The following is a 66,734-nucleotide window of genomic DNA, read 5'->3' as shown; positions in this document are numbered from 1 at the left end:
ATGTATCTCCCTCACTGCTTCCAGATTCTTTACTCTGGTTTGAAGAGTATCTACTATCAACTTCATTGGTTTCAGAAACTTTATCAGTATGCTCATCAGTTACACCCTTACCAGATACTAGAGCATTTAATCCAAGCTTAGCTTCAGAAACCTCCCCACCCTTTGACTCTTCAGAGACTGGAATTTCCTTAGTGACCGGACGTGTCATGTACTGCTTCCACCTAGAAACCATCGCAGAAGTTCTCCAAACACCTTCTTTACTGTGAACATATATCGGCCTTTTGTTGCTATCTGATACAATAGAAGCAAACAGCTCGACCTGCTGAGCTTTAGGAGCCATCCTGACTTCAATTGGAATTTGCACCATTGTAATTTTCCCAAGGGAAATTGCATCATCAAGCGCCGCCTGATAAAATGTATCCTTGACGTTTTCAGCTCTCAGGTCAACAATTGTTTTAAATCCATTCTCGATCAACCACTTCAATCCTTCTTGCGTTACCTGTCCTCCCCTCCAAAAGGCAATCTCAGACTCGTAGGAATCAGTATCCTCTTTCATATTTGGCGAGTAAATAGGATCCCAATTCGCAAAAAGTGTTTGGCAAGGATAATTATCACTGCGTGGAAAGCCTGCGTCATAGCAGACATTTTTAAGCTTCTGTAGTTTCCTCCAGACAATACCACTTCTTTCATCATCGGGAGTCAGATAATTCTCGAGGGCAATATGTAAGCTTTCACAACACCGTTTCATTTCACCTCTGAAAACAGCAAGTGGTGGAAGCGATTCCTCGGCAACCCCAACATCATCCAAATTAAATGAACTCATAGAAGATGACCTCCCGGAAAGAATCTCTTTCCTTCCTTTGTTCAAAAGAGATAAAATACAACCAAGCACTGATACTATCTTGTCCTCCAATAGTGGTTTTTCCTCAGGTGAAAAATCATACGGTACACGACATTCACCAGTCACAGGGTTGCACAATGTCTCCATCAACGCTCCATGTAGTCTCTCAGCTGATCTAAAAATTCTACAATATGCCTCAACCTCAGCAATGTCCCCTGGAACTGGACCAATCCAAGGCAGGTTTGATGTATCACGTGATTTCACAGCCTTATATATCAAAAGTGAATGAAGTCAGTCGACCAGTTCATAACAAATCAATAAAATTAGAGTACAACTCCGATGAGAAAATGATTCGATAAGCTAGGTTCGCAGCAGCCAAAGTTGCAAAGATGAATATAGAATTCTAACCTAATAATAATCTACTCGCAAACTCTGTCTCTCTTTTAAGTTAAGAAGAAGGGAGTGGAGAGAAGAAAGTAACCTGAGAATCCAAACCTAAATCGGGAGAAAAGGCCTCAGAAAGCTGGGCTCTGATCACGAATCTCAAGCGGCGTTTAAACGAGACGTCGTTTCTTCGAAACCTGAACACGAACGGAAGAAGTAATCGTGCATCGGAACTCGAATCAACGGAGAAGTGGAGGCGGGGAGAGATTCCGGTGGCGGGAGAAAGGCGATTCATGACGACGAAGTGAGGAACGTGGTAAGGGAAAAAAGAAGAAGAGCATAGGAGCATGAGAGAAACTCGAGAACCGCTTGAGCTGAGTGGCGGATAATATTTTGAGATGAACAATTTTTGGAAGTTTGCAGTAATTTGGTGGACCTCGTGGATTCGTCCTCTTCATGGGCGAAGTGCTTTCCAATTCCAATTAAAACTTGTGCATCCCTTCCCACTTTGATTGTGACTCGTTTGACACTTGAGCAATTTGCGTTCACTCCACGCGCCCCAAATCAAACAAATATGTGAAACAGCTTCACCAGAATTCTTAAATTATATACATATGATATTTGGCATAATTACAATTAACAAGATGATGACTTTACAAGAGATGATGATTAGATTTGAGATATATGTTAATCACAAGTTTTAACTTGTCCATCAACATAATAGAACGCATAAATCAATTTATAAATTACGGACTATACTAACTATACCAAATCAATCTAATGTATAACAAATGTATCTGAAAAGTATCAATACGATTACAAAGATACAGTAGAAGGGGTTTCACAGGGACAAATAAGAAGAATCCATTATTCATCATAACAAACAAAGAGACCAAGGAAAAATAAAACACTACTCAAAGAACAATGAGACGCACTCTCTTCAAAAAATAATCCTTCAAAGAAAAGAAAAATAATGGCAAAAGACTATTATATATTAACAATAAAAAAATGAAGCAAGCAGAGGGGAAACCAAAGAAATGAAGATACATAATAACTCTTCGACTGGGTAAATTCCAACTATAAAAAAGCAGCAATATATATGATATGTGGATCATATTCTTCTTCACTGTCACACGTGGTGTCTCTGCTGAAGGCTAGAAGGCATTCCAATTATCTGAAGAACTCCGTGGTGTCTCTGCTGAAGTTGTTGTTATGGTCCTGTAGAACCAAATGGGTCATGGTCGTCAAACCCAAACCCATGACTGTAATCAGAGTCTCTTGTGCTTCCCATTGAGTCGAATCTCGTCAATGAGGCTTTAGGTGTCTCCGATGCGTTGTTGTTGCCAGAGGAATCAAAGCTTTGTGCATTGAAGGAATCATATCTTTGATAGTTGAACGAATCAAACCTGGACGCGAATGGGTCAGGCTCGCTCGTGCTACGCATCGAGTCTGTGCGGGATAGGCCGAAAGCGTCATTGTTGTTGCTGTTGAATGAATCGAAGCGGGAGAAGCTGTTGTTAGAGAAGTCATCGTGTGCGGGTGTACTTGGAACAGAGTCAAACATGAAGGGGCTTCTTCCTGGGAACAAGTTGTCTGAACGAGGAGTCTCTGATGCAAATGGCTTCCCACCAAAATCAGACGTGCTATAAGCAGGAGTGCTCGGGACAGAGTCATCGAAAAATGATTTCTTCTCGGCAAACAAGTTGCCGCCTGGATAAGCAGGAGTGCTCGGGACAGAGTCGTCAAAGAAGGATTTCTTCTCGGCAAACAAGTTCCCTGGATAAGCTGGAGTGCTCGGGACAGAGTCATCAAAGTATGATTTCTGACCTGCGTAAGAGGCATTGTTCGTCGCTGGAGTGCTCGGAACTGAATCAAACACAGAAGGTTTTCCAGGGGAAACGTCGTTTGCATTTGCTGGTGTGCTTGGGACGGAATCAGCAAATATAGATAACTTAGGAGGTAGGAAGTCGTTTGAAATGGTCGAACCAGTTTTTATAGGCTTAATACTGAAGTCATCAAATCCAAATCCAAAGCCAAAACCACTGTCATACTTCTCATGATCCTTGTCCTGCTTAAAACATAACAAAAGTTAATAGCGTAAAAATTAACGATTCTTTCATGTAGATATACAAAGGTAAAGAGATACATAATATATACATGTCGAACGCCACAAACCCCAAACTTTCGGGGTGTGCATATTGGTTTACCTTTCCGTTGTCAGGGTTGAAGCTTGAAACTGAATCTGTCTCATCGTGAGAGTCATAATTTGCAGTTTTGCCAGCAGAAGCAGTAGATTCACCATCATCATGGCCATTTTCACTGGAAAAATAACATAGACAATGTAAATCACCGAGATGAATTCTTCTCTGTAGGGCCATATTATACCCCATTTTTTTTCTATTTGCAGTACATTTCACGGAAACACATGAACTCCACAGTTAAGAAGGATGCAATCCAAACCACATCAGGTCTAGCACAAAAAACATACCTCCTTGTATCTTTAGTTCGGGGTGAGGTATCAGCGTCAATACCATTTCTAACATTAGAGTCATCCACAGATCCGTTTTTATCTCTGGCATTAACATCGGATGCTTTACCCTCTGACTGCTCAGATGTCGGTTCCTTCTCAGAAGCCTCTTCACCACTGCTTTGCTTTTTCCCCGTTTTGGAGTCGGCATCTGAGGATAAAACATCTTCACCTTCTTTTGAAGAGACAGTAACTTCATTCTTCCACGCTGATGATTTTTCCTTTGGTGGGGCTATGACATTTTGGATATCAAGTGTAAGCTCCTTGACAAAGGTAAACCCTGGAAGTGAAGACAAAATAGGATGTGAATTACAAGTGTTCCAACTGCAAAATCCATAAAACTATTTTGGAATATACGTCACCCTAAATATATACACAAGATATTGATATTATATCTAAAGCCATGCTTCCACAATAATCTCATCTGAAAACAAAATCTAAATCTAAACAGCAAGCATACCTTCCTCCTCTAGCTTATCCCAGTCTTCATCCCAATCAGCAGTACCTTCCTGGATTCCAGGCTGCCAACCTGTAAAAAAGAGATAATTCCATGAATATAAACAAAGAAATTAATTACACTACAGATATACAGTTGCACAGGTAGAAGTTCTTCTGTCAAAAGCCAAAAATACACAAATAAACCCCCCAAATATACCGTGTTTCCTTTAGTACATAAGCATCAACGTTTAATCAAGATTGTATATAAGAATATTGCTCGATTCTAAAGTTATACAGAAAAAGGTATGGTAAACCAACTCCTGGCACTAGTCACAAAATTATAATGCTAAGCGTGATTTTTAACCAGAGAGGAGAAGGGGTAAATCTATACCAAAAGGAAGCTCAACCAGAGAAGTGGGTTTCCCACGTACTCCATATTGTTTGCAGCGCTCATTCAAATTTTTAATCAGTTCCTCAAGGCCTGATTGGATGTGTTCAGTGCGCTCCTACAAGACAACCTTCAGCAAAATACAACTACGAATCACATTCAATTAACCAGCTAGCACGTGTGGCTTACCTTAACAACACTATCATCAAGTTTGCCTTCTTCAAATTTGACTATTGCCTGGTACAATTCCATTTTCTTCTCCTACAATTTTAAGGAAGGTTTATCATTATTTTTGAAGGGGTCATCCAGCTTACAGACAATTCAAAGTAACCCATGCTCCTGGGAAGATAATTCTACACTACCTGTATATCACGGAATGTGGCCTCTTCAATAGTTAATTTAGAGCCAACATTACCAGACTTCTTGTATTTCTCCTCGTATTTTTTTGCTAGAGATTCAAGCTGGAGTACATGTTCATTATGTTAGGTAATCAAACTGGATCTCTAATACCATCACAAAAGAGGCTCAGCAACAGAAACTGTATACCTCACGTTTATCACCAGATACTCTCTCTGTGATCTCATTGTACCGGTTGTCACATCTGCTTTTGTATAAAACCTATAACCATGGAACCAAAGGTTAGAGAACCAAACTGATTGTTACTTAAAAAAAGGCCAGAGCAAACAACACATATATAAATGATCGTAGTTCGAGCAAGCTGGAGAAGCAGAGATACTTACAAGTTCTTGCATCTTAGCACGGAAGAAATCAATTTTCTGCTTAGAATCAGCTACTTCTTTTTCGAGTTCATCCACCTAAACACCAAACACACACGAATTAAAAACGAGGCAGTCATATTAGTTTTTAAGTTAAACTAGTAAATATCAAATGAATAAAAGGTTGGGAGGAGATGTGACAGAGAAGGGAAACTCAAAACAGGATTAGAAACAAATAAATTATTCATAATTCTCAATGGCAGTTTAATATCTTCCATGCCAATGAAATTAATATTGACTGCCACTGTCAATTATAAATTGTAAGAATATCTTCTAATCTTGACTATGGCTACGCAAATCCACAAATTTTCATATTAATGCCATAAGAAGGGGGCAAAAGATATCTTCAGATTAAAAATGCCAAATTTTTTTTTGTAAATCACGATAACCAACGGAATTCACCACATTAACAAATTAAAATCAGAGAGAAACCAGAGAGTGCCTTTTTATCAACAGCAGTAGCTTCTTCAAACTTCGAGTTGAGTGACTCCTGCTCCTCCTTGCTAAGTTGATCCACCAGCTGTTTTTCCAACTCAGGCATTTTACGTTTCGGCTGAGTGGGCGGGACCATTCCATCACTAGAGGATAGAGGACCTGGCCTTGGAGGCTTTCCTTTGGGACCAGCTGGTGGCCTCAAGGCCCCAGGAGGTTGTTGCTGTTGGAAACCTACAATATTTGGTACATAAATGAATTAACCTAGTTTGGCAAAAAAAAAAAGAAAGAGGCAAGTAATACAGTATGTGCAATCGATTACCATGTGGATGTCCCCAGGATGCATTGCCATGCGGTGCCCCAGATTGACCAGGAGCGGTAAACATGCTCTCACTATGTATTATAGAGCTTGGGAACATTGGAGGAAGAGGTCGGCCCTCTCTGTAACGCTCCATTAAATAGACCGCAATACAGAACTCCCGCAAGGAGAGCATGCTGTCATTATCTTGATCAGATAAATCCCATACCTGCTTCAAAGCCTCTGTAACACCAAGGACCAGCATGACCACATAAAACATTCCGCAATATTCCCCACGGAAAACTTTAAAAAATTCAACAAATTGGGCTACAATAACATTACATCTCTATCGACTTATAATATAGTCTACACGAGGACCATACGAGTAAATACTCAAGACGAACCATAAATGGCAGTTAATCAATATCCAAACAAATATTCAGAAGTGCCATTATATTATAATCCCCGTCCACCATTGTAACACGCTCAAATTGAACCACTGTTAACGGAGAAAGAAACAAAAAAGTAAGTGTAGCCTACCTCTTGGAAGCCTCCAACTTAAGAACAGATTCCGAGCCTGGTTCCCTGTGATCTTCCCGTCCCTATCAGTGTCAACTTGCACAAAAACCTTGGTATATTTTTGGACATCAGCTGGAGTCATTTTTGGCCAAGGGGGTTGGGAGTGAACTTGGGGCCGGGGTTGTTGTTGGGAGTGAACTTGGGGCCGGGGTTGTTGTTGGGAGTGAACTTGGGGCCGGGGTTGTTGTTGGGAGTGAACTTGGGGCCGGGGTTGTTGGGAGTGGGGGTGGGGTGGACGCTGGGCCAATTGACTGGAAGCTGAAATTCCAGCTCCAACAGAAGAGCCAGGTGGACCAGAAGCCACACCTGAGGGAGCATATGGTTGCCCTGAATTTCCAGTAAATTGATTCTGAACGCCAACAGCATGCTGGCCCAATGAACCCTGTTGTGGGATTGAACTTTGCCTAACTCCAGACTGTGTCATCTCAGGGGCTTTGACAGTTCCAGCAGGAACAGATGAGATGCCTATTGTTGATGCAGTTCCCGTAGTATGTTGTTTTGGCTGCGTGGGAGCAACTGAAAAGACATCTCCGAAAAGTGAGTCAGAGGCAAATCCGTTTCCTGCTGCAGCCAGTTCCTTGGGATCCTTGGCCACCAATTGAGCAGATGATTCTTGGGGTCTGGCTGTTGTAGAACTTGTTACAGCAGGTGTCATAACTGGTGTTGGTATATGGTTAGCAGTGGAGTTAGGTGCAGTCAAACCATATGTACTTTGACCCGAAGGAATTTGAGAATTCGTGTTCCCAGAGGGGCCAACACTTCTCCCGCTGAGCCAATCCGATGGCATAGGTTGGTTTGCAGGACGAGGTGCATTAGTCCCTCCAGCTGGCATTCCCTGGCTTTGAAAGTTATGCTGTGGCTGTGGCTGAGATGGAGGCAACGCAGTAAACTGGTTCTGCTGGCCTGGGACAACTTGTTGGTTACTGGTGGCTACAGTTCCACCCGTTTGAGGCCCTCTCGTACCAGCCACTACTGATGTTACTCCCTGAGATTGTGTAGCAGGCAAAACTCCCCTGGGCTGTGGAGAGGGTGTTGCAGCAAGATTTATTTTGGGTGCAGGGATATTGGCTGAAGCAGGACTATAAATTGCAGCTTTTACTATCTCAGGAGTCAACTCCCGTCTACTTTGTGCAACTGTTACCAACTTTAATGCATTATAAAACTCAGCTCGGCCAAGGTAGCCAGCTTTTTTTGCATCTGCAAAGGACCATACCTACCAGAGATAAAAACAAGTTATAGCATTAACAAATCCAAAGAATAATTGTATCTCAGAAAGAGCTTATATCCGAACTAATCCGGAGATGTTTTTCTATTCTACATGTTAAAATTCAAATATGCAGAATTCCCTCATTACATGCAATTTGATAACAGTAGAGTGAACAGAAAACACAACTTAGCGTTCTAATCTCAGAATATGTCAAAATCGAAGAGGAGATTCTTCATTAGAATCACAACAACTTGACTACAAAGCTCCAGAATGAAAAGAGAGGTCCCATTAACACAAATTTGACAAAATTACATCACATTCATTACCCAACGATCCAACAGATCAAAGATCCAATTCAAAACCTATACGAATTTTACAAGTATTCTCCACCGTTTTCTCAATAATCACAAACAACAAAAAAGAAGGGAAACAGATGCAGATTTGGAAGAAGAAGAAGGAACCTGAGCAAGGACGTGTTTAGGCAAATTAGAGCCTTGGAAGAAAGCGACAGCCTCAGCACCACTGATATGACCATCTCCATCCAAATCTGCCCTCCTGAAATACGTATCGAACAGATCCTGGCCTCCCGTCGGCCTTGGCGCTGCCATTTTTTTTCTAAAGGGATGATCCGAAATCTAGCAGCGAAGACAGTGTCCAGAAGTTTTTCCGAACACGATCCAAATCACCGCATACGAAGAAAAACCCTAATTCATAAAGGCTGAGCGCAATCGTAGATCAGTAGGAGAGAGACCACCACCACCAACACATCGATTGAAATGGGATCGGGAAAGAGGTGAGGAAGAGAGCGAAGACGGCGAGGAGAGAGCGGAGAGAGGAGTAGTATGTATGAACAAAGGTCGATGATGATTCTCCGACAGAGAAACAATTTCAATTCCCGGGATTTGAGATTGAAACCGGTACAGCTAGCGATGGAAGAAGCAGCGAGACGATTTTTGGGAAAGTTATGATTATTATTATAAAAATAAAAATAAAAATAAAAATGTTTATTCAGTACGATACAAATCGTATAAGAACCTCGAGATGCAAATAACAATACGGACACAGTTTCACCTTAAATATATTAATAATATCTATACTTGTTTTTTCTTTTTGTCAACACATTATTGTTTAACATTTCAATAACATTTTTTCCATGATAATAATCCAAAGAGAATTAGTGAGATCTAAACTCCCTATAGTTTTTTCACCTAATTTTTATCTTTTTAGAATTTGATTACAAATTTACTATAGATACATAAGAAAAATTTTGAAATCAAGAGTATGTTGTCATATCATTTTTTATTTTCTTAAAAATTTAATTTGTTAGTAATATGTTGTCATAAGTTTTTTTATTTCATATTAGCTGAAAAATAACAATCATACTAGGATCTGACCCGCGCTACAGCGCGGGGGAAAATTTTATATACATGTTCATTTTAAATAACTCAAATTGTAATAAAATTGTATGGTGATATTAGTCTAATATAACATTGAGGGGGATAAAATATACATAAAAGTAACTTAATAATATAGTGTAACCTATGTTTCTTGAGTACATTATATCAGTCCAGTATACAATTGTTTTTGTAATAAATATAAATGATGGACCAAACTAACACATTTATTTTGTGGCTGGGCTTCGTTGAGCCGAAATTGTGTTTTGAATTTATTACAAAATTGTAAAAAAACAAAACATACAATGAGTTGGCGTTTGATAAAATTAAAAAAAAAAAAATTCTGGAGAAGTGAATAGTTTTCACGATCACCCTCACCGAAAGAACTCGTCGACTACGTTTCCACTTCTCAAATCATTTGATTATCTCTATTTCTAAACCAGAAATTGATTGAAACACGATTATTTCAATTATACACTGCAGTCCGTTTTATGTATTCTCAATTTTGGAGATCCAGTCGTAATCAAGAACAACCAAATCTCCTTATACTTTGGATTTGGGTATGTGGTTTACAAATCTCCGAAGGATCTTAATTAATTGGGTAAGTTGATTCTGATTACAGTTAATCAAATTACATTTCACTACCTTAATGGGTTTGAATTCTGAATAATATTGTTTTGATTCTGAGTAATGATTCAAAATCGTTTTCATAAATTTTATCAAGTCGATCGATATATTTCCTTCAGACATTTATGTGAATTATATATGTATACTTTGCTTCAATTTTTAACTGTTTCTTTGCTTCGTTTTCTCATTATTCTTTACCAGTGTTCAAGAAAGCGCTAGGCGGTATCTGGGTGGTGACCCAACGCCTAGCGCCTAGAACGCCTAATCGGGGCCTAGACGGTTTTTAGGCGGTTTAGGCGTTTACAATATAAAACATTATATATATAAAATTATGTACAAATATATGTTAGAAAAATAAAAAAATTATAAATTATAAACAAAATTAACAAAAATACATTTATTTAAGTTATATTAACAACATATAAACATTTATAATTACGTATACAAATATAAAACTTAATAATTTAAATCTATATAGTTAAAAATCAAAAATAAATATTAAAATTAAATTAATGTAATTTTAAGCGGTTTAGGCGGTCATCTAGGCGTCTACTGAGCGCCTAGCGCCTAGACGGCGCCTAGGCGGCCGCCTAGACCGCTTTCTTGAACACTGTTCTTTACAAATGGCATCAAGCCATTCAAGACTGGCGGATGGATTCAAGTCAATTTGAGAATCAATCTTTGAAACAGTACACTACTTGCTTTGGTGAGACCCTTGCAAGATGACTACATAAAAATAGTTATGTATACTTTGCTTTAACTTTTAATTGTCTTATTGATATGTCCTAATTTTCCAATAAATATGCGAATGAGATCTAACCAAACAGAGGGACAAACAGACAAACATCAATTACGCTGGATTAAACTGTGGGTTTTAGTAATCTTCTAAACTAATCCTAATTAATTGGTTAAGTTGATTTCAGATTCCGCATCATATTACTGAACTATACAAAAAATCTGTAATATATTTCAGGTACTTTCATGGAATCCTCTTGCTCAAATTGGAGTTTAAGTTGTGCACCATATTAAAAATGGTAAGTCTTCTTAACTTGTATGAAAATGCATTTTGATATGTTTGATTGGTTGTTGCATATATAAACTTAGATAAAATGATTGCTAACCTTAAATAGAAAAGAAACATATCCTTTATTCATATCATTTTCATTTCTCGAATGAAAACAAAAAACAACTTAAACATGATAAAGTAGGAAAGTTTTAAAACTTTTAAAAGTACTGAAATATAAAGAATAATCATTCTTCTATTAATCCCCTGGCCATACATGCGTCCTTGTATGAATCTTAGACGACACCATCATAAGTCCTCAAATCTTCATCACATTGTGGTCCTTTTAGAAAAGGAAAAAGGAGTTTCAAGCTGTTATGACCATCAAACTTACTTGGCATATACGATATTCTTCTACTCCCATTTGTTCTCTTGTTATGACGATCCTACGCTGGAACTTATGTAGCTGTTGTTTCTTGACAGTCGCATGGATCAAAGTATCCTAAATAGGGAAAAAAAACATATTCATAGTAAGTGACTAATTTTTACAAAATATTTTAAACATAAAGGTATGAAGTTTATGTGTATGGTTGGTAAGCTTACCGAGACATCAGTCAGGACCATTTCGAGGGTCTCACTAGAGTAGCTGGTGTACTGCTGCTAGCTATGGATGATTTTGACTTGGATCTTCCAAACAGTCTTGAAAGGCTTGATGGATGCAAGATCAGTTATTGCTAAGTTGGCAGCCATTTCGGAAGATAAAGTAAGAAGGGATGAAAGCTTTGTTGGAAGGTATGGTGTTGATGTGTTTGAGTAATCAGTATTTATAGGTAAAATATATTCTCATCTAAATTTTATCATAATTGATTTACCAATTAATTCGGTAATCAAATTTCCGTAATTTTAGTCAAATGAGTTTTCGATACAGTGGTTAGAGATCAATTACGAGACTAAAAATCCGGTAAGCATATATATCAGGTAAAATTATGAGATCTTAGAAGTATGTAGAAGAGATAATTCCGGTAATCATATGTATTTGGTATGAATATGAGATCTTAGGAGTACGTTATGGGATCCGGGAATCATATATATTCTGAATTTATGATTAATATACCATATATCGTCTAATTAATTTTAATGTTGCCTAAATTGTAGGATTAATCTTTACCGGATTTGTTGTGAGGAATTATATTTGTTTTTGGTTCGACGAATCAAAATTTGGAGGTGTTATTTGGATGATCCATATGGAGATTTCGGATATATATCAGCCCGGATCCGAAATAGTAAATTTCGGGTTAAGTTTAGTTATGACCCGATCCGAAGATAATTTTGTACTCCTCTTTTACTAATATAGAGATAAAAAACATTTGGGGTAACAATCATAGGAGCAATTATCAATTTATCACAAATCTTAAATGCCTAACGTTTGATGTCTCTACTCTACATCTGTTTTTTTTAGCCATTTTGGTTTAGTAGATGGTATTTTGCTTGATGCCTCTACATACAATGAATTTTGTCACTTCGTTCAGATTAACTAAAAGTGTTTGATCAGACTATAGTAATTACAAGAATATGAATTTGAATCCTTGATGGATTTAAGATTTTGTACTGAAATTTTAGGGTATCTACTATCGTGAACTGTATAATCCGCAAAACGTCCTTATGGAAATTACTGTGACTGTGAGTGCTTCAGCTAACTTTCAAACTTGTTCTAATAACATCGAAGACCAAAAAAAAACAGAATTTCAATCTCTCTTTTCCTTTCCCCTCTGTTTTCACAACTCTTTTGAACACTGCAGATTCTACTTTGTCGATTCCAAGTATGTTTAAAATGGATTTGTTTAAGAACTTCTAATGGATTAAACCCGATCGTGAGCCATGAAAGTCCACGATTATTTGAAGAGAACTTGGTTTATTTACCATCATCAATGACAATCCATCTTACAACTTACAAAAATTAACTAAAACTTTCAGCATATCAAAGATAATATCAAAAACTTTCAAGCAAAGATAATATCAAAAACTCTTTCAGCATATCAAAACACTGCTAATTAACTACTACTTTGAGACGAGCTAACAAACCGAGTCCAAGATTGATGCAATGTTGCTTCCACCAGGCCTACGCAAGCGATGGAGAAAAGGCATGAGCTTATGCACCAAACCCCAAAACAGATCAGTCCTAAACATCTCCTTTTGCGTGACTCTTAGTGCCTTTTCCACCACGAAATTCCCAAACTCATTCCCCGCCAACTTCACCAACCTATCTCCTTTACACTTCATAAGCTCCTCCACCACCACAACCATTGACTCCTCCGTCTCCAAAAGCAGCTGCACAATGTAGTTCCCACGTCTCTGAAACGAGAGATCAACACAGTGGCCACGTAGTTTAACAACGATGTTGTTCTTGCAACGCAAGTCATTCAGTTTAAGCACGTGTTGCACCACATAGTTCCCGTAAGCGTCGTTGCTTAGGGAGAGAGCGTTGTGCGCGACTACGTCAAAGAGCTTGTTTCTGTAGTAAAGATCGTCCGCGTCGGTTATGATGTCGTTGAGCGCGAGGCAACCGTGTCGATCACGCGCTATGTGGAGCGCGTAGTGGAGAATGCGCTCGTACATTGCTTCTTTCTTCTCCTTATCGAACACTGTCATCGCCCGTCTCGCCACGTACGACGCGTACCTGTCGGTGATGATGTGGAAGAAGCAGCGCAAGATAGCGTCGGCGAAGAACGTGTCCACGTCATCTGATTTCCCGAGAAGTTTCTGTATGCGTCTGGAGCCGTTCTTGTTTCTTGCGATCATCAAGAAGTGATCGGAGTCTGAAGTCAGCAACGACGCCATCGTTTGAAGCTCTCTTTTGTCTAACTTTGAGACCATCTCTTTAAACGGAGCCGCATCTTGATTAGTCATTACGTCAAAGATCCATTGCGAACGCATTTTCGATTCTTGCTGAGTTAAGGCGGCGAGGGATGAGTTGGTTAAATGCGACGGAGAGGATGAGGTGAATCCCGGAGGAGGAATCACGACGGAGATGCCACGTGGATAAGGAGGAGCAACTGTCGGATACTCTTTTGTGATGGATTCTCTTGCGTCGGCAAAACGGAGATGGTGCACAGCATTGAACATTGTCGACGTTGAAAAAGGGTCAATGTGAAGAGTTTGCTGAGATTTGTGAAGTAATGTGATTCGTATTTATACTACCTGTAAACTGTAAAGGGTTCCTAGTAATAATTATATTTCATATCAAAATTGATTATTTAATCATATTTTGTGTCAAAAGATGTGTAAAATCATTTTTAATAATGTTAGTCATTTGATGTAATTCAATTCCAAAGTCCGGAATCTACTTTTCAACTATTTTTAGTTTTTATCCAAAAAGCTTCAGTTGTAAAAGCTGCTCGTAAAATCGTTAACTTTTATACAATAGACTTAAAAAGGACACTTAAATAGAGTAACTAAATATGATAATACGGACATCTTTATAAACCAACCATGCTTCGAATCTAAAAACCAAGCATCGGCATCGCCAGTACCAATGCCGTGCCACCTGAAGATGATGCAAGAGAAGGAAGAGGCCGGAGGTTATTGTCTCCACATTTCTATGTGTTTTTAAGAACTCCTTCGTGAGGTCAACTTGGCAAGTTCAGGTCCGGAGTTGTATGTGCGATGTTCAGATTCTGAGGAACTGGGATAACACGTGTCGGTGGATGTTCGGGCTTCTTCAGGGCAAGAACGACTTGTTTCTCTGCCATTATGCCCTCTGTTGTCTTTATGGCCTCTGTTGTCTTTCTCTTGACCACTCTTGTTTCTTCTGCAGGATTGCAAGAGTTTAAGCTTCCCTTTAGCTTCTCATGCTGCTGATTTGATCTGTCAACCATAGTTTGACTGGTGACCAAGGAAGTGCTGGTTGCGTTTGGATCAACAGTCATTTTCTCTCCACTTTGTTGTCTCTGAGCCACTGATTCCGTGTTGGGCTGAGCTATCCAGTCTATTTTTGGTACCAACTGCTTCCTGCTCTTCTTCATCTTTGTTTGATCCTTTAATGAAGCAGAAAATAACCAAGCAAAGTAAATTGAGCTTCCTGCTCTTCTCAGACTATGAGGTAAAAAAATAGGAAAATTCTATTTAAGTACCATCTCCTTTCCAAGGTTCCCAAACAAAGCTTTTTGCCTCTCTTTTGCCCGGCAAATTGCACGCTTGATCCCATGATTATCCATTAATCTATTTGGCCAGAGTTCAGCCAGCTGGAACATGATTAAACCCAAAAGAATATTCATGAAGCTCTATTAAACCACCTGGAATTTTACCTAGGTCTTTTTAAGACATGAAACAGAGGTTGAAAGCAATAAAAGCCGAATACCAAAACATTCGGAAACGGAGAAGAGCTTACATTGGCATATAGCTTTCTTATTGGTGGACCTTGATCTTCTTCATCCAGTCCCTGGTATACCAAAAAGCAGGAAAACCATTTTGACTCTAGTTTTGGGTATAAATGATTTTGCTTGGCAGAAATTCGAAAGTAATTACCTCAATAAAGATATCATATAGATGACACAATTTATCCTCCAACGCCGCATCTATGACAAACTTCTTCAAAGATGGCTTTTCTACAGGGTCCTGAAAATCGTCTGATGTTCCACCTTCTGGTTTAGTTTCCTGTCAGAAAAAAATGACAGTGCAAGATATTTAAAAAGTATCACAGGTGCCTCAACATATTAATAGGAGGTAAACAGGCTACAAAAGGCGGATTGACCCACCGGGAACACAGAAAACATAAGAATGAAGAGCTTAATTAAGAGCCAGGGGAGACCATTATCATTTATGAGAGAGAACTCCATTAATCATCAATGTTAATGACACTTCTAAGAATCTAATAAGATAGAAAAGCCATGGATGGAAGAAATGCTTAGAAGAGATAGAGAACCTGCGTTTCCATCAAAGAAACTTTCGCTTTTATCATATCAAGAACTTCATTGTTGATTTGCTGGAACCTAGTATCCTTTTCTCGGTTTGCAGAATCGCCCATATCAATCATGATTTTCAAGTTCCTCTGCAACAATAAGCATTACGAAGAGTAAGATCATTAACTTCTCCCAGAAACCCATATCTTGTTTACTTTTACCTGTAAAGAAGAGTTTTCAACTGGAACTTAAACAGACTCAGTATACAGGAGACAGAGAAGATTACCTTCAGTGACCTAAGCTGGATTAGGTGACCGACAATGCTCATAAGACGGTTGACTAACTCTGCCGTATATTTCCCCTGGCTTGCCTGCTTCCACAAAAGCATTCTAGTCTTTAGTTTTTTCTCATACCATTTCAAGTTTCAATAAAGTGAGAAGAACAAATAGAAAAGCTTTAGTACCGCTATCCTAGCAACTTTAGCAAGTTTCAGTTTTACATCTCTTGGCAATCTCCTCTTAACTGCCAGGGATGAGGTATCAGCTTCTTGATTCTCATTGATAGCAGGAGGCCTTGCTGCTTATAAATCATAAATTACTGTAAGTTAAAATCACCAAATGCTATTTTAGTTGGTGATCCACCTGAAAAATATTAAAACTCACATTCGGCAACCACCTTCTCCAATTCCCTTATGGCTTTCTCGAGGATGGAGATTTTAGACTTCACATTAGAACCATCTCTTTTCTGAGTAGAAGAAACAGGTTATTGCAGAATTACAAAGTGAGTTTGATGTGAACTTTGTGGTAAGAAAAATGCCTGGAAGCAAAGATTAAACAGAAAAACCTCCCAGGACCGAGATGGAAACTAGAGAAGAAAACTACTACAGAACCCTTAAATGCAGCCACATAACGTGGCACATAGTAGCACATAAATACGATCTAATATGCAATAACAGACCGTTATTAAGTCACAGAGATTAAAGGCAAACATTTCGGGGATGTAACATGACAGGCCCCAAAAATTACATGTGTACCATAGAATTGAACCAACTGAGTGTATGCTATGTAATTGAAGACACAGTTGGAATGTACTTACAGACGCTTGACTAGATTGTCTGCTTTTTGCATTTGCCAGCTCATGCATACCATTGTTTTCTTTCTGGCGGACTATTGTTGCCTCTGCAGAAACATTGGGCAGAGATTTTCCTGGCAGGGACTTAGATTGTTGATGTAAGCCTTTGTTGCTGTATTTCTGATGAAGGGCACTAGAGGATCCAGTTTCCTTTGACTTGGGACATGTGTCCTTCTTATTCTGATGATTTGCTCTATCAGAATGCTTCACATCATCCAGAGATAATGAAGTATTCGCATCTTGCGCTCCAAAAGGCAAAGGTGGCACCTGTGTTTTCCTTGCGACATTATACTTTCTCTTCAAAGAGGACCCGGAAGCCGTTGACTGATCCTGGACGTCACCATTCGCATAATCAGTCATCGGACTCAAACTCCGAAACAAATTAGTTATCTATTTGATGGTACCTTTCCCCTAGCTGTTAAGGACAACTTGGTGTGTTTATCAGATACGTCAACAGCATCACCAAAGGGTTTTGCTGGATCTTTGCGTCGCCTTTTTTTGGGTTGCTGGTTAGATGTTGTTGAAGGTTCTCTGTTGTAAAAAGGAGTCGGAAATTAGATAACTCATAGATGGAATATAATAGAATATATTTAGGTGAAACTGAGAAAAAATCTAACTCTATCATAATAAGAAGCTACATCTATATGAACCATACCAATCACGCTATAGACATTAACTGAGGCAGTAGTAGTAAGACTCCCAACCATATTCGACCATCAAATACTTACGACACATTGCCTATTCTAATAATGATTGAGTAAATGGAAAGTGACTAAGCGACCACAGATAATGAGACGTCAGATATTGAAAAGAGGGAAGAAACTCACATCCGCTCTAACTTTCCTCTATTGACATAAAATCCATCATGTTTAACTGCTGAATTATCAACTTCAAAATACTCATCCTGCCAGGAATAGAGTGAGATAACAAAGATATGATGTCTCAGCTGTCAAGAAAAAACACTTTCCCCGCATAAACATATGAAGATATCAACACCAACCAGTTCGGCATCATCGATAAATGAATCTTCAGTGTCATACTCATCATCGTCAGGAGCACCGTCTAACTCTTCCCCATCACTGCTATCATTACCCTGAGAGTAATTTTCTTAAGTAAGCATACACTATTCAGAGATATGTGAATGCAACAGTGCTAATCCATGGTATGCAAAATATTGGTGAATGTAAAGAAATCAAACATACCACAACCAACCTCCAAAAGAAGCGTTTTAAGTTTAAACAAAAAGTAGCATACCTTATAGAGCCTCTCAATCTTCTCAATAACAGCGTTGAAACGGTTAGAATGAGGTTGATCGTTCGTTTCAATTTCTGCTGGCTGCCCCTACATTGGATATGTAAAACAATGATTTGAGCCCATCATGTATGGGTAAGAAGAATAAACTGTGAGGAAGCCGTAAGCATACTCTACCTTCTCGAAATGAAAATCTACTATTATATGCTTTAATTGCCTAGTTCTGCTAATTGAACTTTCTCTATATTCTTAACTCATACATGTACAGTTCCCATTGCAACTAACTAAACCAAATTCATTACGAGATCAAGTATAACTGAAGGCATGTTCACTTGATAACGCCTAAAGTAGCTAACAATTAGAAAAGAAGCCAAAGATCATATATCAAGTTCCAAACTTTCTAAGGAGTTTGCTTATTGAACTCTAGAAACACAGCACACAGGACGTCAGAGAGCAACGACAACAAAATCCCTCAACCCAATTAACCAATTCAAGCATTTTCCCCAACAAACAAATCTGAAAAATCGGTAAAATTAGTAAAGCTCCTAGATAAAACCCTAACATGGAAGACACAGCTCCCAGAAACAAAGACAATGCTTAATCCGATAACAGCAAACGAATCCCGCACACAAATAATGCCTACACGTATACTATATATCCGAGTACAACCATCTCGTGCAACATCAAACTCACCGGCGGTGCAATTCGAGACTCGAGGTTAGGGTTAGCATTAGGAGGCGGATCGGGAACCGAAGCCGATGAACCATTGACCTTATTAGCATCCCTCATAAGCTTCTTCCACGAAACATACGTCGTATCCCCTGGCCGTAGCTCCACCTTAAGTAATTTCCGATCACCAGCCGTCAGAACCTTCGGCGACGCTCTCAACGATTCGCCGCCAATAGAAACCCCACCCGTCTCCTTCACTTCCGACATTAATAATTCGGGTCGGGTCAGTTATCAGGTATCCACTCTACCCCGAATTCGAGACGGCACGATCTGAACCACCAATCAAAAGAAGTGAAATTGGCCGAATCGATTTAGAGAGAACTTAAAACTCAGAGAGAGAGAGAGAGAGAGAGAGAGAGAGAGAGAGATGAAGAAGAAAGTTGCGCGGGATACCAAAAATGAAGGAGACGAATCGAACCGAACCTCAAACCAAATCGAACCGAACCTAAAATTTATTTAGAATAAAAATTATATCCAAAATGTCTTATATATAACTATAATCTTAAACTTAAAAATATCAAATCTTTAGTAATTCATATAATTGCGACATGTGTCAAGTCTACCGATAATATTTGGACATGTGTAAAAGAAATTTAATTTAATAATTCTAAAAAATTAAAAAAAAAATTATAATTAATACTTTTGAAAAGTATATAAAACCAAAAGTAATCTATTATATCACTAAATCTAATGGAAAAGTTACCTATTAAATAACTACTTTCAATAGCAAAATATGTGTAATTTATAAGGAAAATATTTACAATTTAATTGTAATTATTATTTATTTATAATCATATAGTAAAAATAAATTTATACATAAAAGTGATTAAAGTATGCAAAATTTTAATGTATTAAAATTAGTGATTAACATAATATAAGAAAATAAGAAATTAATGTATATTTCTTAAGTTTTTCAATCGGTGAATGATTTGATAGCGTATTCAATATTATATTATTATATAAACTTTGGTTTCAAAGTTAGTAACTCATGTGATCGCAACATATTTCAATTTTAACAATTAAAGTTTTTGTCATATGTTATACAAAAACTTTGTTTTAACAAATTTTTAAATTATAAGAAACTAAAAATTTTAAAAATCTAATAAATATAAAAATATAGTTAATATATATATATATATAATACTAATTCTAATTTTAAAATACTAATTTTATAAGAAAAAATTACGAAAATTATACAATTAATTACTATAATACCATAATTAAATAAATTATACTATCAATTATTAATACTAAAAGAAAAATGATTGTATATATTCACCTTTACATAAACAAATAAATTTTCTCATAATAACGTCTTTGAATTTTTGATTAATTTATGATAATGTTAGTATAGTTTTATTTAAAATTAGTTGGACAAGTAGTAAAACTATTACGTATGAGATTACAAAATATGAAACAAAATTTTTTAAGATATTGTTACTTTTTCAAATATGAGATAAAATTAGTTTTCAGTTTTTTTCTTTGAGAATTATGTTTTATTGATTTTTAGATTTTAATATATTAAGTATGATATAAATTTGAGAACAATGCACTTTTTATATAAAAATTATAAATATTATTCATTGGGATTGACTACATATAATTAAAATCTATTTTTTTATCATGTAATATACAAAGAAATTGTATTGCAAGATAGAGTGTGAACTCTAAATCTGGTTTCGAAAAAACAAAATCAAATGAAATAAAACTAATATTTTGAATACAACTTCAAATTTCAGATATTTTTCTTATATCTGCGTTATTACGCAAACATATTCTAGTAACATATATATAAGTAGCCTAGTTTTAGAAAATTAAACAAATTTTGATGAAAACGGAACAAATTTTGGACTTTATAACCATAACATATCCGAACCGGAATCTATCTGAATCGAAAATAAAGCGAATAGTAAAACCGAACCGATAATATTGTTAGAATTATCTAATCCTGTGAGCTTTTAGAACACTCTCTGTGAGCTTTTATCTCCTTCCCATGGCGTCTTCGGCCGCTTCTCCTTCCTTATCTCTACTCTCATTCACCACAAAACCACCGTCTCCCTCCGCCACGCAGCGGCAATTCGCGTCATTCAGAAACGACGGTTGTTTCGCGCCTCTAACACTCAAATCCCGCCGCCGGGGACGTGGTATCATCGTTAAAGTAGACGACGTCGACGGTGATGGAGGTGGACAAGACGAGTACGACATGGATGACGAGGAAGTGGAGGAAGTTGACAACAAAAAGGACTATGACGTAGAGTACGACCCCTTGGCCGCCGCGGTAGCTGCTTCAGGCGGTGGTGGTGACGGAGATATCGCTTTTGTGCAGAGTAAGAGCTTTATATCGACGCAAGGATGGGACTCGGATATGGTGGTTGATTACAGGATAAACGAAGACGAGTTTCATAAAATAAGCTTGATGGATTGTGATTTCTTTATCAGAAAACCGCCTGATCCAGATAACGATGTTTATGATTTCAGGGAGGTGTGTGAGTTTATTCATTGTCTCAAAATTGCTCGTTTTATTCGGGTTCTCTAGCTATTGAGTTCATTTGTTTGTTTTGTGGATGCAGATGTATGTTACTCCTCCGGATACAGATATTTACTCAATTCCCAGAGTTCTTGCTCCAATGCCTCAAAAGGTTAGTCATTTTATCCTTATCAGTTGTTGTTTTTGTAATGCTTAATGCTTTCTTCAGCAAAGATAAATTTTTTTCTTGTTCGATTGCTAATTCATCTCATTCACCTTCACTCTACCTGGTAATTGGTAATTGTATACAATATGTTATCTTATTGAGCTGTACAAGTTTGCTATTATTTCTAGACTAAAATTTTGAACTAAGAAACTCAAAAAGTGTTGTAAAATGATAAGAGCTTTTGCCACCAATTAGTCACTTAGTATAATCAGAAACCGAGAATGTGGCAGCTAGGGTGTTGTTTGTCCACTTTCCTTATCATTCTGGCCAATTTTGTACTCCTTATCATTCTGGCCAATTTTGTACACTTCTGCTATTGATGTTTGTGTATGTTTTACATCCAAGGTTTATCAATTAGTACTTTGGTTTGGTGCTAATAATGGCTTGGTTGATTTTGTTACAATACAGTATATTCGATGTGCAATGAGTGACTATGGATGTTACAATGTCACGGAACCACCTATTGATGCTCCCCGAGATCCACTGTACAAATCTGAGAGGGAGATATCCAAGGTACATATTGGACAATGTCCCATACATTGATGTTAAAACCATCAGGTTGTTGATGAAGGGATTCTTGAGCAACATGTATTAACAAGGAAGCACTTAGTTTTAATTTGGTAACATTTTTGGAATCCTGACCAGGAATATGTTATATAACTCGTTAAGGATGAAATCAACCCGAAACTACTTAGTTTAGTTTAGTAGTTACAGTTTCTGTTACAAGTCGTCTTTATCATGTTTATTTGTTATGTAGGTTTTCTTGACAAAGCATTACCGGAACAGAAGGACAAACGATCCAGAATTTGTGCTAGATCTTGAAGAGATCTATGTTATTGATTCCAAGACAAAGTCAATCACCAGAGCCAGAGTTCTGGTATGACCGATTTGTACCTTCCAATTTTTATTTAAGCATTATGAACAAGTTCTCATTTCGAGTCTGAGCACAAACCTCAATCGTAGACCGTAACCAATTGGGTGTTCTTGATGTTTTTGACATATTCCCTTAGCCGAATATGTTTCATGCTATTACACTAGTACAATGCTGGTTTACATTTGTACTGTATATCCCTCTAGTTATGAATCAATAGAGCTTGAGTTATGAGTTCTTGAAACACCATGCATATCCCAAAGCTGTATAGACAAGCTTCCTTCCCATGTTAAAAGTTTTAGATTGTTTCAGGTGACAGTTCCGGGAGGAAGAAAAAGAGATAGGAAGGATGACTTGCTCGTGATACGCGATAATGGAACCTCCTTTAAAATCATACATGCGGTAGCTTTTCGTTTCCACATCCATTTCATCTGGCAGTCATGTGTAGTCCTTCACCTAAGCTTTCTTACTCATCTTCACTCTATGTTTATTGATTTTGCTTCTTTCAGGGGGAAAGAGATGATCCGACAACGGTAATAGAAAGGGAAGAGTGGACCAAGACCCGAGAAGACATGGAGAAACATCTCAGGAAGCTACGAGACTTCAGTGTCTCGAATTGGTTCTAAAAACCCCCAAGAGACAATGATAAAAAAATCTCCGCGGGATGGAATATGAGAGCAGGTGATGTTAATGGATGATACGGTGGAAGGTCGAAGATGTGTTGTTCCATAGTAGACAAATTTTTTGACCTCAGGGTACTTCTCTAGCAGCAGAGTTGAATGCGATATTAGATGATATGGTTTGGGCTCTAGAAAGTGTGTGTAAATGCAAGTTGGATGGACTATAACATTCGATGACTAGAGAAGCTAGATTATTTTGCAAACTTTTAGGTGTTTAATTCAAGTTTTCAATTGATTAATGATGATGGCTTTGGTATTATTCTTGTGAGGAGATATTGTCATATCCAAGATTGGAACAAAGTGTTTGCAAGTGGGATGGTGGTGTGATAAAAACACCGAGTCAGTAAGCAGCATGGGTATTGGATCTTAGCCGGCGTGTCGTTTTTGGGGGATACGAAATCTTACTAAAACGGCAGGTAGTTTGTTATAATATCCTCGATGTGATTTATCACATCACATGACTTCAAAAGCGACACGTGGACGGTTTAATGTTTGGTCGATTGGGATTTCACGTGAGTGGAATGACATTTGTCAACGTCGCCGACAGAGCAGTTATGTTTTTGTGGGTGGTTCTATCGGCCCATTCTGTGACCACCGAACATTAACTTCCCCATTTCAGTTATGTTTTTTTCTTTTTTCTTTTCTTATACAAAGTATTTACGTTTCTTGTAAATTTACAAGAATTACGTACTTGGAATGACACCTAAAATAAAACAAAATACACCAATTTACCAACGATTCCGTAATCGATTTAAGGAATTCGTTAGGTTTTATTAGTTGTAAACAATGAATGTGTTCAATATTATGGAATAAAATTTTGGTTCTATACAACTCTGTTTAGTCGAAGTATTTAGGCACGTTAAAATCGAAGTCAACTGAAATTTGAAAATGATGAATGTATGAACTATGAATGCATACATTCATTGAACTATACATGCTACTATTGGCACTTGGCAGGTTGGAACACAAATTTACACGTTATAAAATTGTAATAATAAAATAATCATCTGCAGAAAACCAAAAACATGTGTAACTAGATAAATCGAATACATATAAATTGTACGATTAAATAGAGGAGATTGGCATGAGACAGATTAGTCAAAAATGGAATCATAATAACGATAAGGTACGTGCATCAAACCGTTGAATAAAGTAAGTATGGTCTTCGTGGCCTACAATCTCTAAGTATCTTTGAATCTTCAACTTACCTATTAAAATACACACACAATAGACAAGGAATGAATTAATCATATAGAAACAAAGGAATGAGAATCATACATATGAAAAGTCTTTATGATAGATAGTATTATTTGTTATCTTATTGCCCCCTCATTTATGGTTTTATACATGGCACACAATGTTCTATTAACCGATAACGGTGGACCTTATTCGCCGTATCTAATACGTACATTTGCTATATAATTTGATGTATGTATTAATCGAATAGAGAGAATAAATAACGTTGTAACAAATAGTAATGTTTTTTTCATGAATATATCTGAATTTTTTTAAGATTTGATATTTTTGTTAGGTTGATGATATTTATTAATGAGAGAGTGTGTGCAGTGCTGTGTGTAGACTAAAAATACTATTTTATCCAGTGGCAAAAAAAAAAAAAAAAAAAAATTCTAAATTGTCTGCTCCTCCTCCGTTCCTTTTTTTTTGATTTTTGGAATTTTATGTTCCACCATTCTTATACTCTTCTCTCTTTCTCAGAAGCTGCAAAACCACAAACCATAGCCGCAAGAGAGTGAGAGGAGAGATTGAGAATTCTCTTTTGTGAGCAGTCCGATGATACTTGTGTGTCTAGGAATCATCATCACACTACAACGTATTCACCTGAGTTCTGACAACAACATTTTGAGGAAACTTACATAAGAGAGATGGCTGAAAACGGCGTCGTTCCAGGAGGAGGAGGAGGGCGTAACGTTATGGTGGGCGTGAAGTTCGATGAGTCGAGCAATGAGCTGCTTGATTGGGCTTTGGTTAAGGTTGCTGAACCGGGTGATACCGTCATCGCTCTTCATATTCTCGGCAATGGTATTTACAACATTTTTGTTTCCTTTCTTCTGAGATTAACGAAATAAAGCTACGATTTTTGGAAATGGGTTTCTCGTGTTTACTCTCTCTGTTTTGATTTTTGTAGAGATCGTTGATCGAGCAGACAACTCTTCGCTTATCTCCATTGTTAAGAATTTTGACTCTGTTCTTGAAGTCTATGAAGGTTTCTGCCAATTGAAACAGGTGTAATATTTAAAGTCTTGCCTTTTTTTTTTTGTTATTCTCTGTTTTGAGCTGATGAATGAATTCAACAGTCTTTAATGTGACTACTTGGAAATGTTGAATAGGTGGAGTTGAAGTTGAAATTATCCCGAGGTTCTTCTTCTAGAAAGATTCTAGTTAGAGAAGCAAAATTGTGTTCTGCATCTAAAGTTGTAGTTGGAATCTCCAGACGTTACCATACAATTCATTCATCTGTCTCCGTGGCTAAGTACTTAGCCAGAAAAGTATCAAAAGATTGTTGTGTTCTGGCTGTTGACAAGGGGAAAGTCATGTTTCAGAAAGATGGCTCCTCATCGATCATTCATCACTCTCAAGGTTTGACCTTTTCCTATATGAGTTTCTAACTTTTGTATCAGTGTTTGAAACTCTTTTTTGTTTTGGGCCATTGGTTTGTCATAGGAAAAAGCGATGCTCGTAGGACCACTTTGTCTAATTTCTTTCAGATGCCTACCACAATGAGAAAGAATACAAAAGTAGTAAACCATCCCGAGGAGGAAGAGGAAGAGTCGGAGGAGCATCATTCCAATGGCCAGAGTCTACGGCGTTCTTTAGTCTCTGCATGCCTTGGGAATTGCTCAGTTCGTGATATGAATTCTATGCCTTCTGAATCTTTAAGTTCTAATGGTGATCAAGATGATAATGCGGATTTCCACAAGGCCATGGCGCTTGTGCCCGCTAAATTTCCAGAAGATTTGAACCGATTCATTACTATGCTGGTAAAGGAACTGCCTGAATTTAGACCAGGTTGGCCTTTGCTTTGTCGTGTAGCCCCTTCAGATGTATTAGCTTCTGCTCCGCGAAGCTCTTCGTTCAGAAAGATACCAGTTGTCCAGTGGGTGCTGAAGCTACCTTCTAGGACCAATTCTGTTGTTGGAGACACTAAGCAGATTGGTTTTGATTCTTCAGAATCTGAAGATACTAAGCTTTTGTCAACTGTTCCTGATGAAAATGATTCTACGATCGTGAAATGTTCTCTTGATTGTAGCTCAAGTAGATTCCTAGAGGATGTGGATGATCTTCGGGCGAGGATATCCACATCTTGCCAGTTTTTTAAGTACAAGGAACTTGTGTCAGTGACATCCAATTTCTCTGCTGGTTCGTTCTCTCCTCTCATATACTTTCTTTAGACTCTTGTCATTTGCCTTTTGTCTAACTTAATAAACGCAATGTACATTTTCAGATAATTTCATCGGAAAAGGAGGCAACAGCCGGGTTTTTAGAGGTTACCTGCCAAATGGAAGAGAGGTTGCAGTGAAAATTCTCAAGCAAACCGAATGTGTGTTGAAGGATTTTTTGGCAGAGATTGACATCATCACAACCTTACACCATAAAAACGTTATTTCACTCTTAGGTTATTGCTTTGAAAACCATAACCTATTACTGGTATACAATTATCTCTCAAGAGGAAGCCTTGAAGAGAATCTTCACGGTAAGCCTCTAACCTTTTAGCCAACCGCAGATTTTATTATGTTCTTGTCTATAACAAAGCACGGTTTTACATTAGGCAACAAAAAGGACCTTGTTGCATTTCGTTGGAACAAGAGATATAAGGTGGCTGTGGGAATAGCTGAGGCCTTGGACTATCTGCATAATAATGCTCCACAACCTGTCATTCACAGAGATGTTAAGTCATCAAACATATTACTGTCTGATGATTTTGAGCCACAGGTAAGAATCTTTTAGTATCTAATATTTTCACATCAAAGAGGAAAACTGTGTGATGCTAAGAAGGTAAGTCTTGTTTACAGCTTTCTGATTTTGGGCTTGCAAAGTGGGCGTCACAATCTACAACTCAGATAATCTGCTCCGATATTGCAGGAACCTTTGGGTGAGTTGTAAAAAAAAGAATCAAATTATGTTGATGTTGCGTGAAAGTTGTAAGAGATCACTTATACGTTTCTTTGATGCAGCTATTTAGCTCCAGAGTACTTTATGTATGGCAAGATGAACAATAAGATAGATGTCTATGCATACGGTGTTGTACTCCTCGAGCTTCTTTCTGGACGAAAACCGGTTAATAGTGAATCTCCAAAGGCTCAAGAGAGTCTTGTTATGTGGGTATGTAGTTTGAAACGTATATTACATTGAAAGTTCTAAGCTTTCTCTGCTACTGCTAAACAGAGATATATGTACACGTGCAGGCGAAGCCGATTCTGGATAACAAAGAATATTCTCAACTATTGGACTCAAGTTTGCAAGATGACAGCAAAGGCGACCAGATGGAGAGGTTGGCGTTAGCAGCCACTCTTTGTATAAGTCATAACCCTCAATCTAGGCCTGAAATGGGAATGGTGAGTTAATTTACTAATCCTCTATTTTCATTCACAACTCAGTATAGAAGTGGTTACTAACATGACATGTCTTGTGAAAATGCAGGTGCTAAAGCTTCTTAATGGTGACGCGGAGATGCTAAAATGGGCAAAGCTACAAGTTAACAACCCTTTAGAGGATTCAAAGGTACTCAAGGACGAGAAATTGTGGAGGTCTAATCTGCAGTCACATCTCAACCTAGCATTCCTCGACATGGAAGATGACTCTCTCTCCATGGGAAGTATCGAGCAAGGCATCTCCGTGGAAGGTTATCTTAAAGGCAGAACAAGCCGTTCATCGAGCTTCAACTGAGCCGTTTTTGTTCACTACAAGAAATCACAATTGCCAAAACTTCCCAAGGTGAAGATGGTGAAGAAAATGGGGTTCTCTTTGTGTGTGTGTGACTGTAAAGTCTAAAGTGTATATATGAAAAGGCATATTTCTTTTCATTTTGGATGGGTCATGGGCGGTGGATGAGAGGTGGATTTGTGGGTTTCATATAGGACCTCCTCCCTCCCTATGTTGCAGCGTTCCATTGTTTGGAGTGTTTCCTGCAAAAATCTTTTTTGGGGCAACATAGACAAGTAACTTTTTATTCCTTGATCCTAAATAATTACTCGAAGGGATCAAAGTGAATTTTCTTGCATTTGAACGTGCCCCGTGTCTCAAGACTCTCTCATTGCCATTATCAACAGAAAACATTATCTTGTTGAAATAAAAATAATGGCGTTTACTCGTCAGAGTGCCTATCACAATCTAGAACAGATTTTGGCAATCTTATCTCAACCCTAAGCAAAGTATGAGTCAATCAATTTATTTCTGTGGTATAGTCATACATACACTCATACTGATTGTGTTATCTGCGTTTGAAAGGAACGGATATGATGAAGTGCTATTAACGAATTTGATTTATTCACTTTACTAGGCCCATAATGGGCCCAATAAGATTAGGGGAAGACAAGAGTCTCCACGTTGCAAAGAAGTAGAAGATATAAAAACTGGTTTTGCCGCAAATCGCCGCGTTTCGACGATTCGAGAAGTGTAGATTTTTTATAATTCGTGTATACAATAATCCTATTTTTATCGCCGTTTTCGTGTTGTTGCGTGCGTTTTATTATCGTCGTCATCATCAGAAGAAGAAAGACGCGGTTCCAAAAAAGATCTGAAAATTTCAATCAGCCATGGATTCTTCTTCTCATTACAATCATACCTACGATCCATGGAATTCTCCTTACTCTCCTCACCTTCATCCTCCTTCTGCTCCTCTTCTTCCGCCGCCACCGCCGTTACCTCCTCCTCCTCCTCCTACTCGTCAATCTCATCCCGATAGCCCTAATTTTTATGCTCTATCAACAACCCAGAGCAATGGTCAACGTCAGGATTACCACCACCAACAATACTCTCATCATCGCCAAGATCTTCCTCCTAATCCGGCGCCTTCTTCTTATTACTCTCACCATCCGCCGCCGCCGCCGCCGCTTCAGCAGCAAAATCAGCCACCACCGTTACAGCAACAGCAACAGCATCCTCAATACATTCCTCAGCAAGTTAGCTATGAGCCTCAAAGGATATCGCAGCCGTTGTCATCCAGTATCCAGTGTACGGAATCGCGAGATATTGCTGCTCAGTCTGATTGGGCTCGGTTCAATGAAAAAAGGCATGATTCATGGACAGTGGATGCTTCTCAGGGTCGAATCCGAGTGGATGATGGTCCAATAGGCCGTAACTATCAGTATGACTATAGCCGCTCGTCCAGGGATTATTCCGGTGTTGGCAGTAATCGTGATTTAGATGGTAGTTCTAGGTCTAACGATGAGTTTCGTAATCTTGGATATGTTAGAAAAGAATCTGGATCCACAAGGATAGAGGGTAATTATCAAGACCGTGGTCAGTTGAAATCAGAATCCGGTAGATATTTTAGGGGTTTAGATGAGAGAAATAGGGTTTTACCTCCAAGTGTTGGTTATGGCAGTGAACGACATGGTGTTAGTGTTACAGTCAGTCGCAATATGACTAGGTCATCCGCAAGTCATGAGGGGGCTAGAAACCTGAGATGGGATGAAGCGCGTAATGGAGGCAGGACTCTGTATCCCCGGAGAAAAGATGATTATTATCATTCTGAGAGAGAACAATATGTTGACCGTGGAAGAAGAGAGGAGAGCAATGAGTTAAATCGAACACCCAGGAAACAAACCCAGAAGAAGAGTGCTCTTCTAAGGCTTGAAACTCCAAGATCGTATCAAAACAGCAGAGAGAATGATTGGTCTCGGCAACATAATCATCATAATGGGAAAAGGTTTAACTCTAACTCGTATAGGGGTAAGGAACACTTGGGTCATTCTGATCGTGGGCTGGTGGAGAAGCAAAGAGGGAGAACTCCAGTGGATCTTGATGTTTCATTTAAATCGAAGGTTCTGGTAGCTAAGCCCGTAGCATCACCTACAAATGCAGGTATCCGTTCTGGCACGTCTGTGACACCTAGGTCTAGTAAAGCTAGAAGAGCATTGCTTTCTGACAAAAATGAAAAGGCTTCATTAACTGAAGGAAATGGAATGTTGAAAACCCATTTGTCATTTGAGGCATCGGTTTCTGAGGGCTATAGACAGTCTACTAGGCAAACTACTGCATCTGAAATTGAAAAAGAGCCTGACAATCACTCAGTTCTGCCTTCCAGTGATTCCGGAGGTAAGCTAAACAAAGTCAGGTTTGTTGATGGTGTCGTTCAGGACAGCAAAGTCAAAATTTCTGGTACAGATCCTGAAGCTTCAGCTCATGGTAGTGAAGCAAAAATTCGTAGTAATGTACATGCTGCAGAAAAGGCCTCTAGTTATTTCGAGACTTTAAAAGTAGAGGCCAAGGATGATATTAATGGGAAACATGATAGCAATATAGAAGCTTGCTCCACTGTGGCAGATGTTATTGATAACCAAAGTACAATGAAGTCCCATGAAGATGTGTTGGACAGAACGAGCACTGGTTGTAATTCAGGTGAAGCTCTCATCTCTAAGGTCATGGAGAAGGATGAAATCATGAAAACAAAGACATTAATTAATATGTCTCCTGTTAAAGTTAAAGTACCTGTATCATGGCCAACAGCCGTTGATCTTTCTGGGTGTTCTGAAGGAGAAATTCATTTTGCTGGTAAGCCTATGTGCAGTGTTGGGTCTCAACATTGTGAAGACGAGGACATGGACTGTATACCATCAAGGAATTTACAAATGATGGAGGTAAATACTGGGTATGAAGTAAGAAAACCTATTAGTTCATCTGATGGATCTTTGGGTTATCAAGAGAAGGATTTTCAGAACTCATCTGTAAATGCATCCACCTATTTTAACAGAGAAGATCCTGTTGGTCAGGTGTTAGCAAAGTCAGATGTTGGTGGTATCGAAGTTGACAACAAGATGATCAATAAAAATGTAAATTCCTTGTCTCCTGAAAATGACTCCTCTAGGGGTCTCCACATGGGTCTGGTTTCCCCTGCCACTCTGGGCAATGCTAATGTTTCGATTGATCTTGCTAATGCCAATAATAGTTCTTCAGGGGACCTCGCTAATGCTAACAGTTGTACTGTTGGGACGCTTATCAATACTATGGTCGAGTCACCTGATATGAGTGTAGATTCCGAGATGGAAAGTAAAGATCCTCGTCACTGCGAAAAGTCAGCTAATTTATCAGTTGAGAATGTTAGCAGAAAAAAAAACATGGAAACTACGCCTCTTAATATTGCTGCAGAAATGGTTGACTATATGGACAGTGATGAAGGTAAACAGATGTGTGTAAACGACTCTTCATCTCTGACAAAGTTTACGGTAAAGGGATCATCAAATGTGTTGCCTGTGGAGAAGACTGATGGCTGTTCGCATAGTGATGAATCAGATTTAGCTATGGCAGTACCATCTGAGGTGTGTGTGGAAAATGTAAGTACTGAGAGACTTGTCCGCGGTGAAGACCTGGTTTCGAAAACTCATCATCCTCCAGAAATTCCTTCTGTAGATCAGTTTAATGATACAGATAGTCGAGATTTGAAAGATTGTTTATCGGAGCCAAATGTTTCTCTTAGCAAAGATCTTACTGATTGTGCGAGTGAGAGTCTTGTTGAGCGCGGCGTTAGCCAGAGTGCTGCAACATTTTGTGATAAATTACCCAGCTTGTCTGCTTTCATAACTGAAACAAATCCTGCAGTTGGAATGAATGGTATGTCTGGTAATGAAACAGTTGCGGATACTGAATCTACTCTCCAAGAAATTCAACCATGTACAACAGTATGCAAGTTGTTCCCTGAAGATCGTTTGGAATGTGGATCATCTGGTGCAATTGGTTCTGTCCGGAATCTCTCTGCGGATAAAAATCTGGAAAAGGATCTTTCAAAGGTCAGTTCGTGCTTAGTATCTGATAGTTCTGTTAGTCCTTGTGATATTTCTCCCTTGGAGGTAGTGAATGACCATATACAAAACAAAACATCTTTTCAAGCTAACTACAGTGATTCTCAAGGTGCCATCATGCATAAGGAAAATGATTGTGCTGAAAGCATTGAGGTAGAAGAGAAAGCGAAGACTTCTGGTGGAACTTCTAAGTACAACACTCCGGGAACTAATATTATTGCTGGTAGTGGGGACTCAGTGCTTTCATGTGATTCTTTGTCCAGCTCATCAAGGCGTAACTTCCGGCAGATACGGAGTGAAGTTCATGTGGTTGATGCAAATAGCAAAGATAAAGAGAAACCCAAGCCTTCTGGTCGTACTTCTAAGTACAAAACTTCAGGAACTGATATTGTTGCTGTTAGGAGGGATTCAGTGTTTCCATGTGATTCTCTACCCAGCTCGCCAAGGCTGTGCAGAAAGTTACGGAGTGAAATTCATGTTGCTTCCATGGTTGATGAAACTTCTAAGCACAGAACTCCAGGAACTGATATTATTGCTGGTAGTGGAGATTCAGTGTTTCCAAGTAATGAAACTAGCAAAGGTAAAGAGAGTCAAAAAGGAGATAGCCTTTTAGATAGTTTACAAGAGCAAATCATGACCTCCCATGAGGTAACCCAGCCAACCCAGCCAGGTAGTTCTTCGGCGCATTTTGATTTAGTTATGAAGACAAATGGTGATCCAATAGAGAAGCTGACTGATATAACTTCTAATGTTGGCTCTCAAGAAAATGACTCACTGAACAGTGCTAAGACTGGTATATTTGATGGTGAAGCGTTATCATCTGATGGTAAAGTTTCTGGAACTGAAGTTCCTGGTGATTCAGGTGTACGTGTGTCCAGATCATACTCACATGCGGATGTGAAATTTGCATTGACCCATGTTAAAGATCATGTAGTCTCTGTGCCACATCGGGATTTCCAAAGTAAGACATCTATGAGTTCTAAGCATGAAATAGAAAAGAGGAAAAAGAAATCCAACTACTCTACTCAGAAAAGAGTTCCCAGTTCACTGCCTTTTGTCTCTGAAACGAAGAAAACTGCTAACCCTCCGATTCATACCACGAAGCGTCACACTTGGCATCGAAAGTCCGAAACTTCTCCTTCTTCTTTTGTAGCTGCCAAGCCTTTGTCGTCGACTTTGCCTACAAAACAGATTTTTCCCAAAGTGACTGCGCAATCTAGTAGTAGTTATGTACGTAAAGGGAATAGTCTTCTTCGAAAACCCCCGCATGGTTCTCCTGCTGTTGCCCTTGGAATGCCTTCATCTGCTATCCAGTTGAATAATTTCACTGTCGAAGACAAAAGCACGGGATCGTCCAGTATGGTTGATGTTGATAACATTTCTTCTCTTGTTAACAATGGAAAAATACTTACTCTTGAGAAGCAGTCAAAGCCTCCCTCAGACAGCAGCACTTCCAAAGTATCAAATGCCATTGTTACTTCATCAGGAAAATGTGCATTATCTTGCAGCATGGATCACCTTACCACCGGTTTACCTGAGTCTATCATGGATTCTGCTACATCAGGAGAAGCTAATGTTCCACTCTCTGGTGGGGATATATTCAAGACATCTGACACACTAATTCAGACAGGCTACGCTTCAGATTGCCAGCAGAAGAGAAATCCGCCTAACTTGGATTCTCTAAATTTGAAACAAATGGTATATGTCAAGAGAAAGGCAAATCAGTTGGTTGCGGCTTCAGATATTCATGGTGTAAGTCTTAACCAGATTTCTCCCTCTGATGGGTACTTTAAGCGAAGTAAAAATCAGCTAGTAAGAAATTCAGAGAGCTTTGTCAATCAGTCACTTTCCTTGCCTGATGATGCTTTAGATACACGATCAGCTGCAAACATGGTTTCAGAAAGATCTTCTAGCTCAGCATTCTCTGACTCTGGTATGTAAAGCGAAGTAAAATATCTCAGCGCATGTTTTGTTAGGAGATCCTAAGCAGTGGATGGTTTATTCTTGGAAAAAGAAAAGGAATAAGTTGTTTGCTCTGGCTTAGTCCTTTTCATTTTTTCGAGAATAATCTGTCCACTGTTGCATATCAGATTCCCTTTTCATATATGCTTGTTTTATTTTATCATAACAAAAGTAAAACATGTAGTAATCTTTTCTACTGGCAGCTGGCATGCGACCATTTAAGCAATCAAAGTTTTCTCTGGTTTGGACACAAAATGATCAGCAGCCAAGAAAGCCCATAGCTCACATGCGATATCAGAAGATTTTGCCACAACTTGTTCCTTGGAAAAGAGTGACATACTGGAAAAGATTAATGAATTCAGTGTCGGCTTACCGAAATGGTTCTTTTTCCAACATTAGGTATGTTAGCATCTAAAAGTGCTTATATACTCCTTAAGCTGCAACTCTTTTTTTTTTTGTGTGTTTGCAAACTTGATGACAGGGCATTCTGATATTCAGCCAAAAGTTATCAATGATGAGGAAGAGACATACAGTTTACACAAGATCAACTAATGGGTATTCACTTAGAAAATCCAAGGTATTAAGTATTGGTGGGTCGCATTTAAAATGGTCCAAGTCCATCGAGAGAGTCTCGAGAAAAGCTAATGAGGTTAGTTTCCTCACTGAAATGTCTTCTGCGTATGTTTATGAATAATTGCTCCTTTGGTACAGTTGAAAGTGGTGTAGACAACTATTTCTTTTTTCATATTTCTACAGGAAGCCACCTTGGCTGTGGCTGCATTCTCAAAGAAAGAAAGCGAGAAGAATTCTGATACTAGGACAACGAGCAGAAACCATCTGGCACGTAAGTTGGTTCACGGTATCTATGGCCAGTTATTTGGACGAATTATTCTATATTTGGGGAGGCCTCCTGACAAGTTCTTATGAAGCGTCATCTCCCTTTTGTTTTGAATATATTTCTTACTGTTTCTTGTGATGGTGCCAGAAACTTCAAGTGTATATTTATAATCAACTTCTATTTTTCAGGAGAGCGCGTTTTCAGGTTTGGTTCCCTTCGTTATAAAATGGACTCTTCAAGACGAACCCTTCAGAGAATATCTGGTAGGATATCCTTAATTTAAAACACACATAAATGCTATAGTTTGATATCGTTGATGTGATGTGCATAGACAAAGACTGACACACACAGACACTCACGCACACGTATTAGATCCTGGTCACTTATTCTAGGTGATTGATGATGCTCAACAAATGCCTTGATCGGATATGAGAACTCTCTAGGCTTGAAACTGTTAGTTGCATAAGTCTTAGCCTTATGTATCTCTGATTAGCGTAAACATGAATTTTTGCTAGATGTTGATTTACCGTGCGCTGGAACTTCTGAAAAAGGAAAGGGTGTGAAAAGACCGTTTATTCCAAAGAGATTGGTGATCGGCAATGAAGAGTATGTAATTCTCATTGCAATTTGTTAATTCATTTTACTCCACATTCTGGAGCATAAATCAAACATTTGAATGTATTATGTAGATATGTTCGGTTCGGAAATGGTAACCAGCTTGTCAGAGATCCAAAGAAACGAATTCGTGTGCTGGCAAATGAGAAAGTCAGATGGAGCCTGCACAATGTCAGGTTGCGGTCGGCTAAAAAGAAGAAGTACTGCCAGTTTTTCACAAGATTTGGGAAATGCAACAAAGATGACGGAAAATGTCCTTATGTTCATGACTCCTCGAAAATTGCAGTCTGCACCAAGTTTTTGAATGGATTGTGTGCCAATGCAAATTGCAAATTGACTCACAAGGTTTTCCTACTAAGTCATTGCTGCAGAATTGTGCTTCACAGAAATTTCTAACTGGATCACGTATTTCTTCCACAGGTCATTCCAGAAAGGATGCCTGATTGCTCTTATTTTCTGCAAGGTAAGAATTTCCACTGTACTAAGATCCCTTTGCGGTGACTCACAATACTAATAACTATAACGCAGGCCTATGCAACAATGAGGCATGTCCATATAGACATGTGCATGTCAACCCGACCGCCGCTATATGTGATGGGTTTTTAAAGGGATACTGTTCAGATGGAGACGAGGTAAGTTATCACATTAATATACATTGCACTGCATGCACTTGGCGCATCCATTCCTTGTTGACATGCATATGCACCATCTTTTTGCACTACTAGTGACTCTTATAGTGATGACCTCTATATAATTCGTTAACGACTTTAATAGCATATTAAGTTGCTTATCCCATAAGGAGTATAAGGGAAACAGATCTTCTCTGGCTTTATGTCACATACTTTACTTCTCCCTCTCAATTGGGTCACAAACACCTGATGAAGTATGATTGCGGACTGTCTCTACATATTAATAACAGTGCCGGAAGAAGCATTCCTATATCTGCCCGGTTTTTGAAGCTACTGGATCATGCTCTAAAGGATCGAAATGCAAGCTCCACCACCCCAAGTTACAAAGCAAAGAAAGAAAGAGGAAAAGACCAAGCGAACCATCACAAAAAAATGCCCGTGGGCGTTACTTTGGTTCACTTCACAATGTCCTTTCCGAGTCTGAGCCAATGGTATTCGATAGATGTTCAACTGATAGTGAAGTTTTCGGAATGGAAGGCCTCGATTTTATAGCTCTTGGCAATACTGAGTATGAAGCCAGTGATAACAGTGATCCAGCCACCGAGCAATCTATCTCTCGTGATAGTGATTCACCAATTTCAATATACAATCTAATCAGACCAGTAGCTCTGATGCAGTAAAAAGCATCATTTTGTCAGTTTGTTTCGTTGAGTACAATGGTAAGCTATCTCTGTTATGAAAAGAAACTACACGTCCTTTGATTTCTAATATGTTGTCTTCTTGTTTGTAGAGGTTGACTATAATAAATCAGCATCTATCAACCTCTACACTATATTTTCTTTGTAGATTTCACGCTTTTGTATCTACTGTCTTGGATCTTTTTCCTGATCTGTTTCATTTATTGTTCGCAGATCATTAATGATCGTGAGACTAGAGGATCAAGGGGATTCAGATTCATCACATTTTAAGGATGAGAAATCTACAAGAGCTCGAAGGTCGCAGTTTCACTATGACAAAGCTCAGTCAGGAGGAAGTGGTGGCGGAGGAGGCCGTGGAGAGGAGGCCGTGGAGAGGAGGCGGAGGTAGTGGCGACAGACGCGAAGAAGGATACAGAAGCGGTGCTGGCAGAAGCAATAGTGGAGGCAGACACGAGAGCGGAGTGAAAGTGGCTGCAGATGCAAACGAGGATACAGCGGTGGTGCTGGCGGTTACTTAAGCAAAGGTGGTGACAGAAGTGAGGACGGAGGGACATGGTGGTGGGCCTGGTGGCAGACGTAAAGGAGGATACGGCAGCGGTGGTGGAGGATGGTTGTTCCTTATTAGGTTTTCGGGATTTGAATGTTTTAGTTGTTTTCGTCTGGTTCTGTGTTGTCTTTGGTTTCTGCTTTTGCTGTTTCTGATGTAACAGGTATGTAACAGGTAATGGTAAGTCACTTTTTGTTCTCTAAAAAAACATCTTCTCCCCTCGATTTACGGTTCGTTTTATCAACTAATTTAAAAGATTGATTTGCTCCAATTTTCTCTAGAGAACGTTACATCCTTTTTTGCCAAACTGATTTTATAGGATTAATTTGAGAGTTTTGTCGATTCTAGACACTTTCAAAACACTCCTCTACTCATTGAGAGGGGGGGGTTTGATTGAGTTGTTTCGTCAAAAGTTATAAATCGGATCAAAGGTAAACACGCAATTTTTGGTTTACTAATCAACGTTTGATAAGATGTATGTCAAGTGGTAATGGGAGATCTTTGGAAGAAAATTGCTGGACTTGCTAACTTGAGAGGAACTTGCTATAGTCAACCCTTGTTTCAGGGATTTAGCCTTGTTTTCTACTGTTATATACCTTGTGTAGAGAAAAATTGTACATAGTTATCTGTGACAGATTCATTCAACATTTGGAATCCAGGTTTCCTTTTCAACAAGTCCACTTGGAAGCTTTATTGCAGGTGAAAGACTTGGAAGAGATAATCACATTACAGAACCTGATGCCACTGGGGCAGTCTTGACTCTTGAGCTACAACACACACAATGGTGAGGCTATTGTTACACAATAAAAGCAAGTCATGCCAGAACTTATTTCATGAAACAAAGGGTCTTTGCATATCCTAATTATTTTTCCATGAAAACGGAAATACTAGTCTTGTATCAGAACTCCAAGTGCTGATACTCTTATTTTTGTCAGAGACATCTGGTCTTCAAACATTCATGATCAAGCCATGGTTTGAATGCATCATCACGAACCACATTCTGCGAAACAACAACATCAAATGTTTAAATCCATAGTGCAATCGATTCTTTCATTTATATAACTGATCATTTTGTATATAGTAATGATCAAATAAGGATGACCCTAATGGACAACTTCAGGTGGCAAGAAGACAAGTTTTCAGGATTAAACGAATTGCAGACAAAGTATCCTTACTCTGTAGAATGATTGAAAAGACAAGATAAACCGTGATCACTTACCGTTAAATAAAAGATAAACCCGCGCAACAGGTTCAGAGCTTTACGCTCATCAGCGTCATGTAAAGAATCAAGATACTCCTTTTTGAAGTCTGTGAAATCAAAACAAAGCAAAACTTTATATGAAGGTAAATAACACTCTCCCTAACACATTTGTTTGGAATTAGGAGATAGCCTTTTCAGTTTATTTTTTGAATTCCAACAAATTGATTCTACAAGATAGCTAAGCAAAGCATAAACGTCCAAGAACATATATGCCAACTTCTGTCTGGTAACTTTACCTGGATACTCGTCGAGATATGAAGGTCTCTTTTTCTTCGTTTTAAAGTTAAACTCAGTTCCATCTCGTAGTTCTACATGTCGGGTTGACCTTCTTTGCACCGATGCTTCATTGTGAAGTTCCGTGAGCTCTGTTAGAGTGTATGGCTGCTTCAGAACATTCATTATCTCCTTCCTAAACCAAGAACTCCGTTCATCACTTCTCTTGTCATCCAAATCCTTAAAAAACATTCCAACCAAAACAACAAAAAGTGTCAAGAAAGGGAATTGTTTTTGAGGCAAAAAAGCAAAGGTGAGTGAAGGTGATGAAACATACAACCACTCTATAACTTTTGGATGGCACAAATGGAGAATCCTCTCCATCCAGAAACGGACGATCTCCAACCACAATAGTATCAGAATCAGAATCAGAAAAAGACATTGCAAAATCCTCCTCTTCACATTTTACTTGTATCTCCTTTTCAGTTGTAGTTGTTGAACTTTTCAAATTCTCCACTAACCATGTGAGATAAGCTTTGTAATTCTCATCGTGATCCGCCAAATTCTCTTCCTTCTCGCTAGCATTACCACTACCATGTTGTTGTGGTGGTGAGTTACTTTTCACATGACTCGTAGTAATGAGCGTTGCTTCAACACTCTTCTCAGCCACACTATTCTCTCTTCTCTGCCTTGAACCTGCTTCTTTCGTTGTTGTCTTCCTTGAGCTTGCTTGAACATGATGAGGCTTTGATTCAAAATTCTTCTTGGTCACAACACGAACAGTGTTTTGGTCTTCCTTTGTAACCGCTGCTGCTTTAAATCTGCGATTGTCGTATCCTCCGTTATCTACTTCATACCTGATAGACCTAAGTGGATTATCACTCAGATATGTATTCCCATCTTCTTTGAAACTATCCAACAAGTACATATACTGATGATCAATTTTGGTATCCCAATCATCACCATCATCATCATCATCAGAAGTGTTAATTTCCTCCGCATCCATCATACATTCCACGTTAACTTCACCACAAAGAACATCTTCACCTCCATCGTCTAAGTCTATCGTCACAAACTCCTCCTTCACAGGTTTCATTGCTGCAGCGGCACAATTCATCAAATTTCTCATCTTAAATCACTTCAATCACAAAACAAACAAGCAAAAACAATCAGATTCCTTAAATTGACACATAGCATTCACTTAAATTCATAGCAGATTCCAGGAAAAACAAAAACAAGATTTCAAGATGCAAAATTAAACATTTAGAAACAACTAATCCGACACTTCCATTGACTCATAATCCTTCAAAAATAGTTAAATTTGAAATCGATTCAGTGACCACTCGTACATGCAAATTCTCGTTGCGACCAAACTGGCGCATGCAGGAGTAGAGAGAGAGAGTTAGAACACACACAAGACACAACACAATTAATCAAAACTCGAAAAAGAAGAAGAAGAAGATACGTAGTCGAGTGGAATGGGATCACTTACCAAATTCGATCAAAGAGAAGCCCTAAAATTTAGTGGCTTGAGAAAAAACAGAATTAATTGCTTCTCTCATCGGAACATCTCGCCACCCACTCCAACTTCACTGTAGAGGAGAGTGAGTCAGTCAGTAGTAAAGCGCCAATTGTTTTTGGGAAATTGTGTTTTGTCTTTATTTAACACAAACCCGTTGACTTCAATTCAGGCCCAGATAAAGAATAAGGCCATTATTGGGCTTAGGTTTTTGTTCATTATTTTGGTACTAATTTAAGTAAAATGAAAATCATATATATAAAAGTAGAGTTTCAGTCTCTCCTTATTGGTCCACTTGACAATGCAATTTTAATAAATAAAAAAATTTATATTAAAACACAAATTTAAAAACAATTAATTTTCACATTTAACTCACATAATATAAAACTGAAATCTTTATAGCTTCTCCCTATAAATTATGCATTAACTTTATTTCTCCACTAAGTTGTATTAATTAATTGTATTGAAACAAAACAATAAATTAGAATTGTAACTCTCATTTTTCTAAATGCAATTTTTCATCATTTCTCTTCCTATAAATACTCATTATCTTATTCTCTTAGCAGAGCCGTCGCTGAGTAATAATAGGCTACAAGCCAAAATGTATTATGGGCTGATTAATAACTTAGTTTTAGAGAGATAAAAAAAGAAAAAATGGTAAAACTGTAAGAGAGGAGGTTTGATCACGGAACCTCAAACTTGAAATCGCTTACTCAAGCCAACTAGGCTACTGAAACATTTATGAAAAATGGCCGCGAAAATGCATCTTATATTTAAGGCCACAATCATGTGCTTCATCAGCCTGGTGTCAAGGCCGGCTCTGTCTCTTAGTCTATCACTCTTTCATTCTCTCATCTTCTTCCACTACTCTTAAATCTCTTTTTTGTTTTGTTTTGTTTTGTTTTGTATTTTTTTTGTTATTGTTGTTGTATGGGTTATAAAAAATCAAATCAAATATCATTGTAAAAGCTTAGTTTTAGAGTTTGTATGATATGTATATCTTATATATTTATTTTAATCTTTTAAAATGTTTATCTCCATTTTCTATTTTATATTAACATCTTATAAGTCATTATTTTCATACTTCCTTACAATATTCACCACATAATAAGATCATAAAGTTGAAATGATTCATATGTAATTATTTATTATGTCTCTGGTTATCTCACATATTCATGTATCATTTTTTAATAATTTATAAAGATCAATATAATTATCCATTTATCCATTTATAAAGACTATTTTGTTTTGTGATCCAATTGATAAATCTGCAGAGATCAATATAATATATATTTTCTTTTATGATTTGAGGTTTTTGAAAACAAAAAGAACATAATTAAACAATTGGTTTTTGTGTCTTTTAATCAAGATAAAAAATGATCCAAAAAACAAAACATATTCAATTGGAACTTAAATATCATTTTAAAAATATCATTTCACTAAATTCTCTAAAGATGAAACCATTAGTATGAAATCTAGCACTATAAGATAAATTGATGAGTGAAAACCAAAAAAATATAAGTTATCCTTGGGATTTTCAAAATTATTGAGATTGAAGAATTCATATAATTTTATAAGAAAACTAATTTAGTGTGTCACTTAAAAAGTAATATTTTTTTTATATTGAAGTATTATGTGTAAGTGTTGAATTTATATCAACAAACAACCAAATCATGTGAATTTTGATTCAGCCACTTGGTATTCCTTTTATTTTAGGTTATAAAAAATTAAAATATTTATTTATAATTAAAGACATGTAACTCCATTTAACTCAAATGTAACTCCTATCCAATAATTGTACATTAATTCATTCCTCCTACTAACTTATTTATCTTTCAAGAGAAAATATTTTTGGTTAAATTTTAACATTTTTATTTGTTTTGGTTGGGTAAACTTATATTCATATTTTGGTTGGCAAAATTAATATATTTCTCATGCAAAATTATTGTTTATAATATATTTCTCATTTCAAAGTTTAAAGCAATATATCATGTATATAAAAGTAAGTTTTTTGTCTCTCCTTATTGGTTGATTTTCATTTAATGTTTTCTAATTTTTTATTTATTTTTTTATTTGCCTTCTAATTGCTTTAAACAATATTTAAGACTCAATAAACACAATATATTTAACTCACACATTAAAATAAAATTATAACTGAAAATAAAATAAATTATGCATTAATCATATTCTACCACTCAATTTTATTCAAACACAATAAATTATTATTGTAACCCTATAGTTCTAAATGTAACTTTCATCTTTTCTTATCATATAAATAAGCATTCTCTCAATCTATCATTCTCTCATATTGACATTTTTTTACTATTTCATTTTCACATTCTCTCATTCTCTTCTACAATACCTCAAATCATTTTTCGTTTTTTTTGTTATTTTTGATTTCTTATTTTTGTTGCATGGGTTGTAAAAGACAAATGAAATATCATTGTAAATTGTTAATGCTAAATTTTAATTTTAGAGACTACATGATATATATTTTACATTGTTCTTACTTTAAAAGATTTATCTCTTTTATCTAATTTAGATTATTATCTTATAAGTAATCATTCTCTCCTCCTCTCCCACCAATATCAAATGTTGTTATATCTCATATGTGTTGTAAGAGTTTGATTCTATATTTTAATTTAGAAAGTATTATATATATATATATTAAATTGTTCTATTTTTTAAAGATTCATCTCCATTATCTAATTTGGATTACCATCTTATAGTAAACATTCTCTCCTACTCTCCTACCAATATCAAATGTTGTTATATCTCATATATGTTGTAACTTGTAAGAGTTTGATTCTATATTTTAATGTAGAAAGTATTATATATATTTAACATTGTTTTCAATTTTTATTTTATTTATATAAAAAAAATATTTCTTTTATATTTCTTGCCTTTCTAATCTATTCATATTTATTTTTTAAATTTGCATAGTTAAATTTAAATTCGCATATGTTGGTTTTAACAAAACAATCAACTTTATTTGAGAATTAGATGTTCCTATTAATTTTTGAATGATCAATGTGTAACATATAAGCATTTTGTCTTGCAATCACAAGTTCTATTTCCATTGCTTAACTCCATGGTTAAACTATAATATATGTTGTCCTATTTGTAGGAATAACAACATACTTATTTAATTTATTTAAAAGAGCAGATGATTAATCGAAATAAACATTTATCCAAATTTTATAATTCAATCAGTGAGTGTACTTATTACTTTGAAAAACTTTTACATTGAAGTTCATCAAATCATATAAGAAAACTAAAATACTATGTCACTTCAAATTTGGAAGGAAACACTTGGTATTCCTTTAAAAAAAATTCAAAACACATATAAAAATTTATTAATATTTAACTCACTTTAAAGACATTAAAGGTTATTTAACTTAAAAATAACTTCTATCCAATAATTTCATACATTCCTCCCACAAATAAAATATATATATATATGTTCAATATTATATTTAAATATTACATAATTTTTTAGTTAGCTAAATTTATAGTCACATATATACAATATATATACATAAGAATTTATATTACTTATTAACACCATAATTCGACCCATTATTTGCTTAACTCAAAATTGGTTTCAAAGCCAACTAAATAAAAACAAAAACGATCTTATTGATATTAGACCAAAACATGGGCATACAAACATAATCACTTACACGGAAGATATTTTTAAAAAATAACTTATTATTGTAACATCAACGTATGAAGGGTTTACATAAGCAGTTAATTAGAAAATCTATAATACAATAAATGTATTGGAAACAATATCAGTCAATGATAAGATTGGATCCTCAAAAGCAAGAAACAACATCTTCATAATTCATAAAAAATAAACACCACAATTATACACATCTAAACGAAATGGTATAAACATATAGTGTATAAATAAAAGTGACGGCAAAGCCCGTATATGCCTAACTAAAACGAAATAATACAAAAGAGAAAACAAAAAGACCAAAAAAAAAACAAGAAAGTGTCAACTACACCACAACCCACACATTGCGTGGGGAAGCACCTAGTTGATTATAGAAATAGGAGATGAAATGATAAATACATGGTTTTCCTCTTTTTGTTTGATTTTTATTTTATTTATATCCACAAATTATGTAATTAGCAATTAACGTCTTTTTTGTAATTTCTTTTTTTTTTCTTCTTTTGTTTACTGGGAAATGGGAAAATTTGTTAATGAGAATGTATGTGGCCTTGGCCCTTGGCCGGTGATAAAATGTCTAGTAATTGGGGAGCGTACGATAACGCCACGACGCTCGAGAACATTACCGAACCTTCCATATGTCAATATTGGAATATGACACCACTTTTCTTCTGCGCCACAGACTCTATTGCTTAGTGCTATTTACATATCCAAAAAGTCCTACGTTTATAGAACAATTTAGTTTAGTACTTGTCGCAAATGTTCTTCTTAATCACAGATTATGCAAAATTGTGTTTTAATTTTTTTGACAGTGTAAGATTGTGATTTAGGTTAGACTTCTCTATAACAGAAAGTGAATTGGTAACCAAGTAAAGTTCCTTACCATTCTTTATTTGTGTTTTACGGTTGATCGATATAACAACAACCACAAAAAAATCAAAGATTATAATTAGTGGAGTCATAAACTATCTAACTTTCCATATAAAATTAGCTACATGTCATAGTTTTTGACAACAAGAATATTAGATAAACGTCGTGATTTTAATATGACTTTTCTTCTAGAAACGTCCTTTTACGGAATTTTAGTCGTTCTCACTTCCCATTTCTGGGAAACTTCCTCCGTCTAATCTCTTCCGTACACACTCAATCATATATAGAAAGAGCTGTACGTGTATAACGTCAATAGACGATAAACATTGAAAACTTTCTCTAAAGTCTTATCAGATTACTTATACCCATTTCACCAATATCACCAAACAAAAAGGTCCAAAAACTACCCTTCTTGAATCCTTTATCAGAAACCAGAGACAAAATCTATGGATTGTACTTCTTCTTCATTCATAAGCACAAACGATCTCCGAAGAATGTTCAAGCAGCTCGACAAGAACCAAGACGGGCTTGTGACTCTCGACGAGCTCTGTTGGATTCTTGAGAAACTCGGTTGGGCAGAACACACTCCCGACGAGCTTGAACTGATCGTTGGTAAACAGAGCCTCGATCTAGACGAGTTCCTTCGGTTCTACCACGACACCGTTTTAGATAGCAAAGTGACGAATACCAATAATGATGTTGTTGTTGTTGATGGTGATGATGAAGCGATTGTGAGGGCGTTTAATGTGTTCGATGTGAACGGAGATGGTTATATCTCTGCGGAGGAGCTTCGTGATGTGTTGGAACGACTAGGGTTCGAAGAGGAGGCAAAGGCGTGGGATTGTGGAAGAATGATTCGAGTTCATGACAAGAATCTTGATGGTTTTGTTGACTTTGAAGAATTCAAGAACATGATCTTACATGTCTAGTGATATGATAATACACATATTTGCGTATAGTCCATCATCTTACATGTTTTTGTGAGTTATGCGTAAAAACTTTGAAAGTGTGAAGTATATATAATTTTGTGATGTGTTAATGTATAAACTATGTCTTTTACTGTGATCAAGTTTTTGTAATGAAAAATGGCTCTTCTGATATCACTAAGCCATTAGTATTGTACATATGTATATATGGATGATCCTTTTCAGTGTGTTATAATAATTCCAGCTTAAGCTTTAATGTCTTAAAAGTTGTGTTTCTTTTCCAAATTGTTCAACTTGGAACAGTTATACATTAAGGAATCCAAGTCTCATATGAAAGCACAAAACCTCAGATATAAAATTATCTATGATAATTTCAAGCCATGTGGAGGGGGAAAAGAGATATTGTGACAAAAGAAATATATAGTTTTGCGTGAGATCGTTGTAAAGATATGATTACCAACCATATCCTTGTAACCAATTAGCTGAATGTTTGATTATTTTGTTTCTCAGTAACCCTTCAAACCCATGGAAAAATCACTAGCATTGTTAGGCACATGATATCTGATTTTTAACCAAATTTGCAAATGAAAACTTACATACTCATAGTGATAGATGTTTCTTCTTCCTGCAAAATCAGATTATTAGCTCCTAACATGAATCACATCCAAGAAAAAATGAGCATTAGTCACACTAACTTTATCAACTAATTAAGAAAACTGACCCATCAAATTGGCCACTTTGTGTGTATTTATTGTGGGTACTCCAAGTCCAAACCATTTTACTACTTTAATCATTTATTGTAGTGTAATTTTTTTTAGTTTTTTATATGTTAGTGGGTACAAGTTACCCCACTCAAAAATGTAATGTATATAATCTTTGGATCATAGAAGCATATGTAAGCTTCTGATGATGAAGTGGATATTTTTTGTTCGTTCGCTATGGTGGAATTGATGCGCTCTACAACATTGGTAATGGAGAAAGGAAAAGTTTATGGTCGATCTAAAGCATAAAAGCTGTAGTTATAGTCATGGTGGAAGTTGTGGATAAAAGTTAGTGTTACTATGTTCATTTTTTTTCTTTCTTCTCTTTCTTGGATTTGATTTTTTTTTTCATGAGATATGCTCACATGAGATTACGTAGTAGAAGCTCCATATTGTTCAACTTGAAACAATTCTCTACTAGGGAAAATCCATGTCTCATATATGAAAGCACAAAACATAAAAGTAACATAATCTATTTACACTTTGAAGCCATGTGGAAGAAAAAGGTTGTGGCAAGAAACTGTTAAGCGTATGATCATTGTGAAGATATGTAGTTATGTACTACCATATATCTATGTCTCCCATCAACTTAGCTGATTTTTTTTTGTCTTGACGGTTTCACTGTAATCTGCTTTTTTTCCATTATTGTTCAAAGTGTATAATACTGTTCTGCTTGATACCATAGAATCATAGATTATGAACTGAACATCTGTATCATATATGATTTTACTATGTGTTTCTAATTGGAAACTTTCATCAGTTGTTTCGATAAGGCTTCTCTCATCTTGTTAAACCAACAGGAATATGTTTTTCTTGGTTTAGTAAAATTATCTCATTTCCAATGAAATTTTAAATTCGAAGGACAATAATGTCAGTGATGCTACAGAACTTGATAACCATGTGTATTTATTTTACGAACATGACATATGTTACCTTTTTAACCGAAACTAGAACCATGTGGGAAACTAGTATCTATTCAAGTAAAAGCTAAAAAGTTTCCACCTCAAATGAGAAATATCTTCATGATGCTAAATTTGGCAGGGACATTAGCATTTGAGTCTATACATATGAAATTAATGGATCCGTATGTGTTGGGTGATGCAGAGATTCAATAAATATGGATATAACTTCTAAGCTACCCATACATATCTACATTGAATCATCTCACCATCCACTGCCGATGTTCATCTCTCCGGGTTTACATGTTTTAGTGTACACTCACTCTCAGTGTCACATGAATCACTCGGCTTTTGAAAATAATAGTAGGGACTAATCTTCTCGACATTTAATTATGTGTACAAGTTGTGGCTTTTTGCATATGTAATTGTTTTTTTTTTTTTCAACCAAACATTAATAATTAAAAGAGAACTCCAAGGTTGGTGGCCCAAACAGGAGGATAAGAGTTTACAAAATTAGTTTCAGAAATTAAAGATCGTGAAGATCGAGCAAGACAATCAGCCCTAGCGTTGGCGTCTCGAGGGATCCTAGTGAGGATGAAGGAGGGATAAGAAGTTCGAAGCAAAGAGAGATCCTCCAGCAGGTTAGAAAAAGCGGTCCAATCATCCAGCGTCTGCACTGTCGCAACTAGCTCTACACAGTCCGTCTCAAAAGCCTGACAATCGACTCCAGCCACCAGTAAAGACTCCATAGCCCAGATCAGCGCTTGTAATTCCGCATGTAAAGGGGATGTAATTTCTCTTTTAAGTATTGTTGTGGGATCAACTGGTTATGTCTTCAACAAATTTTAAGTAATGTAATTGTTTTCTTACAAGATAAAATAATCTTTTTCTCTCGTGGACACTAAGAAATTGATGTTTTTCATATTTAAAGCTAGAGGTTGTTGATGATGTGGTATTCATCTTGTATTTTTTAGAGTTTAAAATTAGTGTTAAATGAAAAAAAAATTATCAAAATAATTATGGTTGATAATCTGTAGAAATAGAATTGTTTTAACACTTCAAGTGATCAGAAGTAAATTTAAAATTGATTGGGTTAGTCATGTCATATCTAGATATTTAGTTTTGTGGAGAAAACAAATCAAAACACAACAGTCAACATTCATACATAAATGTCACTAAGTACAAGTCGCTCACCCAATCCTCACAAATGGGTACTGATAATTGTACGCAGAAACTTACATCATGTGGACGTTGACAGTAGAAATTAAAACAATGCTAACATCAGCTAAAACTTGTATATGGTTTTCTAATAGTTCAATAATGTAATATGCTCCTTTCAGAACATATGTGAAAATATCAAGCAAGAATATTTTAGACTGAAAATCCAGAATTAAATTTCTAGTTTTGATTTGACATACCCGTACGTGCTGCATGCATAATGCCTAAAGGCCCTATCGTCTTTAACCTTATATATATTGGAACGAAAAATAATTTTTTTAGTTAGCACCTTCGAGTCTTCGACCCTAGTTCAAAACTAATAAGAACTTGTCGTCACAATCTTAGAAAGCATTAAAAATAGAGTTCGTTTGGTCCAACTTTTGTTAGTTGGTAAACTCTGCCTTTTTTATTCAATGCCCACCTTCGCTTTTTATAGACTCATGCACGTCATCACTCACCAATATATTTTGGTTATAGAGAGATTCTTTTTATTTACTAACCAAATTTAGCACTATGATAAGTTAAGAAACTAAAGAAGATTTGTTTATTTCATTTCATCAAGCTGATTTCGTGGGCCATAAGTGATCAACTATAGTTACCAAAAGAAGACATAAACTCCAAATCTCCAACACCTTCAAAGAGTTAACCTTTTCAAAATTTCAGTAAATACAATCCCCTATAGAGTGTTTTCAGTCATAACAAGAATATAGTTTCTTGCAGTCATAACAAAAAGCTTATTGTTTTTTTTTTTTTTTTTTTTTGCATAAGCAGCGCAGAGGTTGAGATGCGGTTCTGTATACAACCAGATTTCTATTTTTTTTATTAGTCTATGTTTTTACCTATATTATAGTTATAGTTATATTTTATTTTTATTAAATTTATTTATGTATAAGCAACAAGCTTTTTGTAAATCTAAAGATACTCCAATCTTTGAACGGAGAGAACTAGCTAGAGTTTCAATCGCTCATCTAATAACATCACGGTGACTGTTTGTGTGGAATTTTCATAAGTTTTTTTCCCAAAGACTGAATTCAAGCTTAGGGGACTGAATTTAACATATATAATTGAAAGTTTTGCTTAATAAAAGTGTTACGTTGGTCCAAGATATTTTCTAGTGGTAACAAGACGGACGCGTGGGGCATTAACACGTTTCAAATTAGATTCACCTGCTGCATGAAACTAATTTATCTATAGACATTATCTATAGACATTCATATTGATATAGACTCTTGCTTACGACTCTGAAAAAATATCTATACGTAGACTGCAATTTTCTTAAGAATTAATCTGGACCTTTGTATATGTTTGGATCTATCCTCAATTATATTTAAAAACAAATTACTGTTACGCCTGAACTTTTTTAAATCATATATTTTCCACCAGAAAACAATATTATTTTATCTTTTAAGAAAACAGTTACATCTATATGCAAAGCCACAACTTGTATACTTGTAAAAAAAAAAGTCAACAAATTAAATTTGTTCTTGTCACTACTCTCAAAAGACTGTTCATGATATTTTTCAGTGATTTTTATTTATATCCACATGAAAAATAAACTATTGTCGTTTGCATTTTTTGTTCCCTGGGAAAATTCCATTGAAAATATGGTGGATGGATGTGTGGCCGTTCGGTGTTAATATCTGAAAATTGGGGACAGTACGTTTTAACGCCACGGAACTAGAGAACATTACCGAACGTTCATAATCCACATTATTGACTACATTCTTCTTCAACTACATATACTGTTTTCATGCTTTTCCCGATTACATACTAATACTATTTTAGCTATAAAAATCCAAGGTATTATTATCTTTTTAGTTTAGAAGGAGCTTCGGAACGAAGAGAAGAACAATTGTTTTAGTTAGCTCCTTCGAGTCTTCGACCCTAGCTCAAACCAAGAGCTTGTCGCCACAATTTGGAAGTAAAAATAGAGTTCGTTTGGTCCAAATTTTGTTAGTTGGTAAACTCTGTCTTTGTTCAATGCCCACCTCCCTTTTTTATAGATTCACGTCACTAACCATTATATGTTTCTTGGTTAAAATGAATATAGAGGGTTTATTCTTATTTATTAGCCAAATTTAGCAATTAGCACTATTATAAGTTAAGAAACTATAGAAGATTTGTTTATTTCATTTGATCAAGCTGGTTCCGTGGGGCATAAGTGATCAACTATAGTTACCTCCAAAAAAGCCATAAACCAAGTCTCTAACACCTTCAAAGAGTTAAAACCTTTTTGAAGGCTTCTATAAATACAAACCCCTATAGAGAGTGTTTTCACAAACCAATATACCAAAACAAATACATAAACAAAAATCATTAAGTATGGAACTGTTACTTCCACACCCTTCGAACTCAACACCTCTCACCGTCCTCGGCTTTTTAGACCGAGCCGCCTCCGTCTACGGTGACAGTCCGTCCATCCTCCACACCGCAAACACCGTCCACACTTGGTCCGAAACCCATAACCGTTGTCTTCGAATCGCCTCAGCTCTCACTTCCTCCTCTCTCGGCATTAACCGAGGCCAAGTCGTCTCTGTCGTGGGCCCCAATGTCCCTTCTGTCTACGAGCTTCAGTTTGCTGTCCCAATGTCGGGAGCCATCTTAAACAATATCAACCCGCGTTTAGACGCACACGCACTCTCTGTTCTTCTACGTCACAGTGAATCCAAACTCGTTTTCGTCGACCCCAACTCCATATCCTTAGTCCTCGAAGCAGTATCGCTCTTTGGACAACACGAGAAACCTCACCTCGTCCTCCTCGAGGATGATCAAGAGGACGGTTCTTCATCAGCTTCGGCCGCATCTGATTTTCTTGACACATACGAAGGAATCATGCAGAGAGGAGATTCGAGATTCAAATGGATCCGTCCTCAAACCGAATGGAAGCCAATGGTTCTCAACTACACTTCTGGAACGACGTCTTCTCCCAAAGGAGTAGTGCTTAGCCACAGAGCAATTTTTATGCTAACCGTTAGCTCCATGCTTGACTGGTCTTTACCAAACCGACCGGTTTACTTGTGGACTCTACCGATGTTCCACGCCAACGGTTGGGGTTACACATGGGGTACTGCGGCCGTTGGAGCCACCAACGTATGTACCCGTAGAGTCGACGCGCCTACTATTTATAACTTGATCGATAAGCATGACGTGACTCACATGTGTGCCGCACCGATGGTTCTCAACATGCTAACCAACTACCCCTCTCGTAAACCGCTCAAGAACCCGGTTCAGGTATTAATACATGTTTTGGTTCTTATTGGTTTATCGTCAAACTTTAGTTTCTTATTAATCATGTAGAGGACTATTGAACCAACTCTGTTTTAGGGCTTATTTATAAAGTTAAAAAAATTATGAGAACAGGTAATGACCGCCGGAGCTCCACCTCCGACAGCCATCATCTCAAGAGCAGAATCCCTAGGTTTCAACGTCGGTCATGGATACGGTTTAACAGAAACCGGAGGCCCGGTGGTGTCATGTGCTTGGAAGTCTGAGTGGGATCATCTTGATCCATTGGAGAGAGCTAGACTGAAATCAAGACAAGGAGTAAGAACCATAGGATTTGCGGAAGCCGATGTCAGAGATCCAAGAACCGGGAAGAGTGTAGAGCACGACGGCGTTTCTGTAGGAGAGATCGTTTTGAAAGGTGGATCGGTTATGCTGGGCTACTTCAAAGACCCGGAAGGAACCGCGGCGTGTATGAGAGAGGACGGATGGTTCTACACTGGAGACGTTGGGGTTATACATAAAGATGGTTACTTGGAGGTTAAAGACCGGTCAAAGGATGTGATCATATGCGGAGGAGAGAACATAAGCAGTGCAGAGGTTGAGACGGTTCTGTATACGAATCCAGTTGTGAAGGAAGCCGCGGTGGTGGCTAAACCGGATAAGATGTGGGGAGAGACACCGTGTGCTTTTGTGAGCTTGAAGTATGATAATAACGGCGACGGGTCGGTGACTGAGAGGGAAATAAGGGAGTTTTGTAAGACGAAGTTACCTAAGTATATGGTGCCAAGGAAAGTGATTTTTCAGGAGGAGCTTCCAAAGACATCCACTGGAAAGATTCAAAAGTTTCTTCTCAGACAAATGGCTAAGTCCCTGCCTTAATAATCCGCTTAAGTTATTGAGATTATGAAGAAATTAATCTATGTATGAAGTAAACTATATAGACTTATCGATCTTTTGTGATATATTATTATTGTACCCTTAAGAAGGGATTAGTTGTTAAACTTGTTGAAACATGCATGCTTGCTATTATTGTTATAAGATTTGCAAAGATAAAACTGTTAACACTATACCCCATTATTACAAGTGTGGTTTCCTTTAACTCTTGGCCTTATTCTGTCTAAAAAATAAAATTATGCCTAACAAAAAAAATGAAGAAAACGACTATCGAAACATAATTCCGGATTCAGTATTTAGCGATAAATTCCTCCATAGAAATCCAATGAATATGTATTGATTTTTTTTTTTTTTTTTTTTGTCAAAACAGAATCGTTTGATGTCTGTAAGGCTAAGAACTAAAAGAGAGAGAGGGATACAAGCAAAGTACTTCGTCGAGTTTGGGAATTTTGAGAAATTTCTTACATTGACCAATTCGCATAGGTGTTTTCTATGGTTTGAATGTTGATGGTAACATGATCTTGTGTTTAGTTTGTAAATTGGCCATTTTAGGTAGCCTGTGTCACTGTGATTTGGAATCCAAAATCAGGGTAGAGGCTCAATATGATGTTATCTAGTATAAAATACAGTTTATTGTTATATGTTTGTGAATGTTAATAAAATCATGTCTTATTGGTTTTATGAATACTATTGTACTAGATTAAGATCCGTGCTAGAGCACGGGTTGAAATTCATTTTATTTATATTGTAATTTTTATATAAACTAAAATTTATGTGATTGTTTTTAAATGTTTTTTGGATAAAACATTATGCAATAAAATCATATGCTAAATATGATGGCTTGAAAAAAAATACATATTTTGTAAGTTTTATATTGTTAATGATTCTAGATAAGTACCCGTGCTATAACACTGATTAAATTTTATTTTGTATTTTAAAATTAAATTTGTATATGTTGTATTAGGTTATATATGTGAAGTTATTTCAACAATGTATATTATACATCATGACTTGAATGTCATTATAAGACATAATTTTGTAAATGTGTTTTTTAAAAAGCGAGTTATTATATTATGAGTAATTTAATATATTGTTATACTTTAATTTTAATATATTTGGTTTCTTGAAATTATTTCATATTATAGTGAAATATTATTGACATTGCTATAACAAATCAATTTAGAGTGTTTATAGTTTCTAACTTTTATATCAAGTTTCAATATATGAAAAATATTTCAAAATAAATTATTTATAGTTTATTATATTATTTAAAATTATAAAATTCAACAAAAATATAAAATTGAATTTAAATAGTCAAATTTTGATCCGTTACTCAGTAAAATTTTTAATTCAATAGATATTATTTTTAAAGAATAATATTATTAAAACTTGAATATTTTATAGATTAAACAATTTATATTTATTTTAAAAAATTCAGCTTATGTTATATCCGGAAATAAAACTATTGTTTAATTATAATAAATAATATGATAATTTATTTGTTTCACAAAATAGAATCGTATATAAAAATGAGAGGTGAAGTATAATGACAATTAACAAATTAATATGTTAAGTTAGATATCAAAAGATTTTATATGATGAATAATTTAATAAAAGAAATTAATATGGTAAGTTAGATGATATGATTCTTTAGAATATTCTCTTTAAGATTTTCAGTATAACCTATTTGTAACCAATTAATCTATCAATTAATGTATAATCTATTTGTAACCAACTTATTAAAATTATATAGTCTACAAAACAATGTTGTGTACTTCCGTTTTATTATAAAGGAGATTTTTTTTTTCATTCAAAAAAGTGTCACCATTAATTTTATATTTCTAAGAAATCTAGCGTTATTGATTTACGAAGATTTCATATTTCCTCAGACGACGTAACTTTCAAAAACTCAATAAGTTTTTTTGAAATATAAAGCACACTGGAAATTAAATAGTTTTTTCTTTCATCTTTGAAAACTAACCAGCTCTTCTTGAATACATGTCCCACTAGCCTCTTTTTAAGATTTGTTTTTTTATCCCGAGTACGATGTACTATTAAACCTAATTTGGGTCCATACGTCGATGAGTTGAGTCGGATCAGTTTGGATTCATGTTGTTCATTTTGTTTTTTTTTTTTTCCCTATAGGTTAAAGTTCAAGTGGTACACTAAAATTACTAAAATAAATAAGCGTTATAAAATTTTAGTTCAAGGTATAATTAAGTATAGATGGTGTGGTAATTAAGGTCAAAATTAATATTGGATTATGTGTAAAACTGTAAAAGTAGTTGGGACTAATTTGTTAGTTGATCGATCGTGTTCACAAATTTATGTAAACTGTCTTTAGACTCTTCATTATATGCCCACCAACATTATATTTATAGGTCGTTCACCTTGTGTTTTAGGGAAATAACTAGAGATTCTCTCATCGCCAATTTTATACTTCATTAAAAAGCTAAAGAACTTTAGCTTATCTTGTTTCATTTCATCAAGTTGATTACGTGTGGCCATATGTAATAATGTAGTTATTGTTACAACGTATAAAAAAATGATAACACTGATCAAAACTGGAAACCTTATTGAATTCATAGAAAGCTAAAAACCCCTAATGAGCGTTTTTACAAAGTCATAACGATAATATAGTTTCTTGCAGCTAAATAATGGAACTCTTACTTCCACATCCATCAAACTCAACACCTCTTACCGTCCTCGGCTTCTAGGACCGAGCCGCTTCCGTGTACAGCAATTGTCCGTCCATCCTCCATACCACAAATACCATTCGATCCACACATGGTCTGAAACTCACATTCGCTGTCTCCTGAATCGCCTCGGTTCTCACCTCGTACGTACGTTCTCACTCGGAATTAACCAAGCCTATTCTTTTTGACTAATCAGTCTGTCTCATTTCAATCTTCTTAACTTATACACTGTCTGGTTTTCTGCTGAGGATTAATTATTCATAACATTTTCTAACGTGTGTAAGTTTTGGTTCCAACCTGCCTATAGTAGTAGCATGTATAGTTCAATGAATGCATTCCTCGTTTTCAAATTTTAGTTTGACTTCGATTATAACGTGCCCAAATCCTTGGACTAAATTCATTTGGTTCACAAATCACAACTATAAGAACCTAACGAATCCCTTAAATGATTAAATCGATCACGGAATCGTTGGTGAGTTGGGTGTATTTTGTTTTGTTTTACGGTTCATTAATTCGAAGTAATTCTTGTAATTTCAAAGGTAAAAGTAAAAGGTGTCGGAAAAAAGGATGAAAAGGGAAGTTAATAATGTTCGGTGGTCACAGGCCGATGGAACCACCGGTTCACCCACAAAACGTTTGTTTATATTTTCCTTTTTTTTTTTTTTTGCCATTGGATGGATACCGAAACTCCAAAGAAAAAGAAAAAATAAATAATAACAAAATAAATAATCAAGAATAAAGGATTGTCACTGTTGAGATGATAATATAATAAAAAGTATTTATGGTAGAAAGAAAAAGACGGAAAAGTAAAACACATATGTTATCCCTTGCATTAGGGAATGATTCAAATCACGTGACCATAAATGTAGATGCAAGAGCATGCACTAACTCATATGGTTCATCGGATATAAACACTTCGCCAAACCATTCAACCGTCCCTCTAATAATCCCCAAATTTAGGTGTCTTTGAAGTGAAACTTCTGCACACCATATTGTTTTCTCCCGATAATTCTCCACATGCACATCCTCTTCCCACAAAATAGCCATTCTTCCACCATAATCCGCTACCATATAAGATAGGCAATTCTTCCAGACCTAATAATTTTTTCCATATTCTTGCTTTAGAATTATACCAACTGATCATACTACCACCACAACGATAGAATATGTCCGCTATCACACAGTAAGCTGATGAGGAAGCCCATCCCATATTTATCGCTAAGTCTACCTCTCTCCATCTGCCTTCATGCAGCTTGCAAGTCAAATCTAATCTGCTAGACCTCACATGGATAGTTCCTTCATACCCAACGCTTTGATAGCTGGAGCCTAGGCATATTTTTTCACTAGGTATCTGCAAAAACTCCCAAGTTTGGGTATCCATATCAAAAACCTCCATCCAGTTCGTCGAATCAGTATTGGCGCAACCTCCCATTACATATATTTTCTCATCAAGAACACAAACAGATGGCAACGCACGAGCCACCTGCATTGTTGTTTATTAATCCGCCGATGGCATATATATGAGAACCAACAGCAGCAAAACTCGTCCGAAAATCAGTGTGTGAACTGGGAGATGTAGTCGGGACCAAAACTTTTTCGGCACTATGTGGTCTCTGACAAAGAGTGAACCAACGTAATGGGCTGCTATTCTGGGCAGAGGACTCTAAACACACATAGAGACTACTCTCGATGCAGCCTAAGAGGATTCGGGTTTGGTAAAGTTCCGTTGAAGCGATAAGAATGCGGAATCTTTTGGAGACCAAGGAGAGAGCCGGATAATACAATGTTGAGATGCGTGCTAAGCAATTTAATATCACATCATCAGGACGCATCATAAGTCTTGTAACCGGTGGGTCTTCTCCGTTCATGGCGGTGGTCGATGCGTCAGACATAACGCTAGTCACCGATCGCTTTCTCTCTCTTAGACTATCTTCATTGAGGAGTCCTTACTTGTTTCTTAGTAAATTTCTTAGGTATAATATTAATAATTAATCAACATAAGTTAAGAAATTGCAAGAATCGTTTCTAATTTTAGGATGGAAAGAAACGTCTCTTGCTGGATAGGTGGCACCAAATCAATGGTTGAAGGGAAAAAGCCGATTTAATGGGTTTATTTTTTTTTTTCTCTTTCTTTTTTTTTTTTTTTTGAATAAAATATAAAACTTATTTCAAAAAAAGTAGTTTTTACATCCAGTGCAATATGGGATTAAACTTTTGATAATAGATCGAAAGCTATGTTAAAAGAGTCTGGTGCATTATCGTGAGCCCAACCATTTCTCCATGTAGCCGGTGTGCTTCCCTCTAGGCGGAAGTGAGAGTAACCTGTCTCGAACTTGTCGGTCTAGACTTTTGATGTGCTGAGCCGAGGGTATTGGCTGCTCCCAGTGTCGACGTCGATTTCGCTCCTGCCAGAGTGAGTAGACCGTGGACTGAAATGCGTAGCGGAGAAGGAACAGAGTTGCAGGCTCCAAAGATGTGTCAACTAGAAGTTGCAGAGAACTATCCCAGGCTGTAGAAAACTTGGTTTCTAGTAACTTAGAGACAAGTCCTGTCCAAACCACCGAGGAATAAGAGTATTCAAAGAACAAATGGCTTCGGCTTTCTTGAGTTGCAGAGCAGAAAGAGCATGAGGCGTCAATGCGTGAGTTCCAGGAAAGCATGCGATCACCGGTTGTCAAGCGGTTGAGTGTTGCTAACCACACTATAAAAGAAAACTTAGGAGTGCCTTGGGAGAACCAGATACCAGTTGCCCATGGCTGCCTGTCTCTGGTCATCCGTATATGCTCCCAAGTGTCTTTTGTGTTGAATTTTGGTTTAAAAAGGTCTTCTTTTCCTCGCCAAAGAACTACGTCTGAGGAGTCAGAGAGTCCTCTATTCCAGATTGTCATTAAAGCTGCTTCAAACTGATTCAAGTGGTCAACTCGATGATGGCGTTGGCGATGGTTTAGCGCTACTGCAACAGTCGCATGAAGGCCAATCCCCATATCAATAGTGCCTCGAGGGCCTGCAATATCAAGTAGACGGCCTAGTGGTGACCAATTATCATGCCAGAAGGAGATACTCTTTCTCTTTCACTTTCCTTTTATCTCTTCTATCTCTCTCTCTCTCGACAAATCGCGATTTCCATTGAATCTCTTCTTCGATTCCGAAAAACTTTTTGCTTCTCTTCCAATTGATTCCCACGTCTGATTGTCCATGGATTCGGCGGCGATTTGGTTCTGGTGAAGCAGAAGGCATTTGATTCTGGTGTAGATCGATCCGTCAAAACCCTAATATTTGGGGAAGATTCAAGCAGTTCGATTTGTTCAGGTAATTGCTCTTGCATGTCTAGGAATTGTTGATTGTTTATTTGAAAATTGACTCAATCTTAATTTAATTATGTCTGTTGTTTGTATGCCGGTTTCATTTGCGTTTCATCAATTGGTTGTTTTGTATGTTTATAAATCATGGATATAGGATTCGTTTTTGTTGAAATTTCATGGTTTTTGAGTCCATATAAGAGTCCCAGTTGATCTATGTAACAACTTCTGTCGCTAATTAAACGAAAGAAGAAGAAAGATCATACAATGTGTGGAAATTTCGAGTGATTTATATACTGTTGCGTTTATAAAATCATAGAGAAACTTGTTTAACCAAAAGGTTATTAACTAAGTTTTCTTCTTTTTAATTACCAGAAACAAGTATTACAATCAAAATGAGTATTTGATTTTGTAAAATATTAAGTTTCTTTCTCTCCCGTTTCCAAACAAAAACAGAGACCCACTAAAACGTTTTGTGTTTATCTCTAGAAACCAGAAACACTAGCAATGTGTAATCAATCAACTGTGTAATCAGAAACCAGAAACACTAATAGTCCAAGTTTGTTTTATGAGTGTTGTGGTTCATAATCAAACAAAAATTGTTGTTTCATAGTCGGATTGAGTTGGTTGTTGGTTGTTGTGTCTTTAATGGATGTCTTTACACAGTTGGTAGTAATTAAGACTCATGTACTTGTAGTTATGCTTTAATGGATGTCTTTACATAGTTACTAAAACCATTTCTTGTTTCTTGTTTTGTGAGTTTCTTTTAGTTGAGCTCAAACAAGTCACACTTAAGGCGACAAGGAAACAACATTTCAACAAACCGAAAGAGGTAAATATACACCTAACTGGTTTAGCTGCAAATTGATTGCTTTGTTTGTTTGGTAGTATCTATTTTGGGGTAGTGAGTTATAGCATGACTGTTTATTTGTGCTCCTATGTGTACTTCTTTGTGACTAGGTTGTCATTATTCTTAATTGGTGGTTGTTCTATCATTAATGGAAGTTACTAGGTTGTGTATTCATTGTGTGTTTGGTGTCGAGAATTAATTGTAACTCCAATATGCTTCACCTTATAAACTAAGCTTTTCTTGATCTTTAAACCACAAACCCGAATATCTTCCAAGCATAAACCATTCTTATTTTCTACACCTCTCAAGCATAAACCACTCTTCTTTTCTTCTTTGCTACTATGGAGTCAAACCATGATCTAAACCAGTCCACAAATTTTGTGGGACTTATGAATAGTCAGCAGGGGGTGGCTATCCTCAAACCATTTCTTTTGATTCCCTCTACCCAAATATACCTACTCTTTCGTCCCCAGTTCCTCTCTTTAGTTCCCAAGTCAGTTCCGCAGCTTCCCCAAGTGAAGACACAACTGCAAGTCGTAGGGAAAGAAGGAAATGGACACCTTATGATGACCGGATTCTCATTAGCGGGTGGTTAAACACCAGCAAGGATGCTGTGAAAGGCAATGATCAGAAGGGCAAGACCTTCTGGAATAGGGTTGCTAATTATTTTTCAGACAGTCCACTTTCTGATGGCAATGAGAAGATAGGGCCAATTCAGTGTAAACAGAGATGGGCTAAGATCCAAAATACGGTCGGGAAGTTTTGGGGAACGTATGCTGCTGCAGTGAGGGCTAAAACTAGTGGTCAGAATGAGGATGATATAATGAAGACAGCGTATGATATGTACTACAACATTTATCAGAAAAATTCGTTCTTGAGCATTGTTGGTTAGAGTTACGCTACAACCAGAAATGGTGTGGGAGTGTTAATGGTAAAGCACCTGAAGTAACCAACAAGAAAAGACTCTTTGATGATCCTGCACAATCTTCAGCTTCTCAGACCGGCGGTAACATAGATGAGCCAACAAACACAAGGCCTACTGGTAGAGACGCAAGTAAGGCCAAACAGAGGAAGACTCATATAGAAGCGAAGGAAGAGAAGGCTTTGAAGGAGTACCAAGGCATGTGGGAAATCAAGAAGGAAGAATTGCTGCTGAAAGAGAGATTGTCAAAAATGCAAATTCTTGACTGTTTGCTGGCCAAAAGTGGACCGCTTACTCCGAAAGAAGAATCTATGAAAGAGAAGCTGCTTGACTTAGTGGATGATTAGTATTAGAACAAATCTGGTCGAGAAGTGTCCAGTTGCGTCTTGTTGCGTCTTGTTGCGTCTTGTTTGAGTCTTGTTGAGTCTTGTTGAGTCTTGACTTAGTGGATGATTAGTATTAAAACAATATGATAACATTTTACAAACTCGGTCAGCTGTTCACATTTGAAGGATCACATGATATTGTTTTTTTCCTACACAAGAATACAACAAGGATCACAAGATATATGAGAACAAAAAACAAACACAAAAATACAACATATAAAACTACAACAAAGTCTCACGGGAATTGTGAGAAGAGAATCACAAGATACACAATTTAGTTCTATATATACACATCTCTTCTACTCATTCATATCATTCACATCTCTTCTACTATTCTAAAGTCATTTAAATTTTTTATTCAATGGGTTCTTCTTCTCATTCACATTTTAATTTTGCAAAGGATGATGATCCACTTTTTGAGTCCTATTTTGCAAATTTTTTTGATAACCATGATATTCATGGACAACCTTTTGTGAAAAAGAAAAAGAAACGAGAATTCATTGAAAGAAATCGGGAAGATGGCCACAACCGTTTGTGGAATGATTATTTCAGTGAATCTCCGACATATCCTCCCCATGTATTCCGACGACGTTTTAGAATGAACAAGCCATTATTCTTGCGTATTGTCGACCGTCTTACTGCAGAAGATCCTTATTTCCAACAAAGAAGAGATGCCACAGGAAGGCTTGGCCTTTCTCCGATCCAAAAATGTACTGCAGCAATTAGGCTACTAGCATATGGTGGCGGGTGTGATACGGTGGATGAATATGTCCGACTTGGTGAAACAACTGCTCGAAAATGTTTGCAACATTTTGTCAGTGGAGTTGTCAATTTCTTTGGCGATGAATATCTAAGAAGACCCACACCAGAGGATCTTCAAAGATTAATATATGTTGCAGAAGAACGTGGATTTCCCGGGATGGTTGGAAGCATCGACTGTATGCATTGGGTTTGGAAGAGTTGCCCAGCAGCTTGGAAAGGCATGTATACACGAGGATCCGGCAAACCAACAATTGTTTTAGAGGCGGTCGCGTCATATGATCTCTGGATATGGCACGCCTTTTTTGGATCTCCAGGTACTTTTAACGATATTAATGTTCTTGATTGATCTCCCGTCTTTGATGATATACTTTATGGTCAAGCTCCACAAGTTACCTACTACGTTAACGGCAGAGAGTACAATTTGACTTACTATTTGACAGACAGTATTTATCCGAAATGGTCAACGTTTATTCAATCCATACCACTACCACAGACTCCAAAAGCATCTTTATTTGCTGAGCGCCAAGAAAGTGCCCGAAAAGATGTTGAGCGTGCGTTCGGTGTCCTACAAGCTAGATTCGCGGTCATTAAAAATCCATGTTTTTTATGGGATAAAGACCAAGTGGGATTGATTATGAGGGCGTGTATCATACTCCACAATATGATTGTTGAAAATGAACGAGATGGATACAGTCAAGCTGACGTTTCTGATTTCCCACAAGCAGACGGTGTGGATCTTTCATATTCTATCAATATGAATTCAAATATTAGCAACGTGCTGAATGGTCAAATAATAATCCGTGATAGAGAAGTGCATGACCAATTGAAACTTGATTTAGTTGAATATTTATAGACTAAATTTGGATATTAAATATGTTTCATGTTTTAATTAAATATGTTTCTATGTTTTATTTCATGTTGTGTGCTATGTTTTTGTTTTTTAATGTTTTGTATTTTAATTTTAAATGTAGTATGTTATTTTATGTTTTTATTAATAAAATATGTTTCTATGATATATAAAATAATTTCAAATATTTTAAGATATAATTATTATTTTACTAGATTTATTACTAAAAAACACCTAAATTTGGTTTTACCAATAATCAACAAAATTATCCTTTTCTCTTAACAAAGTTTCTTCTCTCCTTTTTATTATTAAAAAGGCCTTAAGAAACACTACCAATGAGGATAGTCTTAGGTTTAAGGTTGCTTTTCATATAATTATATAGCCTGTTTTATTTTTCCTTTATGTTTGTTCCGCAAGTCTTTTTATACATGGGGAATTTAACATTTTTTTTTTTTTGTAAATAATGGGGAAATTAACATTCACTAATCTCGTTAGGAAATCTCACGTTCGATAATCATGTAGTATTCTTCCTAATCCAGTTAGATAATCCCCCTTAATTGTTAAACCGAGGATGGGTTAAATCAGGATCTGATCGTGTGAGTGGAAGCAATTAAGCAAAGAAAATACTATGCCGAGAGTCCGAGACTCAAGACTGCGTTGCTGCTTTGACCTAGAGACATAATAGGAATATTCCTCTTTTTTTTTTTTGGAAAAACAATAGGAATATTTCTATTCTCTAATAATGTGTGCTGCACCAATGGTTCTCAACATGCTAATTAATTATCCGTTAAGTGAACCGCTCAAGAACCCGGTTCAGGTACAAAGAGATCCCAGTTCAGTGCCGGTTAATTTTGTTTATTCTACTTGAGCTTTAATTTCAAAATCAATTTTAGATTTTTAGTGATGGAAAAACTTATGAATATACATTTTGCTCTGTTTCGCTTGAATCAGGTTATGACCTCTGGAGCTCCCCCACCAGCAACCATTATCCCGAACAAAGTCACTTCGTTTTGTCAGTCACTCGTACGGTTTAACAGAAACCAGCGGTCCGGTTGTGTCATGTGCTTGGAAGCTTAAATGGGACCATCTCAAACCGTTGGAGAGAGCTGAGCTGAACTCAAGGCAAGGACAAGGAGTAAGAACACTTGGATTTGCGGAAGTCGATGTTAGGGACCGAAACACGGGAAAGAGCGTGAAACACGACGGAGTTTCGGTTGGAGAGAGATCGTTTTCAAAGGCAGCTCAGTCATGTTGGGATACTACAAATACGGAGAAGGAACCGCAGCTTGTATGAGAGAGGTCGGATGGCTCTACTCCGGAGACATCGGGGTTATACACAGAGACGGTTACTTGGAGATAAAAGACCGGTAAAAAGATGTGATCATATGCGGAGGAGAAAACATAAGCAGCGCAGAAGTTGAGACGGTTTTGTATACAAATCCGGCGGTGAAGGAAGCTGCGGTGGTGTGGCTAAACCGGATAAGATGTGGGGAGAGACACCATGTGCATTTGTGAGCTTGAAGTATGATAAGAATGGGGATGGTTTTGTTCCGGTAGTGACTGAGAAAGAGATAAGGGAGTTTTGCAAGACGAAGTTACCCAAGTACATGGTTCCGAGGAAAGTGATATTTCAGGAGGAACTTCCCAAGACTTCCACTGGAAAAATTCAGAAGTTCTTGCTTAGACAAATGGCCAAGTCCTTGTTTTAAAGAAGTCCATGAGAAAAAAGACTATCTTTACTATTTGTTGTTACAAGATTTGCTAATTACTATATACCTCGACTTCTTCATGAGCTAGCTTAATTAAGAAGTCTTAAATTAACAAGTCTAAAAACGAAGTCGTTTCCTTGCGTAACGGGCTAGCTTAATTATTAGAATTAGGCCTTTAAAACCATTAGTTACTAATTTGATATAGTCATAGTTATATGCGACTAATAATAATAACTCTCATTAATAATTTTCTTTTGTTTTCGCTTACCTTTCTTCTGTTAAATTACTACTACTACTTTAAAAAAAAGGATAATACAAAACTTCTTAATTAGCCCAAATAATAAATGTTTAGCTCAATATATAACCGAACTTCAGCAAGATGAAAAGAAACCACAGGCCCACAGCTCCCACCTTTGCACATTAGCAATTTTCGTGGTATTTTCAAAATTTAACTAGATGTGAATAATGTTGGCGGCGAGTTCTGCGAAATATTGTTGACGGTGATGCAAATTTATTGCGACATAACACTAAAAGAATTCAAGTGAAATGATCAGGAAGCATCCTCTAACATGGTCCAGAATATTTATCTAATAATAGCATTAATGTAAGTTTAGTAATCTTTCTCATATATGTAGTTTTCACACACTTCCAAGTTTACACACGCATGCAATCGTCGATATCTCCTTTTATATTAAGTTATTAACTACTAGTACCTTTTAATATTTTTGTCAATTTCCTTATGAACTTCTTGTAACATGCTGAATCGCTGATGATAGGAAGCACTAGCAGCCTATGCACACTTCCTCTTAATTTCTCATTTTCCTTAAATAATGTACATAGCTAACCATAGTTTGTATTTCAATCACACATATTACCAAAATGTTTGTTTAATTTCCATATTAAAATCTAAACTCTTATATTATTTGGTCTCTAAAGATATTTTGTTGGAATTAAAAACCAACTGTAATATTATAAATCTAGCGAATTTATCTAAATACATGCTCTTTTTCTTATTTATTTTCAAACTCTTTCACTTTGTTCTTTGTACTTTTATTTTTGTATCTTCACATCCGACTGATAAAAAGTTAAGAACTATATTCCTCAAAAAAAAAAAAAAAAAGGTAAATTATGAGTTCTTATCCTCTTCAATAAACGGTGATGGTATATGTTTAGATTATGATTGACGATCACCATAGCTCGGTGATATTCTTTCTTTCTATATAATTAAATTATACCCTAGGTAAAAATAATAATTATTTATGATTTTTTTAGATCAAGGACATATAAAAGATTAACTTTGTAGTTAGAAGAACGTGGTTGTGGGAGAACGGTCCACATCAGTCACACTCTTGCAAGATATATAGATGCCCCCCATTGGATATGATTTAGTCACATCAAGAGATTAGTACTAATCTATTTATTCTGTTAAAGATTTTTGGATTCGTTTTCGAAATGCGAATTATTATGATTAATGAGTTAAAAAGGTACTTCAATTAATCATCTGACACATTCAAGAATGTTTTTTTCTTTTTTTTCTTTTTTTTTTCTAGAATGTTACTGTCTTCTTACTGATATATGGACGAGTTTAAAAAAAAAAAAATCAAAAGTCACATCGTTTTAAAAATTGTTAAGCTAGAGGATTTTTTTTTTTTTTTTGTGAACATTTAGTTTTTGTAGGTTGATAAATTAGGTAGAATTAGAAGTGCTTTTCCTTTATTTCATATGTGGTGAATTTGTTTTTCCTTTTTCTGAACTAGTAATACTTTTATTTTTAATAATTTCTTCCTATGAAAGCCACAGTCTTTTTGTAAAATTGGATATTTACACTTCAATCGCCCAGCTAATATAATATCACAGTGACTGTCTGTTTTGAAATGTCATAATTTCCCCGAAAAAAACAGGATTCAAGCGTTCGATGACCGATTAAGTTGTATATTTTAGAAATATTTCAGGTCCGCGCTCCAAAATTTTTAAAGATGTAGTGATAAAAGCCACGCTTCATACGTGTTTTTAATTTGCTATCAGTGATTACTTTTAACAAATGTTTAATGCTAGTATTCGTACTAGTACTAAGTTACTAACTAAGCAGATGATGTAAAATAAAACCATTGTTGTGAGATAACTATTTTACATGATATTTATAAAAAAAAATAAAAAAAATATCAGACGATATGGATAAATTTTGACTCGTGGTTCATGTGCTGAAGTTATGCATACTTAATATTAAAATGTTACTGTATTCATAATTTATTCTAAACGGCCGAAAGATAAAGTTAGAAAAAAAGGAGAGTGAAGCCAAATAATCCATAGTACCATACCATATCATGATTAATTAACTCGGAAAAAGAATGAGTGGCTTTAATCAGTATCTCTCAATTAGTTAT

General features: G+C 36.5%; 13 protein-coding genes and 2 pseudogenes across 21 annotated transcripts in view; 8 read left to right on the top strand and 7 right to left on the bottom strand.

The window, feature by feature from the left end:
• LOC104773414 (NAD kinase 2, chloroplastic) overlaps nt 1–2,020 on the bottom strand; it is a 4,473-nt gene extending 2,453 nt beyond the window's left edge. Inside the window, exons 1-2 of the mRNA XM_087495255.1 lie at nt 1,323–2,020; nt 1–1,108 (exon numbers count right to left, since the gene is read on the bottom strand). The exon at nt 1–1,108 is cut by the window's left edge and continues 686 nt beyond it. Coding sequence (XP_087351381.1) covers nt 1–1,108; nt 1,323–1,574 — 1,360 coding nt within the window. The 5' untranslated portion in view covers nt 1,575–2,020. The remainder of the gene's footprint in view (nt 1,109–1,322) is intronic.
• Nucleotides 2,021–2,250: 230 nt separating this feature from the next.
• Nucleotides 2,251–8,953, bottom strand: LOC104773416 (uncharacterized). The gene is given in 14 exon segments (XM_087495254.1): nt 2,251–2,441; nt 2,444–3,293; nt 3,433–3,544; nt 3,714–4,032; nt 4,213–4,281; nt 4,582–4,696; nt 4,768–4,839; nt 4,941–5,039; nt 5,125–5,196; nt 5,319–5,393; nt 5,797–6,020; nt 6,109–6,327; nt 6,625–7,876; nt 8,332–8,953. Coding segments are annotated over 14 exon segments (3,687 nt in total). The 5' UTR covers nt 8,479–8,953; the 3' UTR covers nt 2,251–2,379.
• Nucleotides 8,954–12,967: 4,014 nt separating this feature from the next.
• On the bottom strand, nt 12,968–14,032 carry LOC104773429 (putative pumilio homolog 20). The gene is made up of 2 exons (XM_087496071.1): nt 13,949–14,032; nt 12,968–13,840 (listed from the first exon to the last, which is right to left on the bottom strand). The coding sequence occupies exons 1-2, from the start codon at nt 14,015–14,017 to the stop codon at nt 12,968–12,970; spliced, it is 942 nt and encodes a 313-aa protein (XP_087352197.1). The 5' UTR covers nt 14,018–14,032.
• Nucleotides 14,033–14,235: 203 nt separating this feature from the next.
• Nucleotides 14,236–19,373, bottom strand: LOC104773417 (ubinuclein-1). 4 transcript variants are annotated; one of them, XM_087496068.1, is made up of 15 exons: nt 19,297–19,373; nt 18,868–19,173; nt 18,178–18,264; nt 17,924–18,016; nt 17,751–17,827; nt 17,328–17,454; nt 16,888–17,253; nt 16,455–16,536; nt 16,256–16,368; nt 16,079–16,162; nt 15,816–15,941; nt 15,419–15,547; nt 15,282–15,332; nt 15,025–15,135; nt 14,236–14,928 (listed from the first exon to the last, which is right to left on the bottom strand). In XM_087496068.1, exons 2-15 carry the CDS (start codon nt 19,108–19,110, stop codon nt 14,521–14,523), a joined length of 2,097 nt encoding a protein of 698 aa, XP_087352194.1. In that variant the 5' UTR covers nt 19,111–19,173; nt 19,297–19,373; the 3' UTR covers nt 14,236–14,520. The 4 variants fall into 4 exon arrangements, with proteins under 4 accessions (XP_087352194.1, XP_087352193.1, XP_087352195.1 ...); XM_087496067.1 differs by having other exon boundaries at nt 16,256–16,371; nt 19,297–19,363; XM_087496069.1 differs by lacking the exon at nt 19,297–19,373 and having other exon boundaries at nt 16,256–16,371; nt 18,178–18,258; nt 18,868–19,247.
• Nucleotides 19,374–20,719: 1,346 nt separating this feature from the next.
• On the top strand, nt 20,720–23,406 carry LOC104773419 (PLASTID TRANSCRIPTIONALLY ACTIVE protein 6, chloroplastic). Its single transcript, XM_010498026.3, has 6 exons — nt 20,720–21,385; nt 21,474–21,542; nt 22,005–22,109; nt 22,354–22,473; nt 22,780–22,869; nt 22,977–23,406. The coding sequence occupies exons 1-6, from the start codon at nt 20,897–20,899 to the stop codon at nt 23,091–23,093; spliced, it is 990 nt and encodes a 329-aa protein (XP_010496328.1). The 5' UTR covers nt 20,720–20,896; the 3' UTR covers nt 23,094–23,406.
• A 1,166-nt stretch (nt 23,407–24,572) lies between these two features.
• On the top strand, nt 24,573–28,386 carry LOC104773420 (protein kinase STUNTED). Of its 2 annotated transcripts, none has more exons than XM_087494966.1 (10): nt 24,573–25,187; nt 25,294–25,391; nt 25,496–25,745; nt 25,830–26,525; nt 26,611–26,859; nt 26,935–27,098; nt 27,179–27,258; nt 27,341–27,488; nt 27,572–27,721; nt 27,807–28,386. In XM_087494966.1, the coding sequence occupies exons 1-10, from the start codon at nt 25,031–25,033 to the stop codon at nt 28,050–28,052; spliced, it is 2,238 nt and encodes a 745-aa protein (XP_087351092.1). In that variant the 5' UTR covers nt 24,573–25,030; the 3' UTR covers nt 28,053–28,386. The 2 variants fall into 2 exon arrangements, with proteins under 2 accessions (XP_087351092.1, XP_087351093.1); XM_087494967.1 differs by having other exon boundaries at nt 24,594–25,187; nt 27,572–27,594; nt 28,083–28,189.
• A 344-nt stretch (nt 28,387–28,730) lies between these two features.
• On the top strand, nt 28,731–37,499 carry LOC104773421 (uncharacterized protein At1g21580). 2 transcript variants are annotated; one of them, XM_087494522.1, is made up of 11 exons: nt 28,731–34,058; nt 34,291–34,486; nt 34,586–34,736; nt 34,844–34,931; nt 35,114–35,188; nt 35,441–35,531; nt 35,615–35,885; nt 35,961–36,003; nt 36,069–36,172; nt 36,460–36,888; nt 37,081–37,499. In XM_087494522.1, exons 1-10 carry the CDS (start codon nt 28,922–28,924, stop codon nt 36,847–36,849), a joined length of 6,546 nt encoding a protein of 2,181 aa, XP_087350648.1. In that variant the 5' UTR covers nt 28,731–28,921; the 3' UTR covers nt 36,850–36,888; nt 37,081–37,499. The 2 variants fall into 2 exon arrangements, 1 of the variants encoding a protein (XP_087350648.1); XR_015586460.1 differs by lacking the exon at nt 37,081–37,499 and having other exon boundaries at nt 34,569–34,736; nt 36,460–36,569.
• A 580-nt stretch (nt 37,500–38,079) lies between these two features.
• On the bottom strand, nt 38,080–40,552 carry LOC104773422 (uncharacterized). 3 transcript variants are annotated; one of them, XM_087494523.1, is made up of 6 exons: nt 40,381–40,527; nt 40,238–40,261; nt 39,226–40,026; nt 38,912–39,128; nt 38,634–38,722; nt 38,080–38,414 (listed from the first exon to the last, which is right to left on the bottom strand). In XM_087494523.1, the coding sequence occupies exons 3-6, from the start codon at nt 40,015–40,017 to the stop codon at nt 38,346–38,348; spliced, it is 1,167 nt and encodes a 388-aa protein (XP_087350649.1). In that variant the 5' UTR covers nt 40,018–40,026; nt 40,238–40,261; nt 40,381–40,527; the 3' UTR covers nt 38,080–38,345. The 3 variants fall into 3 exon arrangements, with proteins under 3 accessions (XP_087350649.1, XP_019098198.1, XP_019098196.1); XM_019242653.2 differs by lacking the exon at nt 40,238–40,261 and having other exon boundaries at nt 39,226–39,986; nt 40,381–40,552; XM_019242651.2 differs by lacking the exon at nt 40,238–40,261 and having other exon boundaries at nt 40,381–40,526.
• A 4,575-nt stretch (nt 40,553–45,127) lies between these two features.
• Nucleotides 45,128–46,148, top strand: LOC104773424 (putative calcium-binding protein CML44). Its single transcript, XM_010498034.3, has one exon. The coding sequence runs from the start codon at nt 45,403–45,405 to the stop codon at nt 45,883–45,885; it is 483 nt and encodes a 160-aa protein (XP_010496336.1). The 5' UTR covers nt 45,128–45,402; the 3' UTR covers nt 45,886–46,148.
• Nucleotides 46,149–50,915: 4,767 nt separating this feature from the next.
• On the top strand, nt 50,916–53,052 carry LOC104773425 (putative acyl-activating enzyme 9). The gene is made up of 2 exons (XM_010498035.3): nt 50,916–51,991; nt 52,121–53,052. The coding sequence occupies exons 1-2, from the start codon at nt 51,083–51,085 to the stop codon at nt 52,862–52,864; spliced, it is 1,653 nt and encodes a 550-aa protein (XP_010496337.1). The 5' UTR covers nt 50,916–51,082; the 3' UTR covers nt 52,865–53,052.
• Nucleotides 53,053–56,424: 3,372 nt separating this feature from the next.
• LOC104773430 (F-box/kelch-repeat protein At4g23580 pseudogene) lies at nt 56,425–58,878 on the bottom strand (annotated as a pseudogene).
• Nucleotides 57,831–58,559, bottom strand: LOC147923444 (uncharacterized). The gene has a single exon (XM_087496444.1). The coding sequence runs from the start codon at nt 58,557–58,559 to the stop codon at nt 57,831–57,833; it is 729 nt and encodes a 242-aa protein (XP_087352570.1).
• A 648-nt stretch (nt 58,879–59,526) lies between the features above and the next one.
• On the top strand, nt 59,527–60,993 carry LOC104773431 (glutathione S-transferase T3-like). Its single transcript, XM_087496443.1, has 4 exons — nt 59,527–59,539; nt 59,645–59,706; nt 60,122–60,527; nt 60,617–60,993. The coding sequence occupies exons 1-4, from the start codon at nt 59,527–59,529 to the stop codon at nt 60,991–60,993; spliced, it is 858 nt and encodes a 285-aa protein (XP_087352569.1).
• LOC104773426 (uncharacterized) lies at nt 59,870–62,816 on the top strand. Its single transcript, XM_019242655.2, has 2 exons — nt 59,870–62,108; nt 62,235–62,816. The coding sequence occupies exons 1-2, from the start codon at nt 61,394–61,396 to the stop codon at nt 62,645–62,647; spliced, it is 1,128 nt and encodes a 375-aa protein (XP_019098200.2). The 5' UTR covers nt 59,870–61,393; the 3' UTR covers nt 62,648–62,816.
• Nucleotides 62,817–62,921: 105 nt separating this feature from the next.
• LOC147923443 (putative acyl-activating enzyme 10) lies at nt 62,922–64,474 on the top strand (annotated as a pseudogene). Its single transcript, XR_015586061.1, has 2 exons — nt 62,922–63,458; nt 63,593–64,474. The product of XR_015586061.1 is annotated as a putative acyl-activating enzyme 10 (transcript).
• Nucleotides 64,475–66,734: the final 2,260 nt, after the last annotated feature.

This window comes from Camelina sativa, chromosome 17, assembly GCF_030686135.1.
Source record: "Camelina sativa cultivar CO46 ecotype springtype chromosome 17, ASM3068613v1".
Lineage (NCBI taxonomy): Eukaryota > Viridiplantae > Streptophyta > Magnoliopsida > Brassicales > Brassicaceae > Camelina > Camelina sativa.
The sequence above is the reverse complement of the archived record's forward strand: the minus strand, read 5'-3'. Positions and strand labels throughout refer to the sequence as shown.

What these genes read in the sequence shown, in the direction of transcription:
- LOC104773429 (XM_087496071.1), bottom strand. Translation starts at nt 14,017, where the DNA reads ATGTTCAATGCTGTGCACCATCTCCGTTTTGCCGACGCAAGAGAATCC. An exon ending in TCACAAAAGAGTATCCGACA is followed by an intron (nt 13,841 to 13,948) that starts GTTGCTCCTCCT and finishes GCCTTAACTCAG; the next exon opens with CAAGAATCGAAAATGCGTTC.
- LOC104773417 (XM_087496067.1), bottom strand. Translation starts at nt 19,110, where the DNA reads ATGTCGGAAGTGAAGGAGACGGGTGGGGTTTCTATTGGCGGCGAATCG. An exon ending in CCTTAACAGCTAGGGGAAAG is followed by an intron (nt 17,254 to 17,327) that starts GTACCATCAAAT and finishes GGTGACGTCCAG; the next exon opens with GATCAGTCAACGGCTTCCGG. An exon ending in GACAATCTAGTCAAGCGTCT is followed by an intron (nt 16,537 to 16,887) that starts GTAAGTACATTC and finishes TCTTCTACTCAG; the next exon opens with AAAAGAGATGGTTCTAATGT.
- LOC104773419 (XM_010498026.3), top strand. Translation starts at nt 20,897, where the DNA reads ATGGCGTCTTCGGCCGCTTCTCCTTCCTTATCTCTACTCTCATTCACC. An exon ending in TTGCTCCAATGCCTCAAAAG is followed by an intron (nt 21,543 to 22,004) that starts GTTAGTCATTTT and finishes GTTACAATACAG; the next exon opens with TATATTCGATGTGCAATGAG. An exon ending in CCTTTAAAATCATACATGCG is followed by an intron (nt 22,870 to 22,976) that starts GTAGCTTTTCGT and finishes TGCTTCTTTCAG; the next exon opens with GGGGAAAGAGATGATCCGAC.
- LOC104773420 (XM_087494966.1), top strand. Translation starts at nt 25,031, where the DNA reads ATGGCTGAAAACGGCGTCGTTCCAGGAGGAGGAGGAGGGCGTAACGTT. An exon ending in GTTTCTGCCAATTGAAACAG is followed by an intron (nt 25,392 to 25,495) that starts GTGTAATATTTA and finishes AATGTTGAATAG; the next exon opens with GTGGAGTTGAAGTTGAAATT. An exon ending in CCTTGAAGAGAATCTTCACG is followed by an intron (nt 26,860 to 26,934) that starts GTAAGCCTCTAA and finishes GTTTTACATTAG; the next exon opens with GCAACAAAAAGGACCTTGTT.
- LOC104773421 (XM_087494522.1), top strand. Translation starts at nt 28,922, where the DNA reads ATGGATTCTTCTTCTCATTACAATCATACCTACGATCCATGGAATTCT. An exon ending in AACCCTTCAGAGAATATCTG is followed by an intron (nt 35,189 to 35,440) that starts GTAGGATATCCT and finishes AATTTTTGCTAG; the next exon opens with ATGTTGATTTACCGTGCGCT. An exon ending in ACTGTTCAGATGGAGACGAG is followed by an intron (nt 36,173 to 36,459) that starts GTAAGTTATCAC and finishes TATTAATAACAG; the next exon opens with TGCCGGAAGAAGCATTCCTA.
- LOC104773422 (XM_087494523.1), bottom strand. Translation starts at nt 40,017, where the DNA reads ATGAGAAATTTGATGAATTGTGCCGCTGCAGCAATGAAACCTGTGAAG. An exon ending in CCAAAAGTTATAGAGTGGTT is followed by an intron (nt 39,129 to 39,225) that starts GTATGTTTCATC and finishes ATGTTTTTTAAG; the next exon opens with GATTTGGATGACAAGAGAAG. An exon ending in GGTTTATCTTTTATTTAACG is followed by an intron (nt 38,415 to 38,633) that starts GTAAGTGATCAC and finishes GTTGTTTCGCAG; the next exon opens with AATGTGGTTCGTGATGATGC.
- LOC104773424 (XM_010498034.3), top strand. Translation starts at nt 45,403, where the DNA reads ATGGATTGTACTTCTTCTTCATTCATAAGCACAAACGATCTCCGAAGA.
- LOC104773425 (XM_010498035.3), top strand. Translation starts at nt 51,083, where the DNA reads ATGGAACTGTTACTTCCACACCCTTCGAACTCAACACCTCTCACCGTC. An exon ending in CGCTCAAGAACCCGGTTCAG is followed by an intron (nt 51,992 to 52,120) that starts GTATTAATACAT and finishes TTATGAGAACAG; the next exon opens with GTAATGACCGCCGGAGCTCC.
- LOC147923444 (XM_087496444.1), bottom strand. Translation starts at nt 58,559, where the DNA reads ATGGGGATTGGCCTTCATGCGACTGTTGCAGTAGCGCTAAACCATCGC.
- LOC104773431 (XM_087496443.1), top strand. An exon ending in ATTTCAACAAACCGAAAGAG is followed by an intron (nt 59,707 to 60,121) that starts GTAAATATACAC and finishes ACTTATGAATAG; the next exon opens with TCAGCAGGGGGTGGCTATCC. An exon ending in AGTGAGGGCTAAAACTAGTG is followed by an intron (nt 60,528 to 60,616) that starts GTCAGAATGAGG and finishes ATTGTTGGTTAG; the next exon opens with AGTTACGCTACAACCAGAAA.
- LOC104773426 (XM_019242655.2), top strand. Translation starts at nt 61,394, where the DNA reads ATGGGTTCTTCTTCTCATTCACATTTTAATTTTGCAAAGGATGATGAT. An exon ending in CGCCTTTTTTGGATCTCCAG is followed by an intron (nt 62,109 to 62,234) that starts GTACTTTTAACG and finishes ACTATTTGACAG; the next exon opens with ACAGTATTTATCCGAAATGG.